The sequence below is a fragment of the Mesoplodon mirus genome (assembly GCF_964341445.2).
Source record: "Mesoplodon mirus genome assembly, chromosome: 7".
In the NCBI taxonomy this organism is placed as follows: domain Eukaryota; kingdom Metazoa; phylum Chordata; class Mammalia; order Artiodactyla; family Ziphiidae; genus Mesoplodon; species Mesoplodon mirus.
In genome coordinates, this window is record NC_138983.1 from 65,965,664 (window position 1) to 66,036,467 (window position 70,804).

Here is a 70,804-nt window from a genome sequence, read left to right on the forward strand (position 1 = left end):
AGGTGTGCTTACTTTGTGAAAGCCCATCGGGCTATCCAGGTATGATTTGTATAATTTTCTGTAAGTATGCTAGATTTCTTTTTTTTTTTCCATTTTTAAAAAAATCGTAAAAGTCACACATGTAATTATAATGCACAGCCAGGGTTAAATTATTTTTCTTCTTTTCCAAGTCACCAGTACCTTCTTAAGGACCCAGCAGAAGACAGCTCTAAAATTCTCCAAAACTTTTCTTTTCACTCTGTCATACTGAGCAATACCCCCCCTCCCCCTGCCTCTCACTGTTTTTGTTTGCTTGTTGCTAAACTTATTCCTGGATGATTCTGCTCAGAGAAGCTTCCACTTTTATAGCCAAACAAGTCCATTGAGGTGTGTCCCTAACAAAAAGACAGTTTTTTCCCCTTAATGGATTTTTGCTGCCTTTCTAAGTAGCAATATATTTTTTCTTTCCATTACATATATAAAGTTCTTAACACAATCACTAGCATATAATAAGCATCCAATAAATAGGGGAGGAAGATTGAGATCAGGAAACTGGAAAAATGGGATAAAAAGACCTGGAGCCAGAATCAGCTGATGAAGCTTCAGAATGGAAGGAACCAAGTGGTAGAGAGGGAGAGAAAAAGAATAGGGGTCAGCAAGTGATATTTCTAGTGTCTGCTTCCCCTGAAATCCAAGAAAAAGTGAAAAGTGACTCTTTTAGTACCTCTTCCTGTGTTGATTTTGGGGGGGCGGAATCCCAGGAATTGTGTGATACTGCAGCCATTGCATAAAACTGCCAGCATCTGGAAAGGCACATTCTATTTGCATTACTTTGCATGCAAAAGTGTGCAAGCAGCAGAGCTCCATTTCTCCCAGCTGCTCGGCCCTTCCTGTTCTCAGGTTTAAATTGTGAGAAGGACTCTGGCAGGGACTGCTGGTGCACACCGGCATCTACACTCACCTCTTCCTCCTGGGCACACACCTAAACTACACTTCCCAGCCTCCCTTACAGTTAAGTGAGGGCTTGTGATTGGACTCTGCACGGTGGAACATGAGCAGAAGTGATGGGGACCACTTACAGACCCGACCCATAAACCCCCCTACGTGATACTCAATCTCTTTCCCACCTGCTGGCTGCATGGAGAGGATACCAGGGACCCTACCAGGGTGAAGCCTCAGGATGAAAAGGCCTGAATAACTCTGGAGGTCCCTCACCCTGTCTATCACCAAATGAGAAGTAAACTTACTCATTATGTCAAAAGTTTGAGGCTGTTTGTTCTTCCAAGTAACTCAGAGGCTAGGGTTATCTCTATGTCTTTCCTGATCCAGGAGTCTCTCTGCTCAACCTCTCAGGCTCATTTCTCCTCGGACAGCTACCTGGATAGCCCAGAGTCTCCCACAGCTAAGCCAGCTTGACTTTAGAAGAACTCCAGGCTCTCCGATTACTTCTCCCTTTTTCCTTCTATTCAAGTAACTAATCAGGCATAAAACCGTGGGGTTAGGTGAGAGGAGAGTGGAAATCATTCCAGAGGTGTCAATTAAACTTCCTGCCCTAGAAATTCCACTTGTGGGAATTTATCTCAAGGAAGTTAATCAATAGAAGAAAAAGATGTGCATTGAAGCATTAAGCATACTAACAAAATAATTAGAACCTGCCTAAATACTCAGCCATGGGGAAAAATGTTAAATTATGACCAATTCACTCAACTAAATATTATGAAGTAATTAAGCATGACAATTAGGAAGTCTACATAACGAGATAGAAATTTTATTAATGTACTGTTAAGTACAAAAAAAGCAAATTATAAAATTGTGTTTTCACAATAGTTAGCACTATGTAAAATTACATATGCATGTGGGTAAGACAAGCAGGCAATGAAAAAATCAAAACAACTTGATTTATCAAGATGCTTAAAATATGGGTGTGTTTTTTCTTTTATTCTGATAACTGGTGATGCATTTATAATGCTCTTTATGCGTAAAATTAAATTAAACTTTTTCCTGAAATGGTATTAGTTATGAGTTAGATGAGGTGATTATCAAGTCAAAGTAATTTATGGGGCATTACTTTCCCAGTAGGTGTTTATGTTTTTAAAAGGAGTTTCAAATTGATAGAAAGCATGGGGCTTTGTATTTGTTCAGGGAGACCTTTCCTTTCTGTTTTTACTTCCTGGAAAAAAAAGAGTTTTGGGTCATTGGGGCAGAAATAAGACTCAAAGATAATTAATTTGCCTGGACTACTTCAGTGAAGATTCAATAATGCAGGAAAAAAACAAAGTTTTAAGTTCTCAGTGCACCCAGTAAGACTTTTCAAGCCAGGCACTTTCTAATGGTCAGGAAAACAGAAATAACTTTTTAGATATTTTAAACAGAAGGGGATTTAGTCCAGGGAATTCGATGTTTGCTGTACAGTTGAAAGTGGCTGAGGAGCAAAAGTGAGGGAAAGCCATGGCTGGCTCTGAGACTTACTTCTAGGACTCAGAAGCAGGAAATCACAGAAGCCGGAGGAAGACTAGTGATGATCACAGCTGGCTGCAGCCCCAGCACTGGTGATTCCCAGGGGAAAGTCTGGACCTTTGAAGCACCTCACATCTGCTAAAGCCACATGTCTGTTCATCAGTGCCAGAGGAGCAGTACCATAGCCTCCACCTCTTTTCCTCATTCCAGATCTTGTTCAAGCACCTCTGAGTAGTGCAATCTAGCACAGAACCCTGGCAAGGGATTCTGGAATATTCTAGTACTCAGGCTTCCATCCATCACAGTACAGGGGAGAGTAGATAAGATGGGGAATGGTGTTGAACCGCCAATAAACAATCTAGCACAACCGCCCTGACAGTAGAATTTATTTCCAACTTCACCAACCTCTCCAACCCAAGAGTAGTTCAAAGAAACCTTGATTGACATTCAGGACCTTAAAATAAAAGCCCTTTGCTTAGATCCAGCTCTAGGACGGGAAATACAGCATACCCTCCCATTCTCTTCCTTTCCTAGTAGTGCAAGGGCAAACTTACAGTTGGGACTCCCATAGCTGTTGGATCTTCTCATGCAGAAAAGAGTAAATTCAAAGGCAGATGTTCTTCTCTGGATCCATCCTGGCTGGCTGGTCACAATGGGAGTCACTTACATAAGTGACTCAGGACTTGAATGGAAAAGCAAGGTTCCATCTGAACCATTGTCTCTCAGGCAGTTGGAAGATGCCAACCACAATGACCCCACTCCTGTCTTAATTAGACCAATTGGCCATTCCTTTGAACCTGCACTTTTAAAATCAGAGATGGGACTGGGGGTGTGTGTCAGGTTAGTATAGTCCAGGTTGTGCTCAGTGATAAGGGTCACTGCCCCAAATTGTCAGCTTATCTTTGATCCTTTCTTAGAAGCACTCAGATGCTTTATCAATAAAAATAAAACAATACCGGGACTTCCCTGGTGGCACACTGGTTAAGAATCTGCCTGCCAATGCAGAGGACACGGGTTTGATCCCTGGTCCGGGAAGATCCCACATGCCTTGGAGCAACTAAGCCCGTGTGCCACAACTACTAAACCTGCGCTCTAGAGCCCACGAGCCACAACTACTGAGCCCACGTGCCACAACTACTGAAGCCCGCACACCTAGAGCCCATGCTTCCCAACAAGAGAAGCCACCGCAATGAGAATCCCGCACACTGCAAGAAGAGTAGTCCCTACTCGAAGCAACTAGAGAAAGCCCGCATGCAGCAATAAAGACCTAACGCAGCCAAAAAAAATTAATTAATTAATTAATTTAAAAGTAAGTAAATAAATAAAGTAAAACAATACCATTATAGCTCATATTCCTGAGAGCTTACCTGTACCAGGTGCCGTGCTAAGCATTTTACATGTGTTGTATCACATTAATTTTGGAAACAACCTTAAGATAGACATATTGTTATACCTGTTTGAGAAAATGGAGATTTTAGTAATTTGCCCAAGATTCTGCAGCAAATAGTGGAAGAGCCACTTTGGAATTTGACTGATCTTTTTTTGGTTTGTGCAATAGGACTTCTGGTCCTCTTTTCACTTCCCCATACATATTTGCCTGACCGGGGCATGTTTCAAAGCATAATACAATGCAGTGGGAGGTAAGCTTATCCAGTAATACACTCAGGACAAAGTTAATAATAGGTTACTAGCAGTGAGATGCATTTTTGTGTGTTGTGAGGAAGGGGTGGTCCCTGAGTTCATTGTGTTTTACTCTAGACTAGGAGTTCCAGGAAGTAGACAAGAACCTAGCCTCCATTCCAGCCAAGGTTAAGTTCAAGAACGACTGTTTTAAACTTCATGCCCTTGAGTCCGTCCAGCCTCAACAGAATGTGAGAGGGATACCTAATGGGCTGTAAATGGAGGTATTGGACCTTGGAGTCTGATCAACACAGTCCTTGGTGTCCCAAAGCCTCCCATTGCCCAACCAGGCACCGCAGGGAGGGCGTGTGTGATACCGCTGTGTTCCTGTGCGCCTCCTTCCACTTCACCCACGTGTACACATGTTTGTACCTCCCAGTCTTGAAGGGGGCCAGCCCCAGAGCTTGGGGTGGAGGGCCCTGCACTGCGTAACTCCAGGAGGTGACATGCACATTCTAGTCCGTGTGCACAGCATCCCCACAAGTTGTGCGGTCCACAGCTTCTGGGGTGAAGTCATTCAGTCAGGCGTTCGGACGGCCGGCCAGACGGGCAGCCACACACAGACATCTGTCCTCTCAGCTGTCTGAGACAGTTCCTTGTGAATGTGTCCATAATAAGCCTTCCTGGAACAGAGCAGCCAGTGCCATTCTAAGGAAGAGCGCTGGGTCAGCAGGAGAGCTCTGTGGAGGGGTAGCTGGCTGATTCATGTCCCAGGAGGAATGCTGAAAGGCAACTTGGTGTTCTCCGGGTAATCAGAGAGGAAGAACAAAAAGCTCACATCCTCACCCTCAGGCACAGCTGGGACCCCACGGAGACCACGTGTGTGGGATGGCATGCATCTTTCCTTCCCAGGTCAATGATAGGTCAGGAATGGCATTTGTTCTGCCTCAGCTGAGACTGTGAGACGTTTCCTACACCACAGGTCTAGGAGCTGAGCCATGTACCCAGGACACAGCCTTGGAAAGGTCATCAGTGCTGTTCACAATGGCAACAGCTCCACCTGGCTGCCCTGGGGTGAGATTCATATTCTGGGGCAAAACCAGAACTGGGTTCTGGGTCTACTGAGGGTTGCAACAAAGACCAGACCAAGTAGAGTTGTTTATCCAGAGATGGTAGAACAGCTTTGCAAGGAAAGCAAAAGATGAGGCTGTGAGTGTCAGGTGTGACAGAGGAAGGAGGAAGATAAATCATGATGTGAGAAGGCAGGGGATTAGGAGCCAGGTGGGGAGCAGAGACAGGGCGAACAGGAGGCTCGGGCCTGAAGCTGTGAGCACTGCAAGAAGGGGCGCAGGCAGGGATGCTTCTGCAGGGTGTGAGTTCCACAGTGTAGGGCCAGGCCGCTGGAGAGGCATCCAGTGCAGATACCTGCCTCTTTGGTCTCATCCCCACCCCTCTCTGTGTGCAGCCTGCACCAGGTCTGAGCACACCGTGCTCTCTCCTGCTTCCTCGTCTTTCTCTCTAAGTGCCTTGGCCTCTTGTCTGTCTGCTTAGCTGGTCCCAGCTCTGTGAAGTATTTCCTGATCCTCCCCTCCCCATCACCCCAGCACAGTTAAGGGGACTTCCTGCCCTGCGTCCCCACAGTACCATCCACAGACCTCATTATAGAAGCTATCCCATTGCTGTAATTATTATAAATGCCTGTCTCCCCTGCTAATCCGTGAGGTCCCTGGGGCAAGGGTCACGATCCACCCCTTGCATGGGGCCTGACATATCATAGGCTTTCAAAGAGTCAAGTGAATGAATTTTTTAAAAATTTCCTTGGATTCAGCTGAAAAGGCAGTTGCAGTAATTTGAATTGTGCAATTTCTACTGTGTCGTCTTTGAAAAACAGTTTCACTTTTCCTCCTACTACAGATGACTCACTCCTGGGGCAAATAATGCATTTCAGAACTTCACTACAGCCAATCTTTTGAAAATCTTTTTGTGAGTGTTCATGCCTAAAGACAAAAACATGACAAGCTTTCGTAATCCCTCAACTGGGTTTTGAGTGATGGAATACTAGAGGGGTTTTGGAACCCCTTTGATTACTGCAAAGCATCCAAAGGCGAATGGGTGGGTGGATAATGAAAATAACAATGCGAACATTGGCTCCATGTACTGAGCACTTAATAAATGGCAGTGAATGTTGGGTATTTGGCTATGTGTGGTGTCCCTTATCTCATTCAGTCCACGTACAGAACCTTACAACATGAGCATGATTGTCTGCATTCAGATGAGAAAACTGAGAATCAGGAAATATAGGTAACTTTCAGGAAAGTGGCAGACATAGGATTTGAACTCAGGCCTATCTGATTCCAGAATGGTGCCATTTACAACAATGCCCTGTTTCTTCTAGACTGAGGAAAGAAGTCATACACCGAAGATGGATGCTGATTTTTGACAAGACAGCGTGAAGGTAAGGCATTCCTGGGCAATTGTTTTAAGTGGACAGAGGTGAAGACAAACATCTGTCCCCCATGACACTCACATGATACCCAGCCACCTCCATCCAACTGTCCCTCTCTGTCCACCCACACGTAAGGGCATAAAGACCCTTTTCTGATAGGAGCAAAGATTCTCGCTCACTGCTTAATTACAACTTACTGCTCCTTGTTCCAGCAATGCCATGGCAACAAGTAGCATTGGCACAGGAATCGAAAGGGAGAAGCGTTGCCTAGTAACAGAGTAGTAGAAAGAGCTTTAGGATTCTGGGTGCTGAGTTCCAGTTCTGGTTCTGACTACCTGGGGCACTGTGGGTAAACCCAATTCCTCTGAGCCTCAGTGTCTTGTCATCTGTAAAATGGGGATAATAGCAACAATCTTGGAGGGTGTTGCCATGACTGCATAAAAAGCAAATCATTCCATGCATCATCATTCCAATGATGTCAGAATCATTATTTTAGGGAGAAAAACATTATGCACATGGGTTAAATCAGAAAGGGAGATTTTTGGAGGACTCACTAGCTTATCTGACTTATTTTAGCTACTTTGTTATAAGGAATGTAAACTGATAGAAAATTTCTGGAAGGTCTTTAAGAACTATCAGTCAAAATTTAAATATGGGTACCCTTTGACTTGGCGACTTCCCTCCTAGGAAATACCTGCACATGTTCATAAGAGACATACAAGGTGAAAAACTGGAAACCACATAAAATGTGCACTAAAGAGGGACTGCCATAGATCAACACGATGGAACATTGTGCAGAAGTTAAAAGAACAAGGCAGGTCCTGTTTCCCCACCATGGAGAGATTTCTAAAATATAAAGTTTAGTGAAATGAAAGTAAGTCATAGATGCACATCCATCCACAGATCTAAAAATGCATCTTGAAAAACCTGAAAGGATCTATAATAAATTGTTAACAGTAGCTACCAACTTCTTGCCGTTTCCAGAGTAGGCTGTAGATGTTTTGGCCTCCCTACGTTTTTTTTTTTTTTGCCATGCCTCGGGGCATGGAGGGATCTTAGTTCCCTGACTGGGGATGGAAACCTTGCTCCCTGCAGTGGAAGCTCAGAGTCTAACCACTGGACCACCAAGGAAGTCCCAGCCTCCCTACTTTTGCATATGCCGTTCCGTCTGCCTAAAACGGTGGGCCTCCTTTCCACCTGTGAGCCCCCACTGGTCCCCAGAGTGTAGGTAAATATCATGTCCTCTCTGAAACCCTCCGGGTTCCACTGGTGGACTTCACATGTCCCTCCAGGGCCATATTGCTTATATCATGATACTGGCACTGTAATTATTTGCTTGTGCGTCTGACTCCCCGACTAGACTGTGAGATCCTTGGGGAGCAGAATCACATCTCATTGTCTTGGTTACTCCAGGGCCTACTCAGGTGTTTGGTAGCTCACTGAATTGAAACAAGTGGCTAAACATTAACAGAAATAAGAACAGTGGGTGAAGGCTTTGAGCCCCAGTTTTCTCAAAGCCACCATCCCAAGCCATGCCTTTGTGTCCATTCATAGCTCAGGAGGTGTGCTGTAGGAGAAAAGGAGAAAAAAGTCACGGATAGGGAGCGAGCTAGGTAGAAATTGCTTGAAATAAAAATTCCGAGGCATGCATTGGTGTTCACAAGCCATTCCGCAATCTGAACAGCAGGTGGCGCAAGTCACCTAGATTTCTCTGACCGACACCAAAGGAACCCACAGGGTAAGGTTCTGGAAAAATTGGGAAGATGGAAGCATGAACATGAGCCTCTGTTTTCCCTGCCTTGTTGTGGCACAAGACATGAAAGCAGATTCAGTGTTCTCCCCTAGGATTTCAGTTCCTAGATATGTGGCTTTCCCGCCTCTGTTCTCCACCATCTTCAACGTACCCTCACTCAGTTTTGTTCTTTGAAAATGCACGGACCCTGTTGGGGAAATGAGCATTTCCGTTTTCACCAGCGGCTGTGAATGTTAGTAAAAACCCATTTGAAGGGCAATTCGGCAATGCCTGTGAAAAGGAGAACACTTAGCTTAGGGAAAACAAGCAAGCACTCAAGATTTACTTAAATACTGCACTGCATTTATGCATGGGATGTTTGTCACTCTTTGAATTTTTTCTGGGGGCAATTGATTAGTCAATTCTTTAAATGGTAGGTAAGCAAACAAGTCTCTGCTGACTGTACTTAATGTTCAATTTTATATATTAATTAGGGTAGGTAGTTATTTTGGTAAATTTGGTAGTTATTGTTATAACTTTATGTGATGAATTTATTTATGGCAAACGCAGGCATGCAAGTGCATAATAGCTAGACAGGCTAAATAAATACCATACTGTTGCTGGGGAGGGTTGTTATTTTTGTTTTGTGCAAAATACATTTATTATTTCAACAAATATTTATTAAACGCATACTATTTATGCAAAAACTACTTATGGAGTGACTACCACGTGCTAGGCACTGTTTTAGGTGCTAGAAATAAAATGCATCAGTGGCAAACAAATTCTCTGTCCTCGTGGAGCTTTCGATCTAGTGAGGGAGATAAACAAATAAACATACATGTACATATATGGCAAGTGATTATAACTGCTATGAAAAAGGATAAAGCTACCAAAAAATAAGAGTGATGGAAGCTGTTATTTTAACTTGGGTGCTCAAGTTCTGGCTTTTGTGCTGGAGATTCAATGTTGATCAAAATCAGACATGATTTCTGCCCCCCACGGAATTCTTATGTCGGGGGAGAGAAAGCCACTACTCAAATAATGACGCATACAATTGTCTACCGCTGTTAGTGTCATGAAGAAATACATGCATGGTGTTATGAAACCTCGTTAAAGGGAAATTTGACCTCTTTGGGGAGGTCAGGATGGATTTCTCTGAGAAAGTGATGCTTACACTGAAGTAAGAAGATGCTTGCACTGCTTGATGTAAAGCATAAGTAGAAGTGAACTAAGCCAGGAGTATGGAGACTATTCCAGGTGGCGGGAATAGCCATTCAAAGGCCCTGGGGCAAGAGGGAGCAAAGGGGAATAGGGAAGGGAAAGAAAGCTAGAGAGGGGAGAATAGGATGAGGCGATAGATAAAAGGAAAACTATGGGCCATGTTAAGGGTTTTGTCATTGTTCTGAAAAGATGAAAAGTTATCTGAGTCTTAAGCATATGGCAGCATAATTAGATGACTACTTCAAAAAGATGCCTGCAGGGCTTCCCTGGTGGCGCAGTGGTTGAGAGTCTGCCTGCCGATGCAGGGGACACGGGTTCGAGCCCTGGTCTGGGAAGATCCCACATGCCGTGGAGCGGCTGGGCCTGTGAGCCACAATTACTGAGCCTGCGCGTCTGGAGCCTGTGCTCCGCAACAAGAGAGGCCGCGATGGTGAGAGGCCCGCGCACCGCGATGAAGAGTGGACCCCGCTTGCCACAACTAGAGGAAGCCCTCGCACAGAAACGAAGACCCAACACAGCCATAAATAAATTAAAAAAAAAAAAAAAAAAAAAAGATGCCTGCAGATGCTCTGTAGGGCCTGGACTCAAGGGACTCTGATTACACGTGGGACAGCCCAAACCATAGCAATAGCCCCTGCACATGATAACGTTGACTTGGACTAGGGCAGTAAGTTGGAGATCAAGAGCAGTGGGTGGATTTGAGAAACTTTTAGGAGGGAAAAGAAATAGCCTTTGGGGATAAATTGGAGATAAGATGTACAAGATAAAGAGATACCAAAAATAACTCTGAGATTTCTGGCTTGTGTGATGAGATGAACAGTGGTGCTGTCCTCTAAGACAAAGAACACTGAAAGAGGACCACATGTAGCGGGTAAGATTTGGGGCCTGTTGATTTTGAGCTGCCTTTGAGACATCTGCATGGAAATATCAAGTCAAAGTTGGAGTTATGGGCCTGGAACTTAGAAGAAGAGGTCAAGCCTGAAGGTATACGTTTCCATGTTCTTTGCAGAGAACTGAAGCTGTGAGTAAGGATGTGTTCACCTAGGAAGAGGAACATTAATATTTGATGGTGAAAATGAGAAGGATAGACCTGCAAAGGGTACAGGGAAACCAGAGAAGAAACCAGGAGAATATTTTGTCTTTACAGCCAAGGGAGGAGTGTTTTCAGAAGGAGTGAATAGTCCAGTGGGAGCCCCGGCTGGGAGGGCAAGTAAGATGAGGCTGGGAAAACGTTCCTTCGACATGATCGCAAGGAGGTAGTCGGTGACCTAAATGGGAGCTATTCTGGTGGTGGGCAGCGCCAGCCTCCTACCTTGAGTGACTGAAGGGGGAGTAGGGGAGTAAGGAAAATGGAGACATGAAGTAGAGACAACACTTTGGAGGAGCGTAACTGCGAAGGAGAAGAAAGAAATGGATGGGGCCGTGGAGTTGGAGGAGCCATCCACACAGATACTGAAGTCAACCAGGTAGAAAGCAGAGATGGGGATGTAAAGGAAGACGATAAGCCAGGTGCTCAAGTCTTCAATGGGTGAGAGCTCGTGACTGTGGGCTGGATGATGATGGCAGCAGGGTGGGAAGAGAGCAGTCTGGCTGAACAGCATGAACCTCAAAGGGTAGAGAAATAATATTGTGGAAGCAGCATTTGGGAACAAGGACAGCGACAAACCTTCCAACCCTAAGACTGCGGGTGTGGAGGGCGAACAGCCACGAATGGAGAGGGGTGCAGGGTGTGTGGTGTCCCCAGGGCCAGCCAGCCTTCATCACTCAGAAGGAGGGGGAAGGAACACACAGAGGAAAAGTTGAAGAGCTTGGGTGGTTTGGTGGTTGTGGAACAAGCAATTCCTGAGGGCTTAGTCATAGGAGTTTGGGAGGTCAGGGGCTCGGTCAAAGGCAAGAAAGTCCAGGGCGTGATGGAAAGGCTGGAACATTGGCAAAGTGATGGCTAGATAACTTATACTTGGGTTGATGACTAATTAAAACAGGGATCACCAATAGGGAGGACTTTGTATCAACTCTCCCTTTGAGGAGCATGGGCACCAGGTACTGGCTGCAGATGCGGTGGACTGTTACCCCCTGAAGCTCTAGACAGATGGGCTGGTAACAGCTACAGGTTTGGTGACCACACACACACATGGTCCAGCTTGGTTGATGGTAGACCCAGGAGAAGGGTCCACAAGATAGAGGCACTGCTCAACCCGTTAGAGAAAAAACTCACCCTAAAACCTCACCATCTCACAAATCAGAGCTTTTTTTGTTTCTTAGCTTGCCTTCCTCCCAGATTTGCACTGACTTTTTATGGACTTAAAACATATATGTAGTCTGAGACTTTGCCTTTTTCTCCTCTTAACACTACATCAAGAATTCTCCACATTGTTCCATCTTTATCACAGTTAACCTTCAATATGGCAAAAATAATTGTTGCTCTAATCCAGGAGTATTTTTTTGAGCATGAATATATAAAGTGCACCACCACACACACACACACACACACACACACACACACACTCACACGTAAATAATAAATTCTCCATGCAGACATGCACCCCTGCCTGCATCCTGGATTATCCATGGCCCACTAATGTATCTCAAGATCTGTTGATCCCTTCTTAATGTTTCTTTTTCTCTAACACTTGGAACGGTTATCAGCAAGCTAGCTGCAACCCCACCCGTTTCTTGCCTACTCAGAAAAACATGCGAGTGAGTGAAAATGACATTATTGTAAGAATAACCTTGAATCCACTCCAAATTATAACAAAAGCAGCTCATTCGAAAACTTTGGTGCTTTTACTATTAATAAAAGCAAATTACGTGCGACTCTGTTCAGACCCAAGTGTAACACGCCAGCGAATCCTGCCACTGTTGCTGAGGGCTGCCGGTCTACTGGGGAAGGCAGACACTAACTCAGGAGACAGGAGCAAGGCCAGCAGCCCACAGAGAGTGCAGTCTTCTCAGAGGAAGTGACATCTGAGTTGGATCTCGAAGGAGGTTGCCAATCAGAGCAGGAGGGAAGCCCGTTCCCGGTAGAAGGAAGAACTCCTATAAAGGCTTAGAGGCCCGAGTACATGCTGCCCAGTTAAGGACTGGTGCACGTTCTGCAGTGGCTTTAACCTGCTGCACAGAGGGAACCGTCGAGATGGGAAGGGCCTGTATGACTCACTGAGGGATTTCAGCTTTTTCCCATAGGTGTGGGGACCCTAGAAGGTTTTTTTGTTTGCTTCAGCTTTATTGAGGTATAGTTGGCAAATAAAAATTGTGTATATTTAAGGCTCACAGTACGGTGTTTTGATATACACATACGTTGGGAAATGATCACGACAGTCAAGCTAAATAACAGAGCCATCTCCTCACAGAGTTACCTTTTTAACACTTAAGATCTACCCTTTTAGCAAATGTCAAGTGTGCAATACACCATGTTAACTACAGTCGCCACGCTGTACATTAGATCCCCAGAGCTTACTCATCCCGTATAGCTAAGCTTCTTATGCTTTGACCAGTATCTCCCCATTTTTTTACCTGCACCCCTCCACCCCCCCACCAAACCTCTGACAACCCCGTTCTGCCCTGTGAGTTCAACTAGTTTAGGTTCCACAGGTAAGTGAGATCATCCACTTTTTGTCTTTCTGTGTCTGGATTATTTCACTTGGCCTAACATCCTCCAGGTTCATCCATGTTGTTGCAAATGGCAGAATTTCCTTCTCTCTTAAGGCTGAATAATATTCCTTTGTATAAAGATACACTCCATTTTTTCATCCATTCATCCATCAATGGACAGTTAGGTTGTTTCTGTGTCTTGGCTATTGTGAATAATGCTGCAGTGAATGGGAGAGCAGATATCTTTCCAAGATCCTGATTTCATTGCCTTTGGACATACACCCAGCGTGAGATTGCTGGTAGTTTTTAAACAGAAGATGATGTTCTCTGAATACACCTTGGTTTAGAAAATTCCAGTAGGGGACTTCCCTGGTGGCGCAGTGGTTGAGAGTCCGCCTGCCGATGCCGGGGACGTGGGTTTGTGTCCAGACGTGGGTCCGGGAGGATCCCACATGCCGCGGAGCGGCTGGGCCTGTGAGCCATGGCCGCTGAGCCTGCGCGTCCGGAGCCTGTGCTCCGCAACGGGAGAGGCCACAACAGTGAGAGGCCCGCGTACTGCAAAAAAAAAAAAACAAAAAAAAATGAAAAGAAAAAGAAAATTCCAGTAGGAAAAGTATAGAGGAAAGAGCAGAGAATCTGGAGGCCAGGATAGGAGAGCAAGGTGGGGCAGTGGAGTGTGGAGGAGCAGGTGGACGGACAGACTTGGCAAGTGACGATCCTTTGAACTCGAAGAATTGAAAGACAGGCGCCTGATCTCTGTGTTATCCAGGCCAATACGTAGTCTGGTGACTGCACTGTCTGCAATTTGCAACACTGCGTCATCACACTGTCAAAAATCACTCCGTGACTGAGGACAGGGTCATGCAGTCAACGAGAAGGTTTCCTATTGTGAGGGGCTGTGGGAGGAATTTATTTTCTTTTGCCGAAAAATAAAAACAATGTGAGGACTAGAGATTCCCCCAAATAACTCTCCTGTTTTGCTGGTTAATAGAATTTTGCTGGTTAGTAGAATTAGCAGGGGTCAAGGAATCAGATGGACTCCAATTTAAATCCCTAAATCCCTGCTCTGCCCCTTACCAGCTTTGTGACTTTGAGCAAATTACATATAACTTGCTTGACCCTCAGTTTCTTCATCTAGAAAATGGACAATAATTCCTACCTTGAAGGACTATGGTGAAGATTCAACAGGATAATAACACAAAGGCTCCTGCCCTAGTAAACCTCAATGCATATCTTTTCCCAGCCCCCTCCTCATCCAACGTGGCTGTGCAAGGGTTAATAGACTGAATAGCTACCAACCTGGAGCTGAAAAACAAAGGGTTTGGAGGGAGAGGCTAGTGGGTGTACTTCCAGGCAGAAAGGGAAGTAGGATGAGATGCTACCCATTAAAGCTGACTAATTCCACTGGAATTATGTGCAGGACAAAGGATGTTAATTCAGTGAAATCTCTGGAGTGCTTCAAAGAACTCTGTGTGTGTGCAGCGAGTCCCCTTCCAGGGCTGGCTCGCCTACGCTGGCAGGGGTGGGACAGCTGTGGGTGTGACAAGTGTGACAAGGGGCTTCTTAACAATGCCCTGAATTCAAATCAGCGGGAGCTGCTTCCCCACGAGGCACCTGGGGAAGGGAAGTGAGCAGCGACCTGGGCAGGGTGGGCCTCCCTGAACTCCAGCTGCAGGCTGCCCTGCTGGGGTTGGGGAGGCTGGATCAAGTGACAGCCCACGGCTGACTCACAGCCCGAGAGGCTGGCAGCTAGCTAGCAGCAGACCGGCCGGCCGCCCAAGAGTGAGCTCATTAACCACAGGGACCATGAGCAATGCCATGTCACCAAGGCCCACTCCATCTGTGGAGGCAGAGAGGCCCCATCCCTGCTCTTCTTCAAGACCACTGGCTCTGGGAGGTCCAAGGACCACTTGTCCCTGTACTCCTGGGTGTCCCCAACATCCTGCCGTTTTACCTTCCATAAAGGCAATTCATTACGTGGCCAGTGACAGATGATGTCATTTGTGTGCCTTGGTGAGAAGGTCACATGACTACATTCATAAAGCAGAACTCGGTGCTCAGCCAGACACTGTGCCCCTATTTGGGGTTTGGAAAATATGGTTACTGTTAATGTGCTAAACTGAGGCCTTCCTGTCTGTGGTAGAAAAATCCACCAGGCATGGCTTAATTAAACTAAGAAAATTATCTCCAGCAGGCCTGCCTAGGCTGCAGAAATTGCGTCCCTTCCTGAGGCCGACAGCAAGAGAGAAACAGAACACACACGCTCACATGCTATCTATAAAACCAAAAAACATCCTCCTGAAGAAAGGAAACCATTTCAGTCTTCATTCATCTTAATGGTCAAATTGGGTCACAGAATAATAGAGATTAATGGTATCTCTTAAGAACAACCAAACCCGGAGAAACGTTTCAAAAGAGGTACCTCTTGAGTGTGGGTGACTTTTAAATAACCAATACTCATTATAATTTGCTATTCCAAGGCAGTGTGTCAAGACTGGTGAATAAATCCATGGCTGGCTTATATACCTGGGCTCTAGGAAGCTCTTTCTACTCCCAAGAATTTCTCCACCCACTGGTGATGATCTGGAGTTTCCTTTGATTCAAGGTTTTACTTTCAGAGCCCTCTTTCACAACATTTACATAATGGACCATTTGCATTGCCAGCACTGACTGCGTTTGAGAGGTAGCTGAGCACCATGGCCTGTTGGATTTCTTGTCCTCTGTTTCTTTCTCTCCTTTCTTTCCTTTTTTCTCCCCTCTGTCCCTCCCTCCTTCCTTCACTCCTTCCCTCCTCCATTTCATTCACTTATTTATACTGTAAATATCTACTGAGCACATACTGTGTGCTGGAAGGGAGTATGGAACAATGTCTAAGAGTCTGGGGCCATGGATCCAGGCCTTTTGCTTTCTTCTTCCATGACTTACGCATGACTTAAGATGCAGTTTTCTTATCAGCCAAAAGGGAACAATAATAAGACCTCCCCCCTAAGACTGTTGAGGGATCGTATGACCTATTACACATAAAACACTCTCCATCCCTGGTCCTTCCCAAGTGTCCCACAAATGTTATCATTGTTATCAAAATAATAAAGAATGTAGACTCTGTAGTTAAACAGCTCAGGTTCAAATCCTGGCTGCTACCTACCAGCAATGTGACCCTCGGCAAGTAAGTTCTCTGTGCCTCAGTCTCCTCATCTGTAAAATGGGGCTAATAATAGGTATTTGTTTCATAGGGTTGTTGAAAGGATTTATTAAGATAATATTTGTAAGGTACATAAAACAGTGCCTGACATATAGTAAGCACTCAATAAATCATAGCTATTATGGTTGCTGTTATTATTATTGGTGGTTCTGGAAATATGAAAATGGGAAATAAGAAAGACACTCACTCTAGTAGAGAAGCCAGGCATGTAAGTGAGTAATGACAATGGTGAATGAGTAGAAAAGCAGAAGTAGATACAAAGCACAGGAGGAAGGTTTAGCTTTTGGAGAGAAGGGCAAAGAAAGCTTCACCAAGGAGGTGTCCAAATAGGACATCATTAGGACACTTGTAAAACCTCATTAGGAAACGCTTTATTTTCTTCATCTTCCCAAATTTATTCTTGAGTCTCAAGTACAAATATCTCTGGCCAGTTCTCAGAGTTCTCTGTAATCTGGCCCAGCTCTATTTTCTTGCACACTCAGATACGTCAGCCTGCCTTACAGCTAAACGTCTGCCTTACTGTCCCTCAGCCTGACCTTCTGACCTTTGGCTCCGCTGGTCCCATGTTCTAGAACGCCCTCCCTCTCATGAGCCCCTGTGTACAAATCCTATGTGGTCTTCAAAACCCAGCAGAACTTCACCTGCTCTGTGAAAACCAAATTCCACGTTGCTGTGCCCTCTTCTGCCTCTTTTGCACTTTTCCGAACCCTGCAGTTGGCATTGTCCTGTCGTCCACTGGGGTTTGCCTTTTTCATCCAGGCTCCTCCTTTGCCTTCAGTAACCAATTCCCTATTCTTGGGGTCTCCATTCCTGACATGTTACATGCTCTGCTTCCCCATCCCCGTCCTCACTTCCAGTCAGCCTCGTCTGTAGTGGTGGTCCCATCAACTCCCCCGGTTCCTGCCTCCTCGCACCCTCCCAGGCTGTGACACTGGCCTCTGAGCTGAGCATCTGACTCCTGTCTCCTGTTCCCAATCTCTCCCACGCACTGTTGCCTCCACAGAGATTAGCTGGGGCCAAGAAGAGGCAAAAAAAAAAAAAAAAAAAAAAAAGACTGACTTTTCATTGTCTGCTCTTGGGAATCTTTCCAGTTTTGCATCATGTGCATGGATTTATCTGCTCATAAAAAAAAAGAAAGAAATGTTTAAATAAATGAGTATATTGAAATAAAGTCTCTATGCTTTGTCCATTTTGTCCCACCTGAGTTGGCAACTCTCAGGAATCTCCCCAGCCTAGGGGTGCAGAACCTCCTGGCTCTGCCATACAATGTTTTTCTTCTCATCGGGCGCAGACGGGCTGGCTCCTTGGCCACAGAGAAAGGCTTCAGACGTGCTTTGAGAGAAGAGAACCGGTAATGACAGCAAATCCTCTGTCTGAAGTCCCGCTTTGTTTAGACATTTTATTTGCTTAACTTTTAAGTGTTTGAGAAATTGGGAGAAACTTTTTCATCCCTATCCAGATAAGGCAAGAGAAAGTTGTGTCCCTATGAGCTTGTGAGAGCCTCTCTTTACCAAGGAAGCCCTGCCACGTCTGGGGTACAAGTTAGGGGCAGGAAGCAGTGTAGGGAAGGCTGGGCGGTAGCGGGCATTGATTTTGATGGGAAATAAAGGGAGAGCGAGACCCTTTGACCCATGTGCTCCTTGAAGTTCACAGTTCCTGTTTCTTTATGATCAAAAGGCTCCTAAGAGTACACAGGCAGCGCAGATTTAGCAGATCCTAACACAGCTGATTAAAGAAATAGCGTAATTGCCAGACTTTTACAAAACCTGCACAATATTAGCGCAAAGTGACTAAACAGCAGTGCATCTGGGTTACCACCACTGAGTGCTGAGATGGTCAGTGGCATCCCACGGGCAGTGCCCTGGGGCTGGCACGGGGGGTAAGAGACCCCTTGCTGCTCCTAAGCGAGGCCCAGCTCTTCCCAGACCCCACTTCCCTACCTCCAGCCAAGCAGACTCCAGGTACGCTCCTGCCAAACGACCAGCCAGGAGGTGAAAGAAGGCACAGCATCGAGTCATCGGAGACCACAGAAACAGGACAGAGATGGAGTGCAGGTCTAGGAAGAGATCATAAAGTCCACAAAGAGAGTTATCTGAGCTGCAGTCAGCGGGGAAAACATGCCAGCAACCGCCCTCCCCGCTGGCCCCCAATCTTTTGCAGTTGCCAGTTTATCTCCAGTCTTCCCCCTGAGTTGCCAACTGACATTGGTCAATCCAATTCCAGGTCACAGGCTTTAGCCAGTTACAATCAATCATTCCTGCATGGAGGGAAGCTTTGAGCCAATTAACAGGTCATTTAAAAGGGCTCTTTGGCTTCTAAACAGGGTTTTCTTTGCCCATTGCTAAATGCTTCAAATAAACTTTTTAAATAAATCAAGGTAGCAGCTCCCATGGAGATGCTGACTGACTTGAAGTGGGTGCAGGGGGGATGCCCTGTGTCCTGAGACCTCAGTGCTTATCACACATCCCGGAACTGAGGGGTGAGAAGGCAGGAGCAGGGTTGCTTCAAGGTGTCTACCCTCAACTTCTTTCCTAAGGCAAAAAAAATTCCAAATTAGTGTTTGTTTTCTTTCACAAGTCAAGGGCTTTGCATTTTCAATGAAGTGCCTTCTACCAAGAGGAATTTTATAATCTGATTCAAGGGGATTTCAGCTCATGAAAGAGGATTAGGAGCCATTGGTTGGGTGACAAGTTGCAACGTATTTCCTATCAAGAGCCTCTTAAGGTTCTTTTCCCCGTCTGGGAGCTCTGCTCTGTTTACCGTAAGAAGCTCAGAAGACACACATTAGACACTCAGGTAGTTTTCTCTCCTGAGGTGCCCCCACCTCCTTCTCTTGCTCTTTGCTGTACATCAAAAAGTCCATGTTGCCTTTTTAAACTTTGAGGCAAAACGAAAATGAAAACCAAAATTGTAACTAATCCTCGGGCCCCTGGGCACAGGTAGTAAGATGAACAAGATCTGAATTTAATCGTTCTGATTGCTATGTCTCCACTGGACCAGTCACCTCATCCCAGAAAAGGGCAAGACGAGAACATTCTTCCTCTCCAAACAGGAGCAGTGTTCCAGGCTGGCTTCTTAAGCAGGAGCTATCAGACAAGGTCCGAAGAGACACCGCCAGCAGGACTCGGGCAGCTGGAACCCAGTTCCCTGGCAGCTGCCTGCTAGGCCTGGCTCTGCACCAGGGCAGGGGCTCCCGTGGCATTCTTCTGCAAGATGTGTAAGCTGGGAGGAAGGATGAGCGGACAGCCCTTTCCAACCTCCCTCTGACTCACAGGACAAAAGAGGGCTAATTGTTTTTCTCTTGAATGAGCATGTAGGCATTAAAAAAAGGCTGCCTTGTGAATGGGAGACCTTGAATTTGGAGTCAGCCATATCTGGGTCCCAGTTCTTGCTCTGCCATTTTCTAGCCATGCATACGTCTCCAAGCCTCACACCCTTCATCCTTCACCTGTAAAGGGGAAAAGGAATAATACCAATTTAATGGGGCATTATCAGGATTAAAGGCAATACGGTACAGGATAGGGCCAGACTCCATAAATGTCTGCTAAATTGGAATCATCAGTATGGTCAATGGACAGATTCAGGAATAACAGACCTAATCTGCACAATTCAGAACTGCTTTTATTTATTTTTATGGTTTCTAACTCCTTTGTTAGAAAGGAGATGGAAACTTCCTCCTGGATTTCTTCAACTTCTAAATAAGGCTCCTATTAAATTCATAACAAGAAAGGCCATTGTCTAGACAATATCCTCTTAGCAACCCCTAGAAGGCCACTGGTTTCGCATGATCAATTTTTCCTCACAACTAATTTTCAGGCTCCTGAGAGCCAGGGTGATCACTTCAAATCACCCTGCTTCTGATGAGTTTAGGTGACATCTTGGTGTCTTGGTCCCTGATGCCATCAGGCTTTTCTCCATCGGCCCCTGCCCCCATTGCAGGTGATCTCTGAGCTTAGGATGCTCAGGACAAGTGCTTCCTCCCTCCCTCCCTCTGAATGCCCAGCCTGGGGCTTGGCTGCAACCAGGACCCCAGAATCTCCCCCTTCTTTTACAGAAATTCTGAAGCAAGCCGCTCCTTCTGCCTGCAGCTCAGGTGGAAAATGTCCCAGTGTTACTGGTAGAATGATTACCCTTTTACTTACACGGCTTCCTCCCTTGGGTATCTCCATCGCTTTTTGAAAGGAACGTTTTTTAAAAATGCCTTTCTGCCGCAATTCCCTTGCTTCCTTTTACCTTCTCCCCTCTCCCCAGCTTTGTCGTTTGTTGGTTCAGTTATTAATGTATTGGAATAATAGCCCCAGTTACCAGTAGAGGTGTAAATAAGACATGCTTCCTTAACCTAAAGAGTTAAAATAAAGAAGCAGCTGTTTTTCACTCATTCATTCCAGCACGTTTCCTGAGCAGTGACTGTCTTCAGGTTACTTTCCTCAGGAAATGAAGATGAATAATACGGTGCGTCTGGCTTCAAAGAGCTCAGAGGTTAGAGCAGGGACTCTGACCCCAGGCTTCATGCGTATGATACGGAGGACCTACAACCCTCTGAAATGATAGACATAGTTTATGTATATGTGCCCATTGAATTTTTCAGGGAGAAAATATAACTCTTATCAGATTCTCAAAGGCATCCAGAATTTAAGAAAAGTGGTGTTGGGGAGGGGTGATTAAGAGCCACTGATCCAGATGGGGATACTGACATGCAAACGAATTGTTAAGCTGCTGTATCTTGCAGTCACCTTTGAGGGATTGCTTCTCTCTCTCCTGTATCCAGTCTGTCAGGAAATCCTACTGGCTCCACCTTGAAAATATATCACAAATTTTTCCTCTCCTCATCCCCGTCACTGCTACCATTCTGGTCCGTGCCATCCTTATGGCCTGGAGAATTGCTTCTACCTTCATCCCTACAGTATATTTTTACCACCGAAGCCAGCCTGATGCTTTTAAAGAACAAAGCAGGTTATATCACTCCTCTGATTAAAATGCATCAAACGCTTCCCTGTTCATACAGAATAACCCCAAAGGCCTCATGCTGTTCTGGAAGGACCGATATGCTAATCCTTCACCTCTGTTCCTTCTCTGACCTTGACGCTAACATGTTTTCTCTCACTCACTCCTCTCCAGCCTCATTTACTTCCTGCTGGTCCTCATGCATCTCTGGTAAAGGCAGCAGGGCATTTGCACGCGCTTTCCTCTGCCTGCAACACTCCTCCCCCAGATGTCAGCTTGTCTTCCTCCTCTGCTTTATTCAAATCTCTGCTCAGAGGTCACTTGGTCAAAAATGTCTCTTATGACCAACCTAGCCAGAGCAGCACCCCACTTCCTCTCAGCCTTGGTTTTCTCTTTCATCTGACATTAAATGATATATTGGTTCATTTGCATATTGTACACCCACCCCACTCCACACACGCACATGCATGTAAATCCCTTGAAAGCAGGGACTTCGGCTGTTAGGTTCCTCACTCTATCTCTCATCACTCTATCTCCAGCCCCCTAGAGCAGTGCCTGGTTTATAGAAGCTTCTAAATAAACATTTGCTGAATGAATGAATGAACAAACTGCACATAGGGGCAAAGGCAGTGAGGTGAGTAATAATAGCTTTGTCTATAAAACACTATGGAAGAAGAAACCACTAACTCTGTTTTGGGAAGGTGAGGGGGAGAAACCTGCCAGCTTATAGAAAGCTTCTGGAGGAGGTGATACACCATATTAGCATGTTAAAGGCAAGGGCCTAGAGCCAGGGCTGTGGAGAAGGGTCTGTCAGGCAGAGGAAATAGCATGGGCTAAAACCTGGGGAGGCATAGCCTACTGGGAACTATAAGCAGCCCGTGTGCCTGGAATATTTACCTAAGGAAGAAGTCAGGGAGTGACAGGAAATGAGATGGAACAATGGACAGGGACCAGATCATCAAGGGTCTAATATGTCTTAGCTGAAGACTCTAGATTTTATCCTGTACGTGATGGGGAGCCAGCTGAAGATTTTCAGCAGTGTGGGAGTATGCCTAGAAAAATTGCTCTGTGGCAGTGGGCAAGACGGCTTGGAGCCTGGTGATACATGTGATACAGATGATATAGGTAGGTGAGAATCAAGGAGGCCAGAACTAAGAAGGGACGGTAGAGATGGAGAGAAAGGAATTGGAACTAGGGAAACAAGACTCTGTAACCCACTGCATTGGAAAGGTGAGAGAAAAGAAAGAGGCCAGGTGACTCTACATCAGGGTCTACTGACACAAGGCCCTGGGGTCCCCAGGCCCGTCCCTTGCTCATCGCAAGGATCAGTAACCATGGGACTCCTTCCCCCTGAGACATGACTTGGCCTCAGAATCCTCCTCAACACAGGGTACCAGGCAGACATCACCAACTGATTGGAGTCGATGTCAAGTGTTAATCTGTTTGTCAGTCCTGATACAAGGTTCTAGTTTGAGTGACTCTATGGTGCTATCGTGAATAAAAGAAATAGTATAGAAAAAGAAGAAGGCTCTGGCAGGAAGATTTAAGTTAAATTTGCCCACGGGGTCCAATGCATGCAGGAATTGTTCAGATGGAGGACAGCGGAGAGGATAGCTAAACAGCTCCCCCACACGTCCTAACTCAGCTTCCTCACATCTCCTTCCTTATCTCTCATCCTCCTGTTGAGGACTGAGAGCACAGACCTGTCACCCTCCAGCAGTCCTCCGCACCTCCAGCCTCAGGCCCCGAGGCCTGTCCTGTTTGGGATCCTTCCCTCCTCTCCAGCTTCATCGTGTGCTTCTTACCACACAGTTTACGTTCCAGCCCCCCCCTCTCTATCATCATCTTATTCCTTTCCCCTGGAACATTCTTCCCCTCTCCTCCACTCCTCTAGCTTGGTCCAGTTAATGCCTGCTTATACATCCCCTGCCCGTTTAGATGTTGTTTCCTTCAGGAAGCCTTCCTGGATGCCCTCTCTTAGCACCCTTGACTTCCCCATCCCACGGTGTTGCAGTTGCCTCATGATTTGTCTGTCTCCTCCAGTAGCCCCCAGTAGCCTGTAAGCCCCATGAAGGCAGGGGCCATGCACCTCATGTTTCTAGTTATAGAGTAGGAGTCTCTCCATACTGTGGTTTCCTCCTCCACGTTCCCAGATGAGCTCTAAACCCACCCTTGAAGCCTAGTGTCACCTCTCCACACACAACAGTAGGTGTGTTCCCATCAGCCTGCCTCCCCACCTGGCACCCTGGGGTCCCTCCTGTCCCAGCCTGAATTGAGATGGAAAGAGATGAGGATGGGGAGTGGGTTTTGAGGGAGGGTCTCAAACAGCTTCTGAGTCTCCAGACTTAAGGGAGCTGACACTCATGGCTGCCTCTCCACGTCCCAGGGGGAATGAGAGCTTGTTGGAAGCTGTTAGGTCTCTCAGATATTATTTCCATAAATGGGTTGATCCTTCACTCATTGGTAGAGCAGAATTCATATGGTCTAAAGTATGAAGCAGGAACTTTCCTCGCAGTCCAATGGTTAGGACTCCACCCTTCCACTGCAGGGGACACGGGTTTGATCCCTGATCAGGGAACTAAGGGCCCACAAGCTGCGTGGCCAAAGAATAAAAATAAATACATAAATAAAATAAAGTATGAAGCAGAATTTAGATTCTGGTTGGTTCCTTGGGAGACATTTGTTTCCTAAGCTGGCCTTTCCAGATCTGGTGACAACACCTTCCATTTTATTCTTCCCAGGTAAATGCCCAAGGGTGCCTATTGGGAGAATAGACAACCAAGAACACAGTTTCTAGAAACTGCAAAGAACATCCTCCTCTAATTCCTGTAAGGAGGCATTTCTCTAAGAAAGGCTTGTTGGGAAAAAAAGGCACTGGGGCCTAGGGATACCAGCACCTAGTGCACTGGGCACTCGTTTTTGTAGAAAATAGCAAAATAAGAGGATGCTGCTTTGGGCTGGGGAGAATATCTGGGGAGAGTAGGAGGGTACACAGAGACAGTGACACAGAAAACAAACAAAAAGGATCTGGCTGGGAGTTTATGAGTCACTGTAATTAAAGGGGGTCCTGAGAATCTAGCTGGTATTCACCTTTTGTATGCCTATCTTGGGTGAGACGTTGATTCAACAAACATGACCTGAACGCCGACAATGTGCTAGGCACTGTGCCAGGTGTTAACAAGAAGCAGCAGCCACGTGTGTGGTTGGAGATGCCTAAGTACAGGCTGAGCACAGTGCTTCCTGCCCAGGGCTCTCGTTCAAGAACATGGGTGTTGCAATCTGACAGATAACAGTTCAAATAACAGCTCTGCCACTTACTGGCTATGTGATTTTGAGCCAATTAGCAATCCCAGGTTTCTAATTTATAAAATAGAAATAATAGTACTTATCTCAGGGCTTCCCTGGTGGCGCAGTGGTTGAGAGTCCACCTGCTGATGCAGGGGACATGGGTTCGTGCCCCGGTCCGGGAGGATCCCACATGCCGTGGAGCGGCTGGGCCCGTGAGCCATGGCCGCTGAGCCTGCGCGTCCGGAGCCTGTGCTCCGCAACGGGAGAGGCCACAACGGTGAGAGGCCCGCGTACTGCAAAAAAAAAAAAAAAAATAGTACTTATCTCAAAATGTTGCTGTGGAGAATAAGCAAGGTGATGGCACATAGGAGGCCTCCCGCAAACGCGTGCTTTGATTTTTTCATTCAGTAAATATTTATTGCTATTATTCTGGTCCACATCCTTGCTCTCTGAACTCCATCACCTTTTGTCTCCATTATTTCAGCATCTCTGTGAAGACAAGCAGAGACAGAAGAACATTAGCCAATGTAGAATAACAGCTTATACTGACTCGTCTAAGTAGGCATTTTACCTGCCAAATAATTTGGATTTTTCCCCCCAAAAGGATAAAAACCTCTCTCTAATTAAATCAGTGGGCAGGATGCCTTCCTCCTCAAGTGACGGCTGACATTGCTAGCAGCACTTCTGTATGAGTGTCTGGCAGGTGACCACTGAAGGCGGCCACAGAAGTGGTTAGTGCAGCCCTGACATGAGTGGCCTGGCAGCCTCGGCAGACACCAGCTGCTTGGAGCCCTCTGCTGCTGGCAGAGGTCACCAGGCAAGATCACACATCCAGACAAGGTTCAGGTTTGTCCCACTGTCACCCAAGGCCCAGAAAGTCTGACTCCAGTGAGAAAGAATGCTCAGGGCAACCATAATGCACTCTTCAGGTTTGCACAAGCTCACACACAAACATACACACATGCACAGAATCAGAGCCAGGCTGGTGTTTCTAAGCAAATTCATTCTGCAATGAACCTACAGTGAATCCTGGCTAAAAAAATAAATAAGCTATAAAAGACATGCCAGGCACTATTGGAAATTTGAGTATAGGTAGAATGTTAGATGATATTGTGCAATTAGGGTCAATTTGCTTAGGTGTGAGAAGGGTATTGTGCATGTGGGAGACTGGCCTCGTTGGGATATATATTGAAGAACTAAGGGGCAAAGTGTCATGGTGTCTAGAAAATAATTTAAAATAGTATAGCAAAATAGAGAGGTAAACAGATAGACAAAGAAATAATGCAAATATGGCAAAACTTTTACAATTGTTGAATTCAAGTCAAGGGTTTATTGGATTATTCTTTCAAGTTTTCTTTTTTTTTTTCTTCATTTTTTGGCAGGGGGTGCTGTGTTGGGTCCTCACCGACGTGTGGGCTCTTTTTCTAGTTGCAGCGAGCGGGGGCCACCCCTTGCCATGGTGACTGGGTCTCTCATCGCGGTGGCCTCTCCCGCCTCGGAGCACGGGCTCCAGCGTGCAGGCCTCAGCAGTTGCAGCACACGGGCTCAGTAGTTGTGGCTCACGGGCTCCAGAGCGCAGGCTCAGCAGCCGTGGAGCATGGGCCTAGCCGCTCCGCGGCATGCAGGATCCTCCCAGACCAGGGATTGAACCCGCATCCCCAGCACCGGCAGGTGGACCCTCAACCACTGCGCCACCAGGGAAGTCCCAACTTTTCTTTATGTTTGAGAACTTTCATAATAAAAATAGGGATGGAAAGAATTATAAAGTAAGAATTAGCCACAAAAATACTAAAAAGCTGAAGTTTTTCATGACCATCCTGATTCACCTGAGTTGTACACAGCGTATTCGTGTGAATAAGGATGAGAAGAGTGTAGAGGATACTTAGCGGGTCTCACTGCAGACAATAGGGGAAGGGGCGGAGCCACACGGAACAACACGATGGCCGTCTTGAAAGACCTTGATCCTATTCAGCTCCTCCTCTTACGTGTTCTCACTCAGGCTTTACAAACGACCCAATGAATGAAGTAAGTGTTACGCTCTGTTTTTTTGTTTTTTTTTTTTTTTTGTGGTACGCGGGCCTCTCACTGTTGTGGCCTCTCCCGTTGCGGAGCACAGGCTCCGGATGCGCAGGCTCAGCAGCCATGGCCCACGGGCCCAGCCGCTCCGCAGCATGTGGGATCCTCCCGGACCAGGGCACGAACCCGTGTCCCCTGCATCGGCAGGCGGACTCTCAACCACTGCGCCACCAGGGAAGCCCACGCTCTGGTTTTTATAAAAGTTACGGGAACTGTAACTCAGAGAGATTGAAGTCAGTTACCTAAAGTCATGTAACGTGTGACAAAGCCAGGACTAAACCCAGGTCTTCTACTTTAAATCTTGTGCTCTTTCCTCGACATCGTGTATGTTACCGTGGGTACTCCCAGAAGCAGACCTTGAGACAGGAATTCAGGTTCAATGAGTGTATTTGGGAGGTTCAGGCACCAGCAGTGGGAGAGTGGGAAAGATGGGAGTGCGTATTGAGCCAGCGACCACAGTGGCCAACTGAGGCTTAATCCCATAGGAAAAAATGGGAGATACAATATAAAACACATGTCTCATAATGATCCCATCCAGTGGTGAGGAAGCTGGGATGTTTATTCCCCAGTTACCAAGAATCCTTTCTTGAGGGCTGCTCCTCAGAGTGTTAATTCCCCAGCACTTCTAGCCTGCTGAAGTTCTGAAAAAAAAAGTCCTCAGACACAGAAACACAGATAGAAGGTTGACCTGTGCACCCCAGCTCAGTTAGATTCAAGGGGTGTAAATAGCATACTGACAGTCTGACTTTAGGGAAGCCCAGCCATGGCTGCTGCCTTCCTCTCTTTACCAGCCAAGCACAAGAAGTAGAGATCATCTCAGACTTTAACACCAGCCAAGGAAATCCAGCCCCTGCTTACGGTGAGGTAAGATTTAAAGCCACCCATTCATTCAGATGGAGCCACATCTGGGAATTACAACCTAAGAGGAGCAGCAGCAGACATACATGTGTACACAGCATTGCTGGTTTTGAAGATACTCCAAGCCATATAAGGCTAAGAATGAACCACTCAGAGGGAGAAGTTCAACAGCTGTTTACCAGAGTGTAAAAGCAAATGAACTGGGCTCATCATACATTCAGACACTACATCAAGCTCCTTATTACAACCCAGAGATGGGTTACAGCCTGGAATGAATATGGGACCCAGTGGCATGATCCAGCATCCCTTTCACTTCTCATTATTCATGCTGCATGCAATGCTCTGAACAATCAGACACATCCAACTGAAAATCGCTTACAAATGGGAAAATACTGGACAACAATAATTTATTTAAAATCTTTTTAAAAAAAATTTTACAGCCACTATAGCTCCAGCAACAGAACTCAAAATATTTCACTCACAATTCTGCAACTACCAATAAATCAGTCTGCTGGTTTTTTCCATGTATCCTTCCAGAGAAATAGAAGTCTCTCAAGGAGCTAAACTGTAGAGACAATACATGTTAGAATGGGGCAGGTCACCCAAAGGAGTTGGGATGTTCACATGTTTGGAAAGGAACCAGTCAATCTTGGAAGTGCTGTCAAAGGACAGTAACAAAAGCAAGCCCCAGACACTTTGCCCAGCACCCTCTTGGGAGATACAGAGCTTTAGTCAATGGGTTTTGAGTGTTTCCAGTTCTGCTGGCAGGACAATCCCTACGATAGAATCAGGCTGTTTTAGCTGGAAACTACTAGATACACAATTTCTCTTAACTCCTTTTTTCTGGTTCCATGTTTGTCAAGAAACCTTATGACTCCCTGTAGATCTGCCGCACAAAGATAATACTCCAGTCCCGCTGACTGAGTATTTCTGATCCCCATCATATTGATTTCTCATGAAAAACCAAGAAAGTTACTTTTTCTTTTTTTGGCTAGCAGTTTATAGGACTATGTGCCCAGCGTTGTTCTAGCACTATGAACTTTACATAGACCTACTCATTTTAATCCTCATGATGACTCTAGGAGGTAGACATTATTATGGCCCCCATTTTGGAGATGAGTAATGAAGAGTGTAAGTAATTTGCCCAACAATACATAACTAGTAAGGAGGTAGAGCCAGAACATGAACCCAGACAGCCTGGCATCAGAGCCCATGCTCTTAACACCATGCTACATTGCCTCTCATTAAGTTTTGGGGATTTTTTTCATGATAAAATATACATAACATAAAAATTTAAATTTTAACCCTTTTTAAGTATACAGTTCAGTGGCATTAAATACATTCACAGTGTTGTGCAGCCATTTCTACCATCTATTTCCAGGAGCTTACCATCATCCCTAATGGAAAGTCCATACCTGTAAAACAGTAAGTTCCATTCCCGCCCCCTTCTCCCCGCCACCCGCCCCGGCCCCTGGTAACCTCTATTCTACTTTCTACCTCTAAGAATTTGCCTATTCTAGGTACATCATATAATTGGAATCCTACAGTATTTGTCCTTTTGTGTCTGTTTTATTTAACTTTGCATAAAATTTTCCAAGGTTCTTCTGTGTTGTAGCATGCCTCAGAATTCCATTCCTTTTTTTTAAAATAGATCTTTATTGGAGTATAATTGCTTCACAGTACTGTTATTTTCTGTTGTACAAAAAAGTGAATCAGCCATATGCATATATATGTCCCCATATCCCCTCCCTCTTGAGACTCCCTCCCATCCTCCCTATCCCACCCCTCTAGGTCATTGCAAAGCACCAGGCTGATCTCCCTGTGCTATGCTGCTGCTTCCCACTAGCTATCTATTTTACATTCAGTAGTGTATATATGTCGATGCTAATCTCACTTCGCCCCAGCTTCTGCCTCCCACCCCGTGTATGCTGAGTAGTATTCCACTGCATGTATATACCACATTTTTAAAATCTATTCTTCCATCGATGGACATTTGAGTTGCTTCTCTCTTTAGGGTTTGATGCTCCCTATAATTTCTTTTGTTTTTTAAGATTTTTTTTTTTTTTTGCTGTACGCGGGCCTCTCACTGTTGTGGCCTCTCCCGTTGCGGAGCACAGGCTCTGGACGCACAGGCTCAGCGGCCATGGCTCACGGGCCCAGCCGCTCCGCGGCATATGGGATCCTCCCAGACCGGGGCACAAACCCGTATCCCCTGCATCGGCAGGCGGACTCTCAACCACTGCGCCACCAGGGAGGCCCAAAGATTTTTTTTTGATGTGGACCATTTTTAAAGTCTTTATTGAATTTGTTACAATATTGCTTCTGTTTTATGTTTTTTGGTTTTTTGGCCACGAGGCATGTGGGATCTTAGCTCCCCTACCAGGGATCGAACCCGCACCCCCTGCATTGGAAGGTGAAGTCTTAACCACTGGACCACGAGGGAAGTCCCGATGCTCCCTATAATTTCATCCCACGTCGTGGCTTCTCCTTCTGCTTTGGCTTCCTCTGCTCCTTGCCTCTGGGAGAGAAAGCATCATAGTGTTGGGTCAGGTGTCTTTGTTCCACATGATATTTATATTTCTCTCAGTAAGTAAATACATTGTCATTCTACTGTGGATCCCAGGCATTCATTAATTTCATTTAAAGCAAAGATAGACTCTAAGTCTTGACACCTCTGGGGATCTACATGACTGAGTCTCCTTGTCTTGAAACTGGGAAGTCACAAAGTCTATCCTGAGACAAAAAAGATACACAGTTCCAGACACAAGCATTCTCTATGACTGACAGGCAGGTTATGTTTTTGGAGGCAACTTTTGTTTATATTGCACTAATTTCCATAAATGCAACATATACTTTGTATACTTAGCTGCTATTTATTCAAACCTGATCATGTGTCAGGCACCATATTAAGTACTTTTCAAATATTACCTCACTTAATCCTGACAATAAGTCTGCAATAACAAATATTATTACCCCCATGTAATAGATAAGAAAGGTTAAATAATTTGCCCAAGATCACACAGCTAGTAAATGTCAGATGGCTACATGTTACTCTAGCAGGTAGCTATACCATAATTTACTTAACTTTTGACTATTTTCACTGAGTAGAAGTTTGTTACTTTAAGTAATTCTGTAAGGAACATCTTTATGCACATAGCTTTATCTTTCCTTGATGTTAGTTCCTTAGGATGTATTTCCAGAAGTACTGTTACTGAATCAAGTAGTATGAATATTTTTCTGGCTCTTGAATTGCTAAGTTATTTTCCAAAATGCTGACAAAGATGGCTACTCTAAGATTTTATGCCAAGGTTCCAGAATTGGTGAAATTGCAGATCAGGAAGGCAAATGTTGAAGCCTTCCCACCTCTGCTGTCTGGGCTTCTGTTTGTTTGTTTGAGGGGGCAGGGTGTTGTTTTTCTTGTATTTGATCCAACATCCTTAGTCGGATCCTAGAATTCCCAGTTAGTCCCATGGCACCAAGTCTTACCTTCCTCTATTGATGTTCTGTTTTGTGCCCCCAAGACATTCTTCCTTCTGTCCCCTTCTTCTCCCAAACACCCGCCCACCCTCACAGGAAACAAACCTCCTTTCAGGACTCATAACTGTTATTTAAAAAAAGGAGCCTCTGAACAAATTCACACTGAGCTACTAAAGAGTGATTACAACACCTGCTGGTAATTTGTAATTTGTTTTCAAGATAGGGTGCCTGGGAAATTTGTTTTAAGGAATAATGGGACAGGTGCTCAGAGTGGTGTATATGAGGAATGTCCTGGAGGTGTCGACGACAACAGCAGCTGATTAGGCAACCTAAATGTCTAACAATACTGGATTGTTAAATAAATTATGATAAGCCATTTATCCAAAGACCACAGAGCTATTTAAAATGAGGACATAAATGTGTACTACTGACTTGAAATGGTAGTATTAAATGAAGGGGGACAAATTATAAAACATTTAATATAATCACAGTTTGGTAAAGGAAATAAATACATACATGCATATATCTATACATGTATATATACACATATATCTATGTGTGTATATATTACATCATATATGTAACATTGTATATGTATAATATCAATACATATATAATCAACAACCAAAAAAAAAAAACTGGAAGGATAGACACCAAAATGTTTTCTTTAGGAAAGTGGGAGTAAGGATGATTTTTTTTCTCCCTTTAAAACCTATTTTCTAATTAACATGTATTACTTATGTTATCTTTCAAAAAAAACTTTTTTGGGATGGTTGCTTAGAGTTGGCACTGCCTTGGAGAGAATGAGCATGTAAGGGCATATTTCAAACGATGTGGCAGGTGGGTGGGAGAGACGTGAGGGCTGGGAGTTTGTCAGAGGTTTGGGGCTGGAAGCTTGGGACCCTCCAATCCACAGCACTGATGTTGGCTACTCACCTACTCCTCAGCCTATCCTCTCCTCACTGTGCCCCACCCAAAGGAGAAAAGGGCTCGCACTAATTTGCCCCTCTCTGAATGGCTATAAAAAAGCAAATTGAGGGCTTCCCTGGTGGCGCAGTGGTTAAGAATCCACCTGCCAAGGCAGGGGACACGGGTTCAATCCCTGGTCCGGGAAGATCCCACATGCCATGGAGCAACTAAGACCGTGTGCCACAACTGCTGAGCCTGTGCTCTAGAGCCCACGAGCCACAACTACTGAAGCCTGCGTGCCACAACTACTGAAGCCTTCGAACCTACAGCCCGTGCTCTGCAACAAGAGAAGCCACCGCAGTAAGCCCACGCACTGCAATGAAGAATAATCCCTGCTCGCCTCAACTAGAGAAAGCCCATGTGCAGCAATGAAGACCCAACGCAGCCAAAAATATAAATAAATAAATAAATTAATTAATTAAAAAGAAAAAGAGCAAGTTGACTTAGGATTCCATGAATCCCTACCTACTCCAGCATATGTTGAACATTTCTGTTGTGTGCTTTTGTTTAAAAAGCTTTTTAAGTGAGCTGGTGCCCATATGCACCAGGAACCTAAAATGTGGCTAGGTAGGCTGGCACAAGTCATGTTTCTTTAATTCACTTCCATGGGTTTCTAATGAGCTCAATCCCAAACATGCTGCAAACCAGAGAATGATGATCTTCCCTTATTTCCCCTAAACCCTCCTGGGGAAAAAAGGAGGAAAGGTGGAGATGTCTTATAGCAATTTTCCATTTACTAAGCACTGGGGTTTTTTTTTTGTTTACTTGTTTGTTTTTTATTTATTATTTATTTTTGGTTGCATTGGGTCTTTGTTGCTGTGTGCGGGCTTTCTCTAGTTGTGGCGAGAGGGGGCTACTCTTGGTTGTGGTGCACGGGCTTCTCATTGCTGTGGCTTCTCTTGTTGCAGAACACAGGCTCTAGGTTCACGGGCTTCAGTAGTTGTGGCACATGTGTTCAGTAGTTGTGGCTCTCGGGCTCTAGAGTGCAGGCTCAGTAGTTGTGGCACACAGGTTTAGTTGCTCCACGGCATGTGGGATCTTCCCAGACCAGGGCTCGAACCTGTGTCCCCTGCAGTGGCAGGAGGATTCTTAACCACTGCACCACCAGGGAAGCCCCAGCACTGGTTTTAAACATGGTTTTGTTTTGTTTTTGCTTTTTGGTTTGTTTCAGCATATTCTGGAGCATGACAGGCATTGGTGCAGGGGCCACTTAGCATGGTCTTAAGAACATGGGCCCCAAGCTAGACAGAGCTGGGTTTGAATCCCAGTCCTGAAACTCACTATCTGGGTGATCTTGAAAAATTTATTAAATCTATTCTATTTTGTTTCCTCACCTGTAAAATGGGAATAATAAAACCTTACCTCATAGGGTCACTGTGGAGATCAAATAAGATAGTGTGAAAACCACCTAGTATGGACCCTGGCACATAGTAAGAGCTCAATAAATATTACTGTTCTTGCTCTAGTTATTGATGTGTCTTCAAGGAATTACATCACAGAGAGATGAGAGAGTGAGGGAGGAAAGCCATGTGGAAAGACTTGGCTTGTGGAAAGACATACCAGGGGCACTTTCCACAGATGTGGAGGAGTCAGGGAGCACTTGCAAGAAAAGAGTGACATCAAAGTTGGGATCTGAAGAATTGGTAGGAGAAGTCGGGTGAAGGGGAAGGGGCCGGGGGAGGAGAAAGGGTAAAGGTCACAGAAGTGTAAATATTCAGACAGCAGGAACTTCATGATCCTGAACTTACAGTCATTTACATCTTTGCAACAACACGACCTCCATTTTACCAAGGAGAACACAGGCTCAGAGAGGTTAATTCATTTTTCCTTTATCACACAGCTAGTAAGTGATGGCTGCATTCTGCCTTTGTATGAAGATACCCTCCAGTGCATCTTTATACTAAATATGTAGATTCCTGTAGCGTCCCATGGGTGGTGGCCTTTGCTTAGGAATCTTCTTCAGTTAAGAAGCATGGACTGGGTAGCCTCTGAGGACACAAAGATGCTTAAGATATGTCTACTGTGCTCTGGGAGCCCACAGCCTGACAGAGGAGAAAAAATTGTGATTAGTCATAATGCCAGACAGACTCTGAAAAGTTGTAAGTAGAAATTAGGAAGGTCTTCACAGACTTCAGGTCTCCATGACTTCAAGTGTAAACCTACTTGAGGGAGAAGGAAGATTCTGAAAGTTGGGGAGTATGTCAGACGATGCAGTCTAGGTAGAATGAACAGTCAGGACAAAGGCGTGGTGTTGGGTACATACACGGTGTGGTATGGACATGATGACCACATCTTCATGGCCAGAGATTGGGAAGAGATGAACAGAGTGAAGCTAGAGGCTAGAAAGACTGTGGTGCCAAGTCATGGAGGGTCCTGAATGCCGGGCTAAGGCAGTGGGACTTCTGAAGCCAATGAGGGGCCATTAAAGGTTGTTGAGGAAGCAAAAGATCTGATCTGTCCTGGATGTTAGGGAGGCCAGAGGGCTCGAGCTAATGAGTGGAATGTGGAGGGAAGGGAGACGAGAAAATCACTGAGGTACAATGGTTAGGACCCTGGGACTGAATGGAGAAGTGAGAGAAGGGCTAAGGGGACTCCAAGCCCCTACTTTCTCTGCCCTCATACCGCGGCACCTGACCTCCGTTGGTGTTCCAGGGTAGATGCTCAACAGGCCTTTGGAAACTCTGCTCCAGGCAAGAAAGGTCAGGCCAGGAGCAAACAGGAAAAGAACCACAGTCCTCTTCCTGTCACCCACCTATAGTTCCTGGTGCTCAGGTCCTGTCATCTCGGCATCTTTACACTCATCACTGTGCTTAGTTTTTGCAGAACAGAGAGCAGGTGAAAAGTGATTCATGATTACTGTTTTTTGCCCCAGGAGCATTACTTCCTTTGTACTCCAAGACACATGGCAACTTTCCAATAAGTACTTGTTAATGGTTTGATTGATTGGGTTGTTGGTTGATGGAAGGGACTAGCAAACAGTTTAGTCAACTCCTATGAATTTTTGAGGTTCTGGAATACTAACCCACTTAATAGTCCTGCCATTAAAACAGGTTTCCCTTATTATCCTTATAATGGCATGAGAACACTCACACATTATGCTGAAGTTCCCAGGCCAAGACCACCGGATAAATAGACAGGCTTTGATGATTTGCCCAAGACTGTAAAGTGAATCGATGGACAAATTTGGGATAAATATTCAAATCCACCACACCTTATCCTATATCCAGGTTAATGGGCTGCCACCCATACCCTATTCATCCTCCAAACTGCTGTCTATATGATCTGAAATTTCCACTGGGAAAATGAAAAGTCATTAACAATGAGCACCCTTTTCCTAGAAAGCCTAGGAAAACATCCTTGAAACAGAAATATTCTGTCTATATTTTAGCTAACTTCGTAGATCACTCGGTGGTCTTCCATTTAAATTTTATTTAATGGGCACCCAGAAAAGTTTTTAAAACTTTCACTTCTTGATTAAATTTAACAATAGCCATCAATTCAATTCTAGAAATGATAATTTTTGGAGTCAGAGAGAAGTATCTCCCCCCCCCCAATCTTCCAGAGTGTATATGTCATATCTTTTGGCAAGTTATACAGAGGAGTGCTTAAACTTAAGCACTTTAAGAGGCTTCTTAAACTGCAGCCTACCCAGGAGTCCCATTAAAAAGCAAATTCTAATTCAGTAGGTCTGGGTTGGGGCCTGATACTCTGCATTTCTAACAAGCTCCCGATGCTCCTGGTCCACAGACCACACTTTGAGTTGCAAGGATATAGAAGACACAGAGCAAACCACGAATTAACTCTAATTCTCCTTAAAGCCTGCTGGGGAGCCACAGAGGCAGCTTGGTGTGAAGTTGGAAAGATTCAGACTTGAATCTCAGTTTCTCCACTCACTAGCTTCTCTGAGTCTAAATTTCATTTTTTTGGAATTAAATTAGACAATACACACAAAAAATGTAGCACAGTGCCTGACATTGGTACATCAGTGGTAGCTAGCAATTCTACTTTTGAAAATAACAACAACAGGAAGGTAAGTTGTTCTTTTTCCATTTACTCCACTATAGAATTTTGAGGAAAGGAGTACTTGTGGTCACAGTGTGCCTGCTATTACGTATTGAGTACCTGTTCGAAGCATCCTGGAACTCCAACTCCCCCATCCTCACTGCCCTGACAACACCTTGCCCCATGGCTTGCTGCTCAATAGCCCACGTTATCTCTACTTGCTCTAGAGGAGCAATGTGTGCCATCAAAACCCTGACGTAACCTAAATATTGCAAGGGAGAGAATAGAGGCTTGCTTGGAACTGTCACAGCTTAATGCACCAACAGGCTTCTCAAACCCTTGCCAAAGACCTACCCTGAACGTGTCTCATGCTGGTGTGATCTGAGACGGAACAGAAACCATGCTCTCAGCCATCCTTGCATTCTGTCTGTTCCTCCACCTCCATCCCATCCAGTGAAGGTGAACTTTTCACCAAGTCACAGAATTGATCTGTGTTATTTGTCCACCAGAATGTAAGCTCCTTGAAGCCAGGAATTGTTGCTTATTTTTTCCACTGCTATATCACCAGAGCCTTGCACACTGCCTGCTACATGGTAGGTGCTCTGTAAATAGTTTATTCTGCAGAGGCAGGAACGGAGAATATGAAATCAAAGCAGCTTGTGTCCCACCTCAGCCATTCTCAGCTGGTATGACTTTCATGTGTGTGTGTGTGTGTGTGTGTGTGTGTGTGACTGTGAGCTAGTAGCTCATCTCGCTGAGCCTCAGTTTCCCCTTCTGTAGAGCGAAAATAATGCATACCCATCCCACAGTTCAGTAAAATATTGCATATAAAGTGCCTGACGCATGGCACATGATCAGTTGCTGGAAGCTGAATATTCAGTCCTCCCCTGTACCATTTGATATTACCATACTTCTAAATTGCACAAACATTTAAAAATAGATGAAATGCAAAGATCTTTTGGAATATCTCCAAGTTAGAAAAATAGCCTTTGTTTGCTGGGGATTTAAATTATGCCTGTATATGTATAGAGACCTAAGAACGCATACGAATCTGACACTGACAAATTCGGAGCATGTGGAAATGCCAACCACTCTGTAATAAATCTGCTCTGGAGGAGGAGAGCGACGTTGCCTGGAGATTTTTATCCATTTGAAAATGTTACCATTCACCCAGGGAAAGCCAGGAAACGGCAGTGGGACAGTTGGATCCAAGTGCTCTGACATTTCATCACCAACTGACACCGTCAATGAATTTAGAAGCCAGAAGAGATAGCCATGTTGCTTCACATGGTGTTGAATTAAGAAAATGGCATATTACAAAGACAGCAAGGGAGCTGTCAAAGCCTAGGTTTCTGAGAGTTTTCTTTTGTCACAGACTGTTCCAGAATAAAGATTAAGTATGGAAATGTCAGCTGGGAACTTTAGTTGAGAAGAACCCAAGAGCCCACATTACAATAACAGCTTAATACCCATTGAGTACTTTTCATGTGCCAATTAGGCTAAACAACTCTACCTGGAAAATATTACTGAATTCCTACAAAATCCCTGTGAGATATACCATCCTCCACTTCAAAAATGAGCAAACTGGGTTGTAGGGGAAGTGACTTGCCCAGGTCACACAGCCAGGGCTCCATTCCAGGTCCCTGTGATGGCAGAGCCCACCTTGACATCACTAGAAGGTTGAGAGGTAGGGCTGGAGTGGCGGGAGGAGGATGGAAGACTCTGCTTAACTTGGGTGCTCTGTGGATTTTAGAGCCTCGCAGTTAGACGGCAAGTGATTTCTGCCACTTAGTAGCTCCATGATTTGTGTTACTTAGCCTTCCTCATCTGAAACAGGAGGGATTTAATAATAATAGTAACAACTAACTTTATATTATGTGTCAAGCACTCGCTTTTCAAATGTTTGACACATAGTGTCTCATAAAGTACCCACAACAACTCTTATAAAGGAAGTACTATGATTACTCCCATTTTCCAGAGGCAGAATCTAATGATGATGAGGCACAGAGCCTAGCATACAGTAAGTGCTCAATAAATGACAACTATTACCAGGGTGCTGCACTGCCTTCTTGCTCACATTTTGCAAGCTCTCCTCCATCAGAACCACACCTCCATACCCTGCTCTTTCCTGAACCGCCATCTCCTCCTTCCCTTCCTTTTCTGTAAGTCCCTCTCCCCCTGCACAACTTGTCTGCCCCAAAATGTCTGAGATAAAATTCCCCAATACTCCCTCTTGTGGTGGTCCAGTGGCCCCCTTCCCCAACTCCATTTTATTTTTCTATGAAATACTGAAATTTAATTCCTTAGCATTAAGGTCTAAAGGAAAGATGCAGCCAATTAGTGAGTAAACTATACATGCTGAATGTAAAATAAAGACGATCATAAGAATTGGTTTGGGGACCACCACTAATAATAGGGGACAATTACTGAAAGCTTGCAACATGCCAGATACCATACTTAGCTTTACTTTTTAATTACCACACTTGATCTTGAATTAGACACAGTTATTGTCCCCACTGTACATGTGTGGAAACTGAGACAGAGAGTGTATGCAATTTGCTCAAGGTCACGGTGTCAGAGGCTGGCAGAGCCAATGCTGTAACAGCACTTTGACTCCAGAGCCTGGGATTCCAGCCTTTGTGCTTGAAGAATCCTGACTCAAGCAAGACATCTGGGTTCCAAGACTGTTTGCACCACTCTGGACTTACCTTCCTCAACTGTAAAATGATAGCGTGCAATGAATAATGAAGGGCATGCTCTTACTTAATCCTCTCTACCTATGAGGCTGAGATTATGCCTTCCGATTCTACAGCTATGGAAACAAAGATGCAATTCCCCAAGGTAGTAGAAGGTAAAGAACTATTTTCTCTGACCCCACACTCATGCCCTTCCCTCTGAAGAGGCTGCCTCTCCTGGTTCAGAATCCAGTCATCAGTCTTTATCTAACCCATCCATTTCTGGAATCAGTTTGGAATATGGATGGAATCTGTGTTCCATTCTAGAATCATTTTTGTGATTCCAGCCATTCTTCTTTTTCAAACTTATCCATTTCTCATTTTACTTCTGAGCTAGGCATATTAATGAAAACTAAAATCAAATTTTCTATATTTTTCTGAAATAGCTAGACTTTTATTCATTAGTTTCTGTCTCTAGAAATCCACAGGAAAATTGGGCATCTTTGGGTTAGCTTTCAGTATAGCTCGTAGGTCAAAGGAAAGAAATATAATATATAAAAATGTATATTAAATATATTACAAAGTATGAACGATGGTCCTAACATCACATTGTCCAGAAAATATATTATTCAAAGGTTTGTGAATGATTTTTTTTAAATAAATCTACTCTTTAAGAACATTAACATAAGCAAACAAAAAAGACCAGCAATCTCAAATACCAAATTCTCTATCAGGAGAATACCAAAGTGTGGGTAAACCCATATGATAAGTAGTATGGGAAATTTATTAGGGTATATAGTTTTTAAAACATAGAAAATTGAATCTCCAAATATTTGTGTATTGTATGGAATATTCCTCCTTTGTCCTTTTTCTGTTTAGAAAACTCTCTTAATAGGAATAGATGTTGAATGCCTATTTAAATGAAAAAAAATTTTTGACAAAGAAATCAACTTTAAATCCCAGTTTGCTAACACAACTATTTTAATGTTTGCACATCCTCTTTCATCCATGTGTCTGCATATAGACACATTTTAAATATCTACTAAACTAATAGTTTATATTTTTAAATTTTTTATTTAACAAAGCATAAACATTTAATATATTTTTATGGATTTTAGTATTACTATTGGTAATGACTTTATACAATTCCAGAGGCTGATATACCATAATTTTCTAAATCATTCTCACCATTTGATATCATTGTCTATTTCCCATTTTCTGCTATTCTAAGTCTGTCTGTGCTATTCAGTTTGGTAGCCACTAGCCACATGTGGCTATTGAGCACTTAAAATGTGTCTAGTCTGGATTGAGATGTAATTTAAGTATAAGATACGCACCAGATTTCCAAGACTTAGCATAAGAAATAATAAATGCAAGTGTTTAAATAGATAACTAATAAGAACCTGCTGTATAAAAAATAAAATAAAATTCAAAAATTCAAAAAAAATAAATGCAAGTGGTTATATTGATTATTGATGCTGAAATTATATTTGAATATATGGGTTAAATAAAATAAATTATTTAGTTTCACATTTCTTTTTACTTCTTTTAATATGGTTCCCAGAAAATTTTTAATTACATATGTGGTTTATATTATATTTATACTGGACAGGGCTGGTCTAGATAACAATTCAGTGAACAACTGCCTACATATAGATTTCTGCTTCTGTTGAATTATTTCCCCAATCTACATGCCAGTGAGGGAGCTTACTAGAACAAAACACATATTTTTTTTTATTGAAGTATAGTTGATTTATAATGTTGTGTTAATTACTGCTGTGTAGCAAAGTGATTCAGTTATACATATATATGTATATATTCTTTTTATATATATATGCTTTTCCATATGGTTTATCATAGTTTATTGAATATAGTTCCCTGTGCTGTACAGTAGGACCTTGTTGTTTATCCATTCTATATATAAAAGCTGACATTTGTCGACCCCAAACTCCCAATCCACCCCTCTCCCTCCCCACCCCCCACCCCCGCCCCTTGGCAACCACAAGTCTCTTCACTACGTCTGTGAGTCTGTTTCTGTTTTGTGGATAGGTTCATTTGTGTCATATTTTAGATTCCACATATAAGTGATATCATATGGTATTTGTCTTTCCACGCTTAGTATGATAATCTCTGGTTGCATCCATGCTGCTGCAAATGGCATTATTTCATTCTTTTTTATGGCTATTATTCCATTGTATATATGTACCACACCTTCTTTATCCATTCATCTGTCAATGGACATTTAGGTTGTTTCCATATCAAAACATGCATTTTTATGGCCCTTGCTACCTATCACTGTATTGCTTTTCAAAAGAGTTGTACCAGTTTGTAAAGAAACCAGAACTGGGTCTCTCAAGAACTTTACTGGCACGGAATATTCAAAAAAGTAAAAATATTTTTAAGTATTTTTATTTTTGTTAATTTCCTAAGTGTAACATGGATGTAAGAGCCAAACTGTCTGCATTTAAATCTCAGCTATACCCTAACTAGTTGTCTGATTGGAGCAAGTTACTGAACCTCACTTGGCCTCGGTTTCCTAATCTATGAAATGGAAATAGCACCATCTCCTAAGGAGGTTTTTGGGATTAAATGAATTTATATATATTAAGCACTTAGTAAATGTGAAGAGTTATAAAATATTAAATGTTATTATGATGGTAAATATTATTTTAATCTATAATTCTTTGATTATTACTCAGGAAAAATGTGTCTCAGGCTAAGTGTTTAATATTTGTATTTTGTTCTCTAAGTTTTCTCTTCATGTCCTTAGGTCGCTGATCTATTGAGATCTTGGGTTTTATTTTTCTTTTAAAATTTGAATTATTTCTTCATATACATATATCATGTAGTTGAATACTTAATCACCTTTATACAATTATTTTCTCAGTTTGTTGTCTACCTTTTAATTTTATGTCATTGTTTCACATTTTAAATGTTTTGCACTCAAATAGTTCATCATTTTTTTTTAATGTAATTCTTCCTTTACTTCAAAGCTATGAAAGTTATCCCTTAACGAGTGATACCTATGTCTTCTGTTTCTGTTGGCTCTTCTATAATTTGCGGCTGGTTAATTTGTTTAGGAGAGGTTGGATGTTGCTAAAGTTTTAGACTTTGACATGCGGAGGATGAAACAGAAACTCTTCCATTTGGGTGCCTGCAGACATTAGGTGCCTTCCTGGCGATGTTACGGTGACTTCATTTGAAACAGTGGGGCTCTATGAAAACAGAATTGTTCACTTCTACTATAAGCAAATTGAATGGATCTGGTCTAAGTCCTTGCTGCAAAAAGTGCCTATGGGTAAACCCCATAGGTTTTACCCAAGCAGCGCTGGGTTCAAATCCTCACTACTTACTAGCTGTGTGGTTGGAGGAAAGCACTTAACCACCTGGGAGCCTTATTTTGTTTTACTGGAGATTAAATGCATATGAAAATGCCTAGCACAGAGCCGCCAAAAATCAAAGTCAACTTTTAAATTCTTTATTTTAATGCAATATTCAAGATTATCTCATTTTCTTAGTGAGTCAGAAAAGGGAGTGGTTCTATATTAAATTTTTCCTTGTTAATCACATTTGGCTGGATGTACCAGAAATTAGCTACCCCACGAAAGATGACTAGAATATGCCTGCTGTCTGTTCAAGGCAAAGCAGTAGCTTTTGTCCTGTTCCACTCCTTATATTAGGCCTTAAAACATACCTATGAGGTAAACAGAACATTAACTCTTCTCTTCTCTTGCAAGAGAAAACTGGGGCCCAGGAAGGTTCAGTGACTTGCCCAGTGTCATACAGAAGTGCCTCCAACAAAACAAAAACAGTCTCCTAGTCCCATGTACTTTCCAAATGCAAGTTGCTCCCTCTAGGTATACAACTGATTGAACTGGATAACCTCTGATCCCTTCCAAACCAGTTAACATAGTTATTAAGTTCTCTGGCTCTGGATTCCAAGAGACCTGGCGGGGTGCAAACTCCACCTCCACTACTTTCAAGCTGTGTGACCTTGTACTGGTCAATTAGCCTCTCTCAACCTCAATTTTCTCATCTGCAGTGTGGAGCTAATAATTTTACTGAACTTATCAGGTTTCAGGGAAGACGAAAAGAAATGATGCAAGTAAAGCACTTAGCACAGCACCTGGCCGGTAGTAAGTGCTCAAAGCTAGTCAGCTGAAAATGAAAAAAACTAAACTGTCTAGGAATAGTTGGGTTTAGAGGTCAGAACTCCAATTTGAGTTAGGGCATCCAAGTGGTTGATCTATTAACTAATGCATACTATCATGGAGGCTTTTGGAGGTTTTCCAGTGCTGCGTCTTTTGGTCCTATTTGGCATTTCAGGCACACAGAGCCATCCATGTCAACTCTTTGGGCAGGTGCCATGTTCCTTACCTGTCCCAGCTGGAAACAGCATAACTGGGTACAACATGAGAGGTGATGGTAACTCCCCAGAGATGTGCAGTGACTAGTGTTAGTTTATCTACTGCTGGCACCCCTGAGGGGCAGACACAAGACACTAGAACTTGACTGTATTGTACTGTTTAACGCTACATTTAGCAATGGCAATATTCTCTCTAGCTGCTCCCAAGGCTGCTTTTGCCTCTCTGGCTTCTGTGTACCCAAAGTGCCTTTCTCATTGAACCTCTCACATTGGGCCAGATGTGGCTGGCCTCCTGGGGACACCAGTACTCTCACCAACCACGTAGAGCCCAGACTTCACACTGCCTCGCTAAAAAAACCGACTCCAAGCAGCAAAGAGAGTGCAGAGGACTCCACTGAGGACCTCTTAGGAAGGTCAGGAGAGCGCTGTATCACACACCGTAAAGAAAAGTAGATCAAAAGTTCAGCTTTGAAAACTCACTTTCCTTGCCAAAGCCCTCTGCCCAGGTATTGACAGTCTGATCTCCTCTCTTTCTTTCCCCACAGACCCATTCCTTGTGGTGTTTTCAGCCGTTTGGCTCTAGCCACTGCCTTGACTATCCCACAAAAACTTGAGGGCTAGCTGGTCCCAGCACCCCTGAAAAAGCATTTCAACCACCACATCTATTTTCCCGCCAATAATGCCTCTGGCATCAAAGCCCCATCCTTGAGCATCTCATCCAAAATTTTACCCAACAGGGCTTCCCTGGTGGCGCAGTGGTTGAGAGTCTGCCTGCCGATGCAGGGAACACGGGTTCGTGCCCCGGTCTGGGAAGATCCCACATGCCGCGGAGCGGCTGGGCCCGTGAGCCATGGCCGCTGAGCCTGCGCATCCGGAGCCTGTGCTCCGCAACGGGAGAGGCCACAACAGTGAGAGGCCCGCATACCACAAAAAAAAAAAATTTTTTTTTACCCAACAAGTCTAGAGCCCTTCTGCAGGTGTGTGTGCAGATTCCACCAAGAAAATAGTATTATCTCAGTAATGACTCTCTTGATCCTCAGGTGACTAAATTTGCTTGACTGTGAGCTCTGTAATAATAGCTGACATATATCCCATGCTCCCTCTGCCAGGCACTAGTCTAAGTGCTCCACAAGGACTTTTTCATTTATTCTCATGACAAAATTTTATGATTAAGGATCATCATTGCCCTGGTTTTACAGATGAAAACCCAAGGTATAGAAAGTTAAGTAGCTTGCCTGCGATCACACAGAAAGTGGCAGGCCTGGCATTCCAACACAGTTGGCTCCAAAGCCCACAGTCTGAAGCAGTAGGCCACAAGGGCAAAGGCTGGGTGGTTCTCAGGGCCCAGTTCCCAGCCCTTTGCACAAAGAAGCCCCCCACAATAGAGGGGTGTCGACTGTTTGCTGAGGAACCAGATTTGGTTGGTCTTATTTCCTGTCTTCTATTTTGGAACACCTGTTCGTCCCCTCCCTTCCATTTCATCATTCAATTCAACTCAAAAAAAAAAAATCACATATGGAGCTTTGTATCATGTGCTGGGCACTGTGCCTGGCGGTGGAGAAACAAGGAAATATAAGGCAGAGTCCATGTCCTTTTGTGTCAATGTCACTGCAGGTAAGAAAGACACAGTATCCAATAAAGTATAACACAACATTGAAAATGCCACATGGGAGACATTAGAATACAGAGGTGACCCTGCAGGTGAGGGCATTCCCTCTGGAGGGAGAGGCAGGGAATGGTGCCTGGAAGAAGTGGTAACTGGGCTGGATGTTAAGGAAATGGGGATGGAAAAGAAAATAACTCTCAGCTACAAAGTCACAGCATTGTGTCCCAGCTCCATCCCGCTGTATAATAAAAGTTGAGTGGAAGAAGGAGAGCTGTCGGAGGTGGAGCTCAGGAGAGGCTGGCTTGGAGCAGCCTTGATACCCAGCTAGCAGCCTGACACACCCCCTGAGGGAGACGGGGAGTCAGAGAGGCACCTGGGCAGAGGGCGGCTGGGGTCCTCCTCTCTGTCTGGGCCGAGCACACTGAGGACACCATGGAGAATGGGCGGGAAAGTGTCTGCACCGTAGCCCACAGACCCGTGAGAAGGCTCATGGAATGGTCCACAAGAGGAAGAGACAATGGTCTGGATTTGGGAGGAAAAGCAAGTGTTTGAGGGTTTCTTAATGAGATGTGGAAGTTTTGACATCATAGACTCCAATCTTTTAGTTTTGGTGATAGCACTGTTGCTTAACCACATCAATAGAGTTTTTCTTGGTTAATTCTCTAAATTCTCATGACTTGAGGTAAGATTCCTTGATTTATCAAATTGAGGAATCCACTTTATTCTCTGGATATATTTCCTAAAGTCCAATCAGGAGTAAGAAGCCACCATTGGCCTTCAGCTATTTCTTTTCATCTATCTTTTTCTGATCTCTTTCTGAGAAAGACACAGTTCAGGATCTCTGATCTCAGATTCACAATTTCTTGCTGAGATTTTAGAAAATTGGGAGCTTGAAAAAGTGTGGCACAGGGAAGTAATTTTCCAGCAGGACTGTCTTCATTGGTCCATGTTCTCTGTCCAGCTAATTACCTTCCACAAAAGCCAGGAATGAGTTGAACTGACCCGTGGGAAGCCTCAGTGATATGTGGGCCCTGGGAAGGGTTGGCATCACTGTTTTTTCAAGTTCTGATCTATAAAACCACACAGATGGGAGAGCAGGCAATTGTATCTGCCAAACCCTTGCAACCCAGGTATTGGTTGACCCTCAATAAATGCTTGCCTGATGAATGAATGAATGAATGAAATGGAGAACAGGAGTGAGACAGATTGTATGTGGTCAAATAAACTTGAACTTGCTTGAATTGTGTACCTTCAACCTTATAGAAACTGAGGGAGCTAAGACAGTTCATTATCCAGTCTTCTCAGAGAGGTCCAGGTATTGGAACCACAGATATAGCCCAGAATCTGGAACCTGGTAATGAGAATGTAACCCCCTGAAACTGAAGCTATTAAAATTCAACATTTATAGATCAAGACCAGCAAAGCAACCTCCTGAGTGGAGTCTTCTTTCTGCCTCCAGTCTATCCCTAGTACAATCTGTTGGAGTTGCTGTTCTAAAACAGAAATCAGATGGAAACTCTGCCCTGTGGGAAACACCTCCCCTTCACCTATCCAATAAAGGGGGATTAACATTCACGAGAGCCTACAATATGCCGTGAGTGTGCTAGGAATTTATACTTCACCTTGTTTCATCCTATCAACCACCCTCTGGGGCAGGCGTTATGTCCCCATCTTATAAACATGGATCTGAGACTCAGAGAGGTAAAGTAATTTGTCCTCAGTAATATAGCTAACAAGTAATGGAACTCAGAGCCAATTCACTCCAAACCCCAGGACATTTCTCCTCTTACTGCACTGCCAGAAATCATTTCCATTATCTCACACTGTCCAGAAGCCTTTGTAGGGCTGTAGGCTCTTTATGAGCTGACTGCATCCCACATTTCCAGCCTTATCTCCCTCACTCCACGCCCCTCTCTCCCTGAGCTCCTGCCAGAATCATCCATGAGGTATTTCAGGAGTGGTCATGTGCTCCCAGGTCACAGACATTTTGCAGTACTGTTGTTCTCTGGTCTGTGTACCTTCCCCCTTTCTCCACCAGACAAACTCCTATTCATCCTTCAAGATCCAGCTCAAATATCCCCTCCCTATGAAACTTTCTCTGATCATTCTCCCCCACCTAGGCAGTTGGTGGCCCCCTGCCCAGAGCTCCCATTGCCCTCGGTACCTACCTCCATCACTGCAAGCAGCTCTCAGTCTCTTCCTGTCTGACATCCCATTAGCCACGATTCCATGTTTAAGAATCCATTGCAGGCAGATTCTGTGTGCTGCCAGCCCTCCAGCCAGGCAGATGCCACCCTCTCTCTGCAGAAAGCACTAACACAGCATTCCCTACAGTGAAATCAGGCAGTTGTTTAAAAACAAAATCCTTCCCGGGTAGAATTAACCATCTCGTGAGCTGTGGTTTTATTTACAGTGCAGTATGTGAGTGTGTATGTGGTGCCTTTTCCCATTTTGCACAAGGCACTACGTTCCTCTTTTTTTTATTATGACTATGAAATGTATGGGCTATGAAACCTTGACATTAAATTAGCCTCACACTGTCCCTTCTCTTCCCACTCCCGTTCTATGAATAGTAGACTGTGCTGAGAGCAGGACAAATGAATCAAACGTGACACCACTTTACTGCGGAGGCTAAAGCTCAAGATTATGGAATAGCTGGCTGAGGGGTTGTGATCTGCACATAAGCCACTGCATCATTCATTTTCTGCTGATCTTGTTCTTTTGGCTAGGATAGTACATTGCCTTCTGTGCACCTGATTGTGCATTCTGGTCATGAAGATAACAACTACGATTACTAATACAATAATAAATAGCTATCATTGATTGCTTACTATGTTCCAGGAAATTTTATATGCTTTGTCATGCTCCCTTCAGCACAGACTTGCAAATGTAATGGCTTTGTAGTTAAAAAAAGGTTCTGGAGTCAGACAAATGTGGATTTAAATCCTAACTCTCCTCTTCATCTCTGTGTGACCCTGAGCAAGTCATTCAACCTCTCTAAGCCATAAAATCCTCATGTGTATAAAATAAGAGTAATAAATATGCCTGTCCTTGAGTTCCTGTGAGAACTACATTCATCACTGTATGGAAGGACTGGTAACTATTTATCATCTTACTATCCCTGTTATGCAGGATGAAGAAACTGTGGCTCAGAGAGGTTAAGTAGCATGCCAGTTGTTACACAGCTATTAAGTGGTAAGGCTGGGATTTAAGCCCAGATCTGTTTCTTTCCAATGCAGCATAGCAACACTGTACAGTGGTTAAGAGTACAGCTGCCTAGGTTCAAATTCTGGCTCTGCTGCTTGCTAAGCTTTGTGATCTTAAGCAGATCACTTACCCTTTTCTCTGTGACTCAGTCTCTCCGTTTGTAAAATAGGTGTGATGGGTTTGTTGTGACAATTAAATATGTTGGTATATGTACAGCTCTTAGGAGAGTGCCTGAAATACAGTAAATGCTATAAGTGTTTGCTATTACAATGACTTTCTTAAATTTCCAACATTGGGTCTGGTTGGACTCCCATTGCAATAGTTAGGGTGAGCGATGGTGGAAATTTGGGCAGTTGCTCTGGACAGTTCGGTTCTTTTTGCTGCTCTAAGATATTTCTCAGGTCCTTAAATCTCCTCTAGTATAAATATTCCCAGGTTTTTCAACTGCTCCTAGTGACACTGTTGTAAAAACTGTCCCTACCACTAACCACGCTCTGGTTGCTTCATCCTCTAGAGCATCCTCTAGAGCATCCTCCAGAGCATCCTCCAGACCAGGTATCAGTCCTCTATCAATTAGAGGACTGATACCTGGTTTGGATAATTCTTTGTTGTGAGGGGCAGGGGAAGGAGCCGTCCTGTGCAGTGTAGGATGTTTAGCAGAATCCCTGGATTCTACCCACTAGATGTCAGTAGAATTCCCTCCCAGTGTGACAACGAAAAATGTCTCCAGACTTTGCCAAATGTCCCCTGAAGGTCAAAATCACCCCCAGTTGTGAACTGCTGGTGTAGAGCTTGGCCCTCAAATTGACAAAATTCTCAGGATATAGTCTGGAGCTGGATATGCAACACTGACCATCTTTTAAGGCAGCTGCAGATTACTTGAGCTCCTTTGACTGTTAAGCAGCTCTGTTCTGTCATTGAACTTGCTGACTGCTAAGACCCCTAAGTCTTTTTCACGGTACTGCTCCCTGTGCAGATGGATTTTTGGCCCAAAGTGCATCTCTTCCTCAGAAATGTGTGAGAGACTGCTCATTGGTCCAGCCTGTATATGATTATCAGGGTAATGCTCTCTAAAAACCACCTTTCCCCAGTGCCAGAAGTGGCCACCCTCTTCTATTCTTCCAACCCCACTCATCTGCAAGGCCTGTTCCAAATGCCACAGCCCCAGAAAGTACCCCAGATCCTTCATTAAAACTCTTCTTTCCCAGCTCGGTCTCCACTGTGCTTTGTTTGCATCCTATGGGTTGTTTATCCCAGAAGACTGTTAGCTGTTTGAGAGCAAGGGCTTACTCAGGGAAACCCTACAGTTCCATTCATCTGCTTAGTGCAAAATCTGTCCCAGTGAATGTTCTTTCAATGGAGTTATGTCCTGACCAGCTCATACACCCTTCAACCTCTCCTTGTGTTCTAGCACATCAACACTCAACAATGCTTCCTGGCATTGAATGCCCTCCACACACTGTATCCACTTACCCACCCAACCAGTCTCCAGATATATCCACCAATTTAGTCAGCTCACTGCTGCTACCCGGGAACAAGTCTGCCTTATAGTCCACAAATAGCTGCTTTCCTAACCTGAAACACCTACCTCATCCTTAAATCCTAGTCATCTTCTCAGGCATAGCTCATCTCATATTTAGCTGCTTTAGATCCATTTTGGAATGAGACAGGAAATAAAATGCAAACCCTATTTTCACAGCTGAGCCTTTCCTTTGTGTGAATACTGGGGTGATTGCTATAGGTTAACCAATTAGACAGGCATGGGTTCAAATCACAAGTCTGTAGACTTTATAACACTGTGACTTCAGGGAAATTACTTCACCTTCCTACCTCAGTTTCCCCATCTGTAGATGAGGCATTTACTTACATGTAAGTACCTGTAGCACAAGGTAGATGAGAAGAGTGAGATAATGCATGTAAAGCATTCAGCCCAGACCCCAGCACGTGATAAACACTCCAGAAGCATCAGCTGTTATCAGGTCTTCCCTGAGCAGTCCACCTCCTCCTGATGTCCCTTCTAGATTCCTCTGGTCCATAGACTATGTGCCACCTGATTTATCCCTCCGTTATATACTGTCATATTATTCACTTGCATGGGTTTAAGACTTGGTTGTGCTCTCCAAATAGACTGTTTAAATACTCTGATGCCAGCAACTCACTCATTGGACAAATATCTGTGGTGTACTCACTGTGAGCACTGGGCTAGGCCCTGTGGATGGAAAGTGCACAGATATATATCCAAGTTGGACCCTGACCTCTAGGAATTTATGATTTAGTGAGGAAGATAAGATGTGTAATAAAGAGTTAGAACTACGTAGAGAATAACTAGTGTCATTGGAAAGGTGTAAGAGTCCAAATGCAAGAAGAATCCCTGATGCCTGGGATGATCAGGAAAGGGTCAGGAAATCTGGAATATACAGAGATGGATGATGGTGAGAGAATCCTTCATGAGAAGATGGAACAAGTTAGGCAAAAACTTGGAGATGGGAAGGCAAGAAGCTTACATGGGAAACTGAGTAGTTCTCTGTGACTTTAGCATGGGGTATGTGAAAGGCATCAGTGAGAGATAAGGCTGGGAGACAAGAGGGGCCTTGAATATAAGACTGAGGAAGTTGGGCTTCCCTGGTGATGCAGTGGTTAAGAATCTGCCTGCCAATGCAGGGGACACGGGTTCGAGCCCTGGTCCAGGAAGATCCCACACGCTGTGGAGCAACGAAACCTGTGCACCACAACTACTGAGCCTGCGCTCTAGACCCCACGAGCTACAACTACTGAGCCCGCGTGCCACAACTACTGAAGTCCAGTGCCTAGAGCCCGTGTTCCACAACAAGAGAAGCCACTGCAATGAGAAGCCCGTGCACTGCAACGAAGAGTAGCCCCCGCTTGCCGCGACTAGAGAAAGCCTGTGAGCAGCAGTGAAGACCCAAGGCAGCCAAAAGTAAATAAGTAAATAAATAAAAAGACTGAAGTAGTTGTACTTCATTTCTGTGGGGTGGGGAAGCACTGAAGGCTTGAGCAAGGGAAAGCCTTGCTCTGGAAGGAGGCAGGAAGATCATTTATGAGATCCCAACAACAATTCCGGTATGAGATGGAGGGGGTTAGCTTAGGGCAGTGGTTGTGAAGATGGGAGAGAGGGATGGATGTGGGCAAGACCCTGTGACATGGAGAGGACGTGGATTACTATGTGGTCTTCACTTTGCCCCCTATAGTCTGTTCTTTTCACAGCAGCCAGAGGGACCCTTTGGTCTTTGTATATCAGATCATGTCACTTTTCTGATCAAAACCTTCCAAAGGCTTCTCATCACACTTAGAACTAAATTCCAAACCCCTTTCCATTCTTAACAGTGCAGTCTGTATGTGCCGCTTCTCTGGCTTCATCTCTTTACTTTCAACCTGTCACTTGATGCGTTCCAGCCACTGATCTTTTTGTTGCTCCTCAAGCATGCTCCCACCTCTGGACCTTGCATTTGCTATTCCCTCTGCCTGGTACATTCTTTCCCAAATATTCACATGGCTTGTTCCTTCATCTCATTCTGGCCTCTACTCAAATCTACTTCCTCAAAGAGACCTCCTCTGATGAAAATAAGCAGCATCTCCACCCCTCACTTTCTATCTGCTTTATTTTTTTTTTTTTTTTTATTTATTTTTTTTTTTTGCGGTATGCGGGCCTCTCACTGTTGTGGCCTCTCCCGTTGCGGAGCACAGGCTCCGGATGCGCAGGCTCAGCGGCCATGGCTCACGGGCCCAGCCGCTCCGCGGCATATGGGATCCTCCCGGACCGGGGCACGAACCCGTATCCCCTGCATCGGCAGGCAGACTCTCAACCACTGCGCCACCAGGGAGGCCCATATCTGCTTTATTTTTATTGATAGCATTTACTAACTGACATTATAATACATGTTGATGTGTTTATTGTTTTTTTAAAAAATATTTATGTATTTATTTGTCTGCGCTGGGTCTTAGTTGCGGCACGCAGGATCTTTAGTTGCAACATGTGGGATCTTTAGTTGCGACATGCGGGATCTAGTTCCCTGACCAGGGATCGAACCCGGGCCTCCTGCATTGGGAGCGCAGAGCCTTAACCACTGGACCACCAGGCAAGTCCCAATGTGTTTATTGTTGGGTGTCCCCACAGAATGCAAGTTCCATCAGTTTGGGTCCCTGCTGTATCCTCAACATAAATGAATGAGTGAAAAAAAGGGGGAAGTCAAGAAGACACCAGCATTTCCAATCTGGGTTCATAGGAGGCCCAGTGGAGCAATTGACCAAGATGGGGAATACAGGAGAAGGAAGGATTTTGAAAAGAAAAATGAGGTTAATTTCTAACATTTAATCTGCAGTATCCGAAAGAGACCCCAGTATATAATCTTAGATGGTAGCTGGGAAAAGGACTGGGATTCAGGAGGGTATTAGGATTTAGGAATCAACCACAGAGAAGTGATTACTCAGCCATAGGATTGAATGGGCCAAGAGCAGAGCAGAGAGCGAAACCCATCTGTGAGGCACACCCCCAAATGAGGGAACAGGCGGGGGGAGAGAGGTCTTCAGTAGCTGCCCATTGTTCTTGGGAGTAAATCCCACACCTTCTCCACGCCTCACAACACCCTGCATGATCTTTGTTCAGGGCTCCTACGCCATCTCGCCACCACCTTCAGCTATACTGGCCTGCTTTCAGTTTCTTGAATTTGCCAAGCACCTTCTCACCTCAGAGCCTTCACAGCTTTCCTTCTTTTTCCTGGAAGCCACCCCTCCAAGCTCTCCACTCCTCAGCCAGCTAACACTTATTCATCCTGCAGATCTCAGCTTAAATATCACTTCCTCAAACTGTCCTTCCTTGGCTTCCCCTCTCTCAGTCTTCCTCCCTGTTATATGCGTTTGTAACATTCTTGCAAATAGGTGAACACACACACACACACACACACACACACACACACAGGGACGCAACAGGTAACTGAGACAGAGAAAACAGATGACTGTTTGTCTGATGTCTGCCCTCTTAGACCATACACTTCAGGGGCCAGTGGACCAGTGACGATGCCTGTATAATTCACCACTGTGTCCCCAGCACCTAGCACAGTTGTGGTTTGTAATAGACGCTCAATTTAAAAAATGCTGAATGAATGAACTGAAAGAGTAGAAAGAGAGGTAGGAGGAGAACCAAACTCATACAATGACTTATAGTCAAGGCAGATTTCTCAAGCAGAAGCAGGGCGTTGGCACGGTCCAGTGCTGCAGATGAGTACGGCAGGCTGAAGATCAAGGAAAGCCAAGAATCCGAGGGCCTAGATTATCATGGCTTTAGGAACCCTATTTAAGTACAGTGATGAGGGAGGGAGACGAGGTGTTGAGGCCTGACAGCAAAGGATGAAGGAGAGTGTGGGTGGGAGAGAAACAGAATTGGCTAGTGTAGACTACTTTCTCAAGAGATAAAATTAAGAAGGGAGGGAGAACGGAGGCTGGAATTGTTAGCAGAATCACAGAAAGGAATTTGGGAGTAAAGGAGAACTTCATATTTTTATGTCAACAGAAAATACTTAGTCAAAGGGAAAGTCAAAAAATTTAAAAATAAGTAGGAGGTAATTGATGGGACAAAGTACCTGAAGAGAAAGGGAACGGGATTGGGGACTCAGCTGGATGTGGGAGTGGGGGGAGAAGACTCAGAAAGTCTGGGCAGATGCCACATGTTTCCTGTGCCTCAGACCATGCCAGCCTCTCTACAAATCCCTTTGAGGCAGATACTATGTTCACGCCCACCAAGGTGCAAGGAAAGTAAGACCTGAAACATTAAATAGATTATTCCAAGACACAAAACCACTTGATAACTGAGCTGGAATTCAAGCCCAAGGTTGTCAGTTTTCAAAGCTCATATTTTTTCCATTATTCTTCATGAGCATCCTAAAGGATGAAGGGGAAGAGAAAGATTTTTCCCTCTGAGATGGGAAAGAAGGGAACGTGGAGGAGTGCAGGGAGGTGGTGAGAGCCCCAGTGAGATGGCCTCCGCAGTCAAGGAGGAGACACAGACATCTCTGGGAAGTGGAGCTCAGCTCTAGGAGATGGGAAGGTTTAGAAGAGATGCTAGCTAGCAAGTGGAAGAGGAAGCGAGGTGCAGGTGATGAGAGGCTGACCAAGCAGCAGAGAGGATCCTTTTGAAGTTGCACCAGAGGAATTTGGAATGGATCCAAACAGCTTGGTTCCCTGAACTTCCCCAGCAACATGGAGGAGTGGAGACAATAGAAAGGGTTTGGTCAGGCCTATGAGTTGGCAAGGAGGGTGAACGGGGAGACTGCAGCAGAAAGACAAGAGAGCCAGACAAAGAGCAGCATCTTTGCAGTGACTGAATCTGGGGTTGGGACTGGGCTGATGTTACAGACATTAGGAGAGGAAGGATTTTTGATTGTGGAACTGAAGGGTTTGAAGCCAGCACAGTGGAAAGGTCATCAATATGAGGGTGGGAATCCTTAAGGGAGGCAATGGGAGCTGGAGAGGGAAAGACCATGAGCCTGGTGGGAACTTCTTGAAGAAGGAGTGGGACCTGCCCAGAAGTCAGTAAGTCTTGGCACGAGGGAATGCTCAATGGATGGAGTGGACTCCAGAAGAGGGAAGTCCATTGAAGGACAGTGATAGGACTATGGCCTATGTGCTGGCGAGGAAGTCATATGCTTATCGCTTCCCCAAGAAGAAAGAGCACAGAGAGGTGGAGCATGAGTGGCCCCAGGGGAGAACTCTGTGAAGGGAGCAGGGTCTTGACAAGGCAGTCCAGTTCCCTTGAGACAGTGGTAGCAATGCTTGAGGAGATCACAGACCACCCAGGGAAGCTCATTCCTATGCAAAAGCAGAAGCTCTTTGGGCTTAGAAGGAAGGTCAAGACTGAATTTGTTAAGGAGTGAGATAGCGAAGGAAGAGATAGGAACAGCAGTGTCTGAGGTTGTGCTCCGGATGCTGAGTTTAAGTAACAGGGATTAATTCACTCTAAAAACAATTGTTGAGGACCTATGTGCTAGAGTCAGAATACAGATAAGACGCAGTTCTCACCCTAGAGGAGCACCATTTAACAGAGAAAACAGATTCGTAGTTTCATGGTTAGAATGCAGTCAGATGGCTCAGGTTCAAACCACAGGTTTGCCACTTGCCCCTTGAAGTAGACAAGTTATTCAAACTCTCTAAACCTCAATTTTCTCACCATTAAATGGAGATAACAACAGGACCCACCTCATTGCCTTGGTATGAAGACTAAGCAAGATAATAACATGAAATGAACTTAGCATGGTGCCTAGAACACAGTTCTCATCAATGCTAGTCATTAATATTAATTAGAATAAAAAGGAGAAGTGCTGAGATATAGGTATGACCAGAGTACTTTTATTACCAGAAGAAATCAGGAAAATACTTGATTATTTCGGGGTGAGGAAGTTCGTCAAAGCAAAACATAAAACTCAAAAGCCATAAAGCAAATGATGTTCATACTTACTGATGTAAAAATGTGAAGCTTAAAAAAAATGTGCACCTTCTAAATGACAAGACTTTATAAAGTTAAAACTAAAAATTTGAAAAAATGTTTAACCTCTTTAATAAACAAAAGTTGACATGCATACTATTTTAAAAACCATGTCAGTAGTCAAATTCATAGAAAGACAAGATAATGGTGGTTGCCAGGGACTGGTAAGAGGGGGGATGGAGAGTTATTGTTTAATGGGTACAGAGTTTCAGTTTTGCAAGATGAAAAGGGTTTTGAAGATGGATGGTGGTGATGGCTGCACAACAATGTGAATGTACTTAATGCCACTGAACTTCACACTTAAAAAATGGTTAAGATGGCAAATTTTATATTATGTGTATTTTACCACAATTTTTTAAAAAGCCATTACAAATGAGTAAAAAATGAAATGGAACACTTCTATAGGAAAATGAGCGGTGGATGTGAATAATCATTTTCAGACAAAGGACACAAGTGATGATTAAATACGAAAAACTATTCAACTTCAACAACAATTGAAGACAGGGAAGTTCTGGACCAATTAGATAACAAAGAAGAAACACAGTGATAATATCCAGTCATGGCTGTGAAGATTCAGACATTCTTACCAGCCGTGGATGGGAGTGTAACTGGGCACTGCCTTTTTAGAAGACAATCAGGCTGTAGCTATCAAAATACAAAATGGGATGCCATTTGGTGTAATAACAGAGAAATAGCCACTCGAATGTATAAAGGGATTTATCTCAGTATTGCTTGTAATTTAGAAAAATAGGAGCTACCTAAATAGCTATCAAGAAACTGATTTTTTAGGGCTTCCCTGGTGGCGCAGTGGTTGAGAGCCCGCCTGCCGATGCAGGGGACACGGGTTCGTGCCCTGGTCCAGGAAGATCCCACATGCCGCGGAGCGGCTGGGCCTGTGAGCCATAGCCGCTGGGCCTGCGCGTCCGGAGCCTGTGCTCCGCAATGGGAGAGGCCACAACAGTGAGAGGCCCGCGTACCGCAAAAAAAAAAAAAAAAAAAGAAACTGATTTTTTAAATGATGGTACAAGCACACAATGGACCAATAAAATATCCATTGAAAGATCAAGGTTGTTATCTTCTAATGTGAAAAGAAAAATGAGAGATAGTAATTGAAAAATATCACTCCATAGTATTATTGTATGATCTGTTTTTTTTACTTTCCTTTCTTTATTAAAAAAAAGAGTTAGGGCTTCCCTGGTGGCGCAGTGGTTGAGAGTCCGCCTGCCGATGCAGGGGACACGGGTTCGTGCCCCGATCCCGGAAGATCCCACATGCCGCGGAGCGGCTGGGCCCGCGAGCCATGGCCGCGGAGCCTGTGTGTCCGGAGCCTGTGCTCCGCAACGGGAGAGGCCACAGCAGTGAGAGGCCCGCGTACAGCAAAAAAAAAAAAAAAAAAAAAAAAAGAGTTAATGTATGTTTGTAAGTGCAGAAAAAAGAACTCAGTGATACCAATGGCCACCTGGGAGTGGGAAGGGAGGATTTTGCTTTTGACTTTATACACCTCTCTGATGCTTGCTTGAGTTTTCTAGGAGCATTTTATAATTTTGTGGTAAAAGAAACAAACATGGGAAAATGTGGAAGAAGTCAAAGTGTTTTAGGAGCCCAGAAACAGGAGTAACTAACAGCCTGGGGAAAGTGTCACAATGGAGATGAGGTATGACTAGGTGCTGCGAGGTGAACAGGAATGTGTTAAGAGGAGAAGGTGATAAAAGACACCCCCAGGATGAGGGAGTGTGCGCCTGGGAGACAAGGGGGAGTGAGGCCAGGGAACTGACCAGGCAAGACAAGTCACTGAATTGATGAAATCAACTCCCCCAAATTACAAGCCGAATGTTGGCTTAAAAGACTGCAGTCGGCCCTCCGTATCCACGGGTTCTGGCTTCCCTGAATTCAACCAACGGCGGATGGTGTACTGTCCCGGGTTGGTTGAATTCCCGGATGCGGAACTGGGGATACGGAAAGCAATTATAGGACGTGAGCATCCAGAGGATTTTGGTATACATAGCGGGTCCTGGAACCAATGCCCCGCGGATACCAAGGGTCAACTGCGGCTTCATTCACCCAAAAGTATTTATTGAGCATATACTGTGTGTTTTGGACACAATAATAAATAAAACCCACAGGAATCCTCTTTCTTTCAAGTTGTTTTCAGTCTAATGGGAGAGGAAGACATCAAATACACTTAACTAAAATAATAAAATAAAATAATTGGCAAGGGCTTCAAAGAAAATACCGTTCTACAATGGAGGCTATGAGGAGGCTGGGTGTAGGCAGACTCTGAATCCTGGAGGATGAGGGCACTGGATTAATAAAGGGGTGGGGGAGGGGCCGAGGCTTCTTAGAGAGAACAGCATGTACAACACTGAGCAGAGAAAAGGCTTGTTTAAGAATGGAAGACAAGTTATTTTCCAAAATAACACCATGCACCTAACCCCGCTGAACACCTGGAAACACCTGTGAACTTATCAGCTTTTTGTATTAAGTGGCATTTAAAATTTTTATTATATGCTGAATTGTGTACTGTAAGCTTTATTCATGTATCATTAGGAATTTCTATCTTTGTGATGCGTTTGTGGGTGTGGGAGAGAGAGAGAGGGAGAGGGAGAGAGAGAGAGAGAGAGGTTTGGAGTATAATATAGGTATGCTATCTGTCTCTAAAACAATTAAGCACAGAAATCAGTGCGCCCTGAAACCATTACCCTTTGAAACTGAATACCATAAGTTTCGTGGTGCAAGCTGATTGTTACTGAAAGTCAGATTGAAATTGCAAAAAGTTACAAGGAAGGAAATCATGGAGCTGGGGTACAGCATTCTAAAACTCCTGGCCATTATCTGAATAGCAAAGAGTATAATAACTGATATGCAAAACTCTCCTTCGTCCAATTAAACATTGTTGATTTTTTCAAGAGCCAAAGATGCAGCAAACAGTGCCTGCCCTCAGGGAGCTCACAGACAAGTGGGGAAGGCTGACACATGGGACAACCCCACCAGCTAGTAACTGTTAGAAGAGAGCCTACCTATAATGCAACAGAAACACACATCCAGGAGCAATGCACTCAGCGAGGGGTGGGAATAGGAGCCCTCCTGCAACAAGAGGTGATGTTGGGGGGCTGGGTAGGAGAGAGTCAGTAGAGGGGTGGCCTTCCACGTAGAAGCAGCAGCGTGAATAAAGAAAGCAGAGCTGAGAGTACACAGTATTTTCAGGAAATAACTAGCAGGCATTTGTGGTGAGAAGGTCAGGGAGTGGCTGGTGATGAAGCTGAAAGTTAGGCAGAGAGTCAAGGAATGAAAGACCTTGAATGGCCTGTGAAGAACTTTAGAATTTCTCCTGGGCGGGGGCTCCCCTCAAAGGTCTTTAGGAGGAGGGAGGCTATCGGAGCAGTGTTTAGGAATCACTCTAACTGCTGTGTGGAGGAGACCCCCTACCCTCACCCCAGCCTGGCCTCTGCACCCCAGTGGTTTTAATGGGCGATGGAGGAAAATATCAGACGGTTCTAGCTCTTCCTCCCCAGTAGGGTGGACTCTGCACACCCACCCAGCCATTTTCTCTAGGGATGACGGGAGCCAGGGGGGTGGGGCAGTGTCCTCATGAAGCCCTGCTTCACACCACTGCTCTCCTACCCCCACCCCCCTTAAGAGATGCCCGTAGTCCCTTCACAGGCTCAGACAGAGCTAAAACCTGGCTTCAGACTCCTTCCTAGAGGGAGCAAAGAGGAAGCTTATCCTTTATGTGCCCAGGAGACAGTCCAGCTTGATGCTGGGTTATTTCCTAAGCTGAGCTTTCTCGATGACTTTATATTTCAATTTGGGATAAGCCTTTGTCATTTAGGAGTTATTTTTCTGGCTGCAGATCAACAATGGCAAATATGGACACCGGGAACAGGCCCAGAGTCCCAAAATGATTAATATCTTGTGCTGTGAGATGTCAAAACGCAATGATAGCCAAAGCTTTTAGAGAGCCAGGCAGTGCAATATGATGGCAGTCAGCCCCTTGAGTCATCGGGGGGGAAGATGCTATAATTCCAAGATACTAGGTCAATGAAACTGAAAAAAGGATCTGAAAACAAACCTCCTCGTGGACGTTCATTTTCAGGAAACGCTCTGTGTTGGTTTGTTGAGCTCCAGTTATCCACGGATTCTCTAGGGAAGCTCAGCCATCCCAGGTTTACTGTCCTCTTGCTCTACGCTCCATCACTTGCTTTGGCCAATTGCAGTCCTGCCTCTCCAGACTGTCACATATCAATTGCTCTGTTTATCTTATTGTTGGCCTGTTTTGGAAACACTCTCCTAGACTCCTGTCTGACTCATAGGTTAAGGAGCATGAGTAATTCTTCTGGAACTCACTTGGAACAGGAGGGAACCCTTCCCACTTGATTTCCGGTCCTAAATAAGACAAGATAGTTCACACAGGATGCTAATTAGTTTTCATCTTCAACAGTTAGTGTGGCCTGCCCCTGCTTGGAAAACTGCCTTTTGCACCATAGGGTTTAGAAATTTGAACACCTCCAAGCTTTTATTCAGAATTATAAAATGACACCAGAATATCATTTTGCTGTGATTAATATTCTGGCTGAAGTTGCAGTTTTTGTTACAGAGGAAACCCAAATGATCTCTCTTAATGAGATGTGAAAATCAGGGGGAATAAACAACAATACTTCACCTCTGAACTCTTCTTGTTGGGTTGTTGGTGTAGGGAATCGCTCATTGTCCTCTCTGCTGTTTTTGGCCTGTCCTTCCAAGCAGTGATGTAAACTCGCTAAAGTTCTTTCACCCCAAATGGGTGTGGCTTCTTTTGGAGCCAGAACAGTTTGGCGTCCACTGCCTGTAGCAGAGATGGTAAGAAAGTGGCTCCGTATCCCTCTGTTTCTAAACCAGCTTCAGAGAGAAGTAGCCCCTTCAGAGGACCTGGGTACTGAAGAGCCTTTCAGCATTGCCAATGTGAAGTATTAGCATTGCTGGGGGCAAGACCGTGGTGAAAGACCAACTTCATACCTTAGGGGCAGGATTATAGAAAAGCCTAGCTTTCTAATTTGTATAGTTTTGTACAATTTGAATTTTCCCTAATGAGTATGGAAAACAGTAAGGAACAAACCAAACAAACAAACAAAGCCTGACCATGTTTATTTGGAAATGGTCCCTTTATTCTTTTTCATCTTAGCAGCTGTGTGACTTTGGGCAAGTTAATTAACTTCTCTGTCCTTACCTGTGAAATGATGATCATCATATACTACTTAGAGCATTGTTGAACATTAAAACCTATGTATAAGTATTCATATTACATGCACATGGTAACATTCAATAAGATTTTCTATTGTTGCTGCCGATGTGGCTCATTACCAATGCCCGAGACCCTCTCTCTCTGAAACATAGCTATTGAGTGGTGCAGAATGTAACTCTCATCCTTTTGGTGGAAGGGAGAGTATCAATCCTAATTAGAAGGTCATTCTATCGGGAAGACGCTGAAAGGTAAAAGTAAATTCCCAGGTTTCCCCATGTCTCCAATCCTTTCCTCCAAAGAGCTGGAAAGACTATGGCCCACTCCATGTTTCCTCCAAGTGTAAGTGAGATTAGGCTACCCCTCATGTGAATCTCTCTGAAGGCTTCCACAGCACTCTGAATGATGTCAGCCTCCTTACTTGTCCTCTTGTTCCCCCATGATCTGCCCCTGCCCAGGTCTGTCCTGGTTCTTCCACTCTCCCACCAGTTCACAAAGCTCTGGTCCCCAACGGGGCCTCACCCCATCCTTCCATGTTCACTGTTCCTCACACATCTCAGCTTAAATGAAAGAGGCCCTTCCTGGATACCCTTTTCATTATTCTCTACATAGCCGCCGGCCCCCCCCCCACTCCGTGTATTTATTTCACTGTACTTATCACAAGCTACAATTAGTTTATATGCTTGCTCGTTGGTTTTCTCTCTTTTCTATAATGTAGGCTCCAGGAAGGCAAAGACAATGCCTGGGCTGACACATAGTAAGTACTCAATAAATATTTGTGGAAAGAGGAGTAGGTGAGAAAGGGAAGAGGGAAGAGGTGGGGGGAGAAAAGAAGGAAGGAAGGAAGGAAAGAAGGGAGGGGGGGAAGGGAGAGAGGGAGGAAGGAAGAGGGAGGGAGAGAGAAACCACAATGGAAGGTAAAGGCTAAGTACTCAAATGGGTAGGTTTAAAAACGTGATGACTGGGAGAAAGTGATGCCAATGACAAAAACAGTAATAGTTTGGGAGGAAGATTAAGGTTGGAGAATAAATTGATGAGTTCAGTTCTAACATGTTGCATTTAAAGTGAAGGCAGGACACCCAAGTGAAACATCCAACAGGTAGATGGCTGCTGTAGTGAAACTCAGGGCCAGGCCAGGGCTGGAGCTGCCAGTTGTAGAGTCATGAACATGTCAGCAAAGCTCTCAGAATGGAAGAAATCTTTAAAGGGCAGGGAAGGAAGGAAAAAGAGAAGCCGCTTCTGGAAACACAAATCTTTGGGTTCCAGGGGGAATGTGATCACAAAACTGAAACGTAAAGGCATTCATGAAGGGCAGCGTCAGGAGTGGAGCCGGAAGCTTAGTTTGACCCAACATGGAAAACCTCACACAGCCTAGACGCGGACAGATCAGCAAATTGATGCCTCCATTCAGGGTCAGTGAAGGTGCCTGAGAAGGAGATGGTGTGACGTCAGGGCCGAGGGCGAGGAGGAGGGTTCTGAAGAAGAGACAACAACAGTATGACATGCCCTAGAACTCACTGCTAATGGGTTAAGACTCTGCTTAGCCTCGTGTCCTAAACAGACAGGTGTGCAGGTGATGGTGATGATGAGGATCAAAGTTGTGGTTAATGAGGTTTGTCTTCCCCTTCAGGGCTTTCTGCTTCCAATTGTCCCTTCCCTGGCTGATAGTGGTAGTGCCACGGAGAAGACAAAAGAGGAAGGGCTCTGGAGCCAGAGGGCCCCGGGTTCGTATTGCCACCACCAGCTGTGAGACTCTGGGGACAGTTCCTCTCTGAGCCTTAGCTTTTTCATCTTTCAAGTGAGGATGGTGACACCTGCCTCTCGGGGCTGTTGTGAAGATATTAGAGAGCCTCTGAAAAGCCTCTCAGTCCACAGATGTTAATTCTCTTTCCCTCCCAAGGCCTCTCACTTTCTGCCCCCTCCCATTCTGATCAGACATTGAGGTTGACGTGCAATTAGGTTAGCTCTTCAAGGGATGTTGGCGCTTGTGGAATTCATTTTTAAATTATTCATCTGTTCTTTCCACAGACATTTATTGAACACCTACCATATGTGTCCAGTGTTGGCCTAGGTGCTGGTTGTACAGGGTGAACAGATGCACTACACTTCAAAGCTTGTTAAGGAAATTAGCTTTACTGTTCTAAAGTACACACATAGAGGAGAAGACATGCAGAGCGGTACTTCTCAAGCTGCAGCGTGTATGAGAATCACCTGGAGGGCTCATTAAAACATTGTTGGGCCCACTCACAGAGTTTCTGATTCCATAAATCTGGAGGGGAGTCTAGAAAGCTCCCAGGTGCTGCTGGTCCAAGAACCCCACTTTGAGAACCACTGGAATAAAGTATTAGGGAGGATGGGAAACAGAGCATTAAGAGAGTATTAAGCCAGAAGAATCAGATACCTCTTATCTCTAAGATATGTTGTTCTCCTTGACGAACAAGCTGGGAAGTATTCCAGTTAAGGGCACAAACTCCAGAGATTTTTGAAGGAACGGAGGAGTCTGAAGGCTTGGTAACCACAGCTCCCACATGCTGGAGCCTAGCTGCCTTGGACCCCAGTCCATCTCTTCTCTGCCCACAAACTTCTCCGTGTCCTTCAAGTCTCTATTCAAGTCAAAGCCATTTTCTGACAGCTTTCCTCATTTTCCCAGGCAGATTTTGGCCATTCCCCACTCTCATAGAACTTAATGCATCTCTCTATTATGATAACTGTCTTATTGGACTATGGATTTTTTTTATTGACCCATATTCCCCACTAGACCATGAATTGCTTGATAGGTGGGACTGTGTCTTATTTATTTTGGTATCTCACTTAACCCTTAAATGTTTATTGACTGCCAGACCAACTGGATAAATGGATGTTTAAAGAGTATTAAAATATATGTGGTGCCAGGAAGAACCTATCACAATTGATATTGTGTGTAGGTATTGAGAACTGGGTGCAAGTAGTTTCTTGTCTGACAAAGATGGGTTCAGATCTTTGCTCCACCATTGGCCATGTAATTTTGGATAAATTAATCATTCTGAGCTTCTGTTTTATCATTGGTAAAATAAGGGCAATAATCTTAGCATGTGAGGATCAAATGAGATAATATGCCTAAAATGTTTAGCATGGTGCTTGGCACATAGAAAATATAAAATAAAATAAAATTCAATATTTGATAAAATAGGGGCTTGCCTGGTGGCACAGTGGTTAAGAATCAGCCTGCTAATTCAGGGGACATGGGTTCAAGCCCTGGTCCGGGAAGATCCCACATGCCGCGGAGCAACTAAGCCCGTATGCCACAACTACTGAGCCTGTGCTCTAGAGCCCTCGAGCCACAACTACTGAAGCCTATGCGCCAGAGCCCGTGCTGTGCAGCAAGAGAAGCCACAGCAATGAGAAGTCTGCGCACCACAACAGAGTAGCCCCGGCTTGCCACGATTAGAGAAAGCCAGCGCACAGCACCAAAGACCCAATGCGGCCAAAAATAAATAAATAAATTTTTAAAAATATAAAATAAAGCAAAAAGAACAGTTGAAAAATGAAACCATTGGGCTGGGTAAAAGTAACATTGTCAATTAAAGCAATTTACAATACTTGCTTAATAGTTATGCCCAGTTACTAAGTGGCAAAATACTATTTTGCCTATCACTTAATATATGTCAAATTAACTGTGATAATTATTTTTCCAACATTAGACTCTGTTCATTTGTGTTACTCTCAAGTCAAGGAGACTGAAAACTAAGGAAAAGCCATTTGACTTTAGGATGTCATTGATGACTTTTAAGAACCTGATTCAGAAAAATGGGTGTATGGGTGGATAAGGAAGGATTTTGAAGTGAATAACAGGAGGCCACAAACATAGACAACATGTTTTGAGAGTGTGTCAACAAATAATCTGAGGCAGAGAAAGATAATGGCAAATTTTTTTGAACGATGTATCTGTAGAAAATAAATATTTCCATTGACATTAGAAATGTATAAGAAATATATATATAATGTATATTATACATTAGTTTTATATATATGTGTGTATATATATATATATATATACCAGATTCAAAATGGTTTTAACACAAAGTATCAGGAGTTCTTAAATCTGAAGTCCTGCAATTTTTTTCCTCTACATTCTGTGAAGTAAATGTTTAAATACACATACAGCTCATTTTAATGTTTCCTTCCATGGGTGTTTCCTTTACTAATGGATTCCCAAGCCTATTCTTTAAAGCAGCACTTAAAATATTTCTGTTTTATAGGTTGTCGCTGTTTTAAATGATAAATATTTTTAAACGGGCAGCACCTTGTGAGAAGAACACTGTCCAATAAATCAGGTTCTAATGACCCAGGCAGGAGAGAGCAAGCAGGACTCTGTCGTTGGCTGAGTTGGTCTCAAAAACAGTAACGCACAGGAAACGGATGACAGCAAGTTTCAAAGCACAGCAAAAGCCTCATTAATGCTAAACATTGAAGTCACACTTCAGCTTAAAATTTGCTGAAACAGAAATAAAAACATACATGAGGCCCTTTGGGTCTTCATGTGTACAAGAAAATATGAGTGATGTGTTATTCTGTGGTGTTCTATGATAGGTTTGACTGCTTGTTTTCCAAGGAGCTTTTATCTTTAGATTCATTCTCCAGGCAAGCTCATCTAGTGCACTCCCCCTGGTGTGTTCAAGTGTGCACCAAGGACTTTCCTGCAAACAGAAACCTGGAGAGGGAAGCTTTAAAAAAAAACAAACACAAAAAAACCCCTTTTTGTATTGTAGTTAATGGCCTCTTATTGCTTGTTTGTGGAGAATAAGCACAGTTCAGAAGCATGATAGTAACTAATCAAGAAAAAAAAAGCCTTACTTATATATTTTTTGTTTTTCTATTCATTGTTTTGTTTTAGAGAAAATGTATTTTTCTAGTGCAAACAAATTGACGGACGCTTTGCAGAATAAGAAACAAAATGGAATGTTCATCTACCTTTTCAAAAGACTAAAGTACCTAACATTTTAGAATCTGATCCTATTTTCTAATCTCGATTAATCCATAACTTTCAGATGTAATGAATTGTAGATAGTCAATTCTAAGGTGAGCCTTTGGAAGTCTGAAAGCACTTTCTAACGGGGGAAAAATTTCTTTGCGATGACTGGATTTTCACACTAGCCCACAAGTCTAGTTAAGCCATGACATAACTTAAAAGGACAGTAGGAATAAAAAGTACTGAGGTGGTGCTATTTAAGGGTTGGAAAGAACACAGACATTGGAGCCAAAGAGATTTGAGCCTCGGTTGAATCTTAGGTCAGCTGCTCACCAGTTTCGAAATGTTGGGCAAGTAACTTCACCTCTCCAAGCCTCAGTGGCCTCACCCATATAATGGGGACAATGCTTAGATTCCAGGGTTGCTGCTGTGAGGACAGCACATGGATTGAGAGCAGAGAGACTCTGGAGCCAGATGCAAGGTTTGAATTCTGGCTCTGCCATTTACTTGCTAGGAACCTTGGACTTAACTCAGACTTAACTTCTCCGTGCATCAATTTCCTCATTTTATAAAATGAGAATAAGATAGAAACACCTCTAGAGGTGTTGTGTGGATTGTATTGGGTTGAGTCAATATATAGAAAGTGTTTGCAATAACACTTGGCATATGATAATCCACTATAAAAGTGTTAGTTACTATTATTATGTGTGCTTTCTGACTCTTCTTAAACAATAATAACAAACCATCATAGGCTAAAAAACAATCTATAGATAATAGAGTTACTTTCCTAAGAAACTAATTTGGTTCATGGTAATTTATCACTATGTATGGAAAAGAAATTTCATCCCCCAGGATGTGCAAATGGAGAAATGGAGAAAGGAGGATTGTGTCTAGCCAAAACCACAATTTCACTTGGTTTAGAAAGAATGTCAAGTGTTACCTATTCTTCACCAGAAGGGAAACAAGCAACAAGTCTCTGCAGCCAGACATAGAAAGTATTGTTTTGAGAAAATGGAAAGATCTCAGACGTGCTTGGGCAAGATTATCATTCCACTGCCTTTTAATTACAATTACCATACTAAAAATAGTTGCATTGTACTTCATTCATTCATCATTGCTCAATAGCCCCATTTGTGGAATATGAAAATATGTGATGCCTTGCAAATGAAGACAGCTGGATGCTTAAAACCTGGTCTGAAGTATTAAACAGACCGAAAGTCTTAATGTATTCCTTTTTTCTGGTACAGTGAAATTGTTTTTTATCAGATATATCCTTAACTCGTAGGATTACGCTGGGGTGGGGGAGGAAATGTGATTTTAAAAGGGAGGTTGCCAACGATTTTAGCTTCACCTACTTGGAAACACTGTAATGAAGCAGGAGTCAGGGCCAGCCTTCCAAGATGCCAGTATGGTACCCTGTGATAGGAGGAGAGCATGGAGGAGTAAAAGAGGTAGGGATTACATGAGAACACCTAGTAACCTAGTCACCTTCATTTTCTAAAACCTGCTGTCCCCAGGAAGCAGGAAGTCACCGAGAAAAAAAATATACTTTTTCATCTGGGTCCAGACTGGGATCCTTGGTTAAGGTGGTGACGTGGTGTGGTGTATGGGGTTGTGGTGTTACACTGTGGTGGTCCCTTAGCTCTGAATGTTCCTGGGCAGCAAAGTGTCTTCCCCAGAAGCAGGGCTTTAAGCTGGAGAATATTTGAAAGTAAAAATAACACTAAGGAGTACTAGTACACTGTTTATTTTGAATTAATCTTGGAATTGGAAATTCACAATGCAACTCTTGGTATTTCTCAGTTTATTGGGACAAAAAGGGGCTCCAAGGCCAAAGAGCAGATCACCTTGGGATTTTCCAGGGATTCCAGCCCAGCCACAGCAAGTCATCTCAAGGGCTATGCAATTTGAAGGTGGATAACTGGTGACTTTAACCAAGGAGAGAAAACCAGAATAACATGAAGTGGTGCCAGAGAACACATAAAGTGTTCTGGGACACTTGGCTCTCCTAGTTTCCTTTTAAAATTATTTTTATTATTATAAACAACTTTGCAGAAAGTTTATCCCATAACCATCTCAATAAAATTACTGACATATCTCTGTGAACATTTACAACTTTGTCCATATGTACACATATTATTTACTAAATTTTATCCTCTAAATTTTATCCACTCTGCATATGATGGGGGTCTTACTTTTCATGTGGCATTATTTGTATTATTTTCTTTGACTTTTTCTGTCTAGTTCTGGTCAAACATTATATTTAACATGTTAAAGGATGGCATAATATCCAGTTGATAAAACAACTTATTTTCTCAAAGGTGAATCAAACTTCTCACTTCTCCGTCTTCCCTGGTGGTGCAGTGGTTAAGAACCCACCTGCCAATGCAGGGGACACGGGTTCAAGCCCTGGTCTGGGAAGATCCCACATGCCGCGGAGCAACTAAGCCTGTGTGCCACAACTACTGAGCCTGTGCTCTAGAGCCCGCGCGCCACAACTACTGAGCCCATGCGCCACAACTACTGAAGCCCTCGCGCCTAGCTCCCGTGCTCCGCAACAAGAGAAGCCACTGCAATGAGAAGCCTGCGCACCGCAACGAAGAGTAGCCCCCCGCTCGGCACAACTAGGAAAGGCCCATGCGCAGCAACGAAGACCCAACGCAGCCAAAAGTAAACAAATAAATAAATTTATTAATAAAAAGTAGGATACAAAAGAAAATTTCGGTGTGATAAAAATTAGGTCACAATATAATATAGTTATTAAGAAAATTCGACAAAGAAAATACATCAGTATTTTAACAGGGGTTATATATGTTTAATGAGATTATAGATTATTTTTATTTTCTTCATGTTTGTAAATTTTTTGTCAATTTTTCATTGGTTTTATAATCTGGGGGAGAAAAGCAACAGATGTTCTTTTTTCTTTGCTCTTGTTTCCTTGTTTTTGTTTTTAATTGCAAAGAGAAAGGAGAGATTTGAGTAGCAATCATTCTTTTAATGCACAGACATCTGTTTGCAAAATGAAAGTTTTCCTTAGGTGGATTTTGAATCAGTAGCTTTTATGTGAGAGAAGTAAAGTACCCAGAGTTACTGCAGAGAACCGAAACAGGATTTGTTGCTTGGGATAGTGCTTGAAGATTATTATTATTATTATTATTATTACTGCCACATTTTTAAATTGAAGTCTAGTTGATTTACAATGCTGTGCCCATCTCTGCCATACATCAAAGTGACTCATTTATACACATACAGACATTCTAAGAGATTACTGACTTTTATTTTCAAGAAACAAAGAGAGGGAAGCCCAGTAAAATAAGACAGCTTTACAAGGAATAATGCTTTAAAAAGAGTAGTTTTTCTATTACAAGTGACAGGTTTAAATAATGCCCCCAGTAGTACTACTTACATCTCACTACCCCAACTTTTGACCTTTTAACTGGAATATATATGGTGCATTCTTAATAGTGTGTTGTGGGCCTGTTTACTGGTTGGCCCTTTCTTTTGTTCATGATGTGTGGGTGTGTGTGTAAGTGTGTGCATGTATTTGTGTAATCCACCTTTATTTTTATGGTCTCTGGATTTTGTGTCAGGCTTAGAAAGGCCTTTCAAGTTTATAAAAATTTTACTCGCATTTTCTTCTAGTGTTTTTATAGATTGCACTCTTTACATGTAAATCCTAAATGGTTGGTTATATTTTAATGTAAAGATTAGGGTAGAGAGCAAGCTTTATGTGTTTCCATATGGCTAGCTAGTTGTTTTAACAGCATTTATTGAAAAACCCATATTTTTTCCCAATAATTTAAAATTCACCTTTATATTATACTCAGTTTTCATGTGCTTTGGGTCTGTTTCTGGATGCTATGCCTTTTCATTCACCTATTGGTTTGTTTCTAAACCAATACCAGATTACTTTAATTGCCACACTTCTGGAGTGTGCTTTGATAATGTGTTAGGTCAAATTACCCCCAATCCATGCCCTCTTTTATTTTTCAAAAGCATATTGTAATTTTTTTTAAGTTAATGTTCTTCTTAAATGGCTTAACACTTCACTTTGCTTTACTAACTAGAAAGTTTCTTTTTTCTTTTTTTAAATTGGAGCATGAATTTTAGTGCTGCTCATTCTAGCAAAGCAGGGCAAAACCTATGCCAGTTTTCTGAAGACAGTGTCTATTTGTTCTTCAGGGCTCCTGTCGAGAAGCAGTGTGGTCACTGGCGCTTTGGCTCCCTCTAGCAAACACCCCTCAGTCAAATGGAAAAGCCCCTTTGACATCTGAACACCAAGATCTCTGAAATCTTGGCCATGTCTGCAAACAAGATCTAATCTAAAGCCCAATTACATGGTCTAGGACACATTCCAAATAAGGTATTACTGCTCTCTCGTTCTGAGCTGCTAGGACCGTCCCATTCAGAAAAGAGCCAAGGGAGTTCATTTTTTAAAAAGTAGCTGAAAGAAACACTGGTTAACCCATCAACGCCTGATCTTTTAAAGTTCCCATTTTTGTACACCCAGATATGTCCACCTTGGTTAAAAAAAATCAAAGCACACATACACATATCAACATAAACCACTTTCAGTTGGGTTGGCTACTAAGAGATAGCTATGATTCTTTTTCTAATTTCCCCTTAAATAACCAACGTCTTCAAAAAGTGATCTGTTACTCCCGGGCGTCATGTCTTCACTGGTTTCTATCCCTGATTTTCCTAATATCCTACGTCGAGCTTCTGACCCTAGGATCAGTTTTAGTGAAACAGCTTTCTTACACTCAGATGTCTTTGTTGCTCTAACCAAAACCTTTTGCTCAAGTGTAAGCTTCCCTCATCTTGCTTCCACACCTGTCTGTTGAGACTTTCTTCCAAAGTTTTTCAAACTCAGCTTTTCACTTTTTCACTCCTCCTTCCTTTGCTCTTGTTTCTCTTGTATTTTCTCCTGTTCTGATTCTCTTTCACCTCAGTAGGCACACATCTGGGGACTCTTGCTCAGTCCACACCTCCCACTTTGACAGCTTCCTTCTCCTGTTTCTTTCTCTTTCTCTCAGGGGTTGAAAGCATCCACGAAGGACCATGTACAAATGGGGTGGAGGGTAAAGAGCTACAGAAAAAGAGAATCATCAGGCAGATAGACAGAGAAAAGACCAGTCCAGAGGCCACACAACCCCAGAGAGAGGAGGAGATGAGAACTGTTTAATGCCTAATGGTGCTCCAGTTCTAGTCCTCTGTGAGGATTTGCTGTGCTTCCTATTCTAAGGTTCTGTGTCACCCATTGTCTCCTCCCAAGAAATCTCCCCCTTTGGGCTTAAGTTACTTGAGGAGGCTTCTGTTTCTTGCATTCCCTAAGTTTGAGATGACATCCCTATCTCTAAGGCATAGTCCTGGATATTCTCCTTTTCCCTACATGAAACCCTAATCAATTAGAAAATTTAAAAAAATAAT

At 43.9% G+C, this 70,804-nt stretch overlaps 1 long non-coding RNA gene across 2 annotated transcripts; it reads right to left on the reverse strand.

The window, feature by feature from the left end:
- Positions 1–16,325: 16,325 nt before the first annotated feature.
- On the reverse strand, positions 16,326–59,959 carry LOC309808433. Of its 2 annotated transcripts, XR_014294746.1 has the most exons (4): positions 59,872–59,959; positions 59,281–59,594; positions 46,678–46,837; positions 16,326–19,696 (listed from the first exon to the last, which is right to left on the reverse strand). It is a non-coding gene; the product is annotated as an uncharacterized lncRNA (long non-coding RNA). The 2 variants fall into 2 exon arrangements; XR_014294745.1 differs by lacking the exon at positions 46,678–46,837.
- Between the last annotated feature and the right edge of the window lie 10,845 nt (positions 59,960–70,804).